The 72,089-nt window shown below is 35.5% G+C and overlaps 1 protein-coding gene and 1 pseudogene across 2 annotated transcripts; one reads left to right on the forward strand and one right to left on the reverse strand.

Moving 5' to 3' along the window:
• Positions 1-13,196: 13,196 nt before the first annotated feature.
• LOC110662356 (phytyl ester synthase 2, chloroplastic) lies at positions 13,197-27,735 on the forward strand. 2 transcript variants are annotated; one of them, XM_058142146.1, is made up of 14 exons: positions 13,197-13,730; positions 16,458-16,509; positions 16,702-16,757; positions 16,864-17,022; positions 17,423-17,527; positions 18,784-18,890; positions 19,226-19,347; positions 19,862-19,970; positions 20,095-20,228; positions 20,843-21,212; positions 26,349-26,462; positions 26,704-26,789; positions 26,896-27,005; positions 27,225-27,735. In XM_058142146.1, the coding sequence occupies exons 1-14, from the start codon at positions 13,313-13,315 to the stop codon at positions 27,410-27,412; spliced, it is 2,130 nt and encodes a 709-aa protein (XP_057998129.1). In that variant the 5' UTR covers positions 13,197-13,312; the 3' UTR covers positions 27,413-27,735. The 2 variants fall into 2 exon arrangements, with proteins under 2 accessions (XP_057998129.1, XP_057998130.1); XM_058142147.1 differs by having other exon boundaries at positions 13,198-13,730; positions 20,098-20,228.
• Positions 27,736-60,229: 32,494 nt separating this feature from the next.
• LOC131177201 (zinc finger protein KNUCKLES-like) lies at positions 60,230-60,782 on the reverse strand (annotated as a pseudogene).
• Positions 60,783-72,089: the final 11,307 nt, after the last annotated feature.

The following is a 72,089-nucleotide window of genomic DNA, read 5'->3' on the forward strand; positions in this document are numbered from 1 at the left end:
CCTTTTGAACTATAAGCTGGACGAAATACTATTTGCTAATGAGTTACAGCGAATGAAATTGTTGCTAATGTGAAAAGTTGAGGATAAAGTTTGGAAAGCTATGGGCAGTATATGTGATTATATTAAGGAGAATGAATACATGAAGTATCTTGTTCAGAATTAAGACATGGCACATATTTCCCACAACCGTGTTAGTTCATATGGAACTTATAATTTATGGGGCTCCTATCCATCCAGGATGAGCAATTTCCTACTCAGGCTGGTAGGGAATGATAATGTTCTGATAGGTAAGTTCGGAAAGGGGATACAAAAAGAATTTTCTATGGTTAATTACGAATGTCACATAAGGTGAAGAATGTGCTAGTAAGAGTAAATTGTAAATTTAGAATTCTCAAAGTAATGGAACTAGTAATCAAGATAAGATTGAGAGATAAAAAGAAAGTTAAAGTTGATGATGTGATGGACATCTTTGAAGGAAAAAGGTGTAAGGGTGAGATAGGACTAACATTAAGGAATAAGTACAGCATGTTGAAAAGATATCAACGATAGCAGAAATAGAAAAAGGAAGTGGATAAGATCCAAAGGACAGGAAGAAAGCTCGATAGAGCTAGTTATAATGATGAGAATAAGAAGGAATAGGTATGTTAGGAACACACTAAGAGATGTTTAAAATAAGTTATTATGAGATGATAGATTAAAGGAGTAGTGGAGCCTCGATCTAAGCGCCAATGTGTCAGAAGTAAGTCACATACTAAGAAGCTTTAGGAAGAAGTCTAGATATTCTCATTCCATAGGAGGAGTAAGAATTGATAAAGTCACATGGACTGGGTAGTCAGGAATATAAACACTTTTGTCATATAAGAGAGGAGACCCAGTTTGCTTTCCAATGTTGACAAATGGTACACTTAGCCCTTGGAGGAAACTCTACCTAACTAGTTACATAAGATGGACAGAGGTTGGTCTAAAGACCTTAGTAATGACACAAAAGAGATTGAAAATTTGAAGTATCATGGGAGTGAGAAGATTTATGGGTATTGACCATTGAGGATATAGGACAAGTAAAGGTTTCGAACAAGATGTATATGATAGGTGCTACAGGAAAGCATTTCATAGGATACTATAGGGTAAGGAACATAAGTCATGTTCTTGGAGAACAGAGATTATTAAAACAAAGGAATGAGGACTGAAGTCACCAAGAGACACGTTAGGGCGTAATAAAAGTGAGGTAAGCACCAAAGTTTATTAAAGTTATCAGATATCAAGTCGAGAGTAGTGGAGTTATAATGAGTAATAAAGATGAAAAAAAAAAAGAGGGTTAAACGAGTAGTCAGATGTGATGGTTTAGACTCAGAAGGAGGATGGTAGCTGGCATACTACGACAGGGGCAGATAGACATAAAAATTTTTAACCATCCATGCAGATCCAAGGTGGAAAGATGTAAAATTTGCAATGGGTGTCCGTATTCTTGAAGGTTTCTCCTATGAAAAGGGTTATGAGATTTGGAAAGAAAAGGCAAATTGACACTCCGTTATATAGGACCTTTTAAGATCATGGATAGAGTGGGAGCAGTTGCCTATTAGTTAGAGTTGCCACCAAAGCTTTCTCATGTCCACCCAGTATTCCATATTTTCATGCTTAGAAAGTATGTTTTCGATCCTTCTCATGTGCTGCGACCAAACACAGTGGAGTTAAATGAGAATTTGATCTTTGAGGAGCAACTAGTAGCTATAGTAGACTATTAGATGAGATAACTTTGGTCAAGGTAAAACCCTATGGTTAGTCCTGTGAAGGAGTTAATTTATGGAGGAATGCACTTGGAAGTTAGAGCGGGATATGCGCAGCAAGTACTCATAAGTTTGATATGCAACTATGTGTCATTGTTCTGCCTTGTGTAAAATTCGAGGACGAATTTTCTATAAGGGGGAAAGAATGTAACATCTCTAATTTTTAAATAATTATTATATATATATATATATATATATATATATATTTTTTTTTTTTTTTTTATTTACAGGTTGGGTGAGTAAAAAACTCCCTGTTGTATGGTCCATTTTATGACCAGACTCTGTCTGGTTGAATTTTTGAAATTGAGCCCAGGTCCTAGTGTCGGTCTGGCTCATAGGTTGGGTCGTGACAGTAAATGCAATATGTAATTATAAAACATCTAAATTTAAGTTTTATACTTTTATATATATAGAGAGAGAGAGAGAGTGACCCACTTGAAACGCAAGTTCAAGCGTTTATGTACGTGTATTTTCTTTTCTTTTCTTTTTTGAAGTTTTATTTAGTTTCTATTTCATTGATTTTATTTCATTTTTTTCATTGGGCATGGGATGTGAATGAGTCAAGGATCAACATAATTTTGTTGACTTGGAAGAAGCTAGTCCATTCTTCTCTAATCTTCATGGCCTTGAGTTCTTTCCTGAACCATGGTCCGCATATTTTTGTGTGATGATCCATCATGGATCACGGCTCAGAAAAGCAATTTTCATGAACTTTAACAAATGTAGTTCTCCCCTTCCCAGGCTCCCCATCTTGAATCTATTTAAAATGGTTTTGTTAAAGCAGATGTAAACTTAGAGCACATATATAATCATATAATCACATCATATTAAAAAAATATATATAAATAACAAAAAACTTATCATTTATGAGCAGGATAAGATATTATGATGATTTTTAAATTTTAATTTCAATATATTTTTTAAATATTTTACAACTCTAATATAAAAGATAAAATATTATAATCACATGCCTCACTTTTTATCTTAATTTGATCATAATGTGAAACTTTTCAATAGATTAAAATCAGAATATATAAGATATATCTAAAATTTAATGTCATATAAAATAATAATTTTAAAATTCAAATTTTACAAAAATATTTTCAATAGATGTGAAAAGTCACATAAAAATAATAATTTTAAAATTCAAATTTTGCAAAAATGTTTTCAATAGATGGTGATGAATTTTATTTGAGCGATATTTAAAATTATTTTTAAATTTGAATTGAAGCTGAAAAACACTTAACACCACATAATAATTAACTAAAGATGATTAAGTGAATCTGACGTTCGAGGTCAGACTGGTGATTTGATACTCCCCACAAATACACATGCAACACGTCTTTTGTATTCCTTTGTAATCGTAATTCCGGTTACAGCACCTTTAACAATGGGCATGCCACGTTGTTTTTCACCGGCCCAACTCTTTATCTGTCCATATTTTTTATTTAACATGTGACATGTATCATATTTTTATTTGTTGGGAACACCAAATCATCTTGATGACAAGGGATGCCGAGTTTACCTAATAAAAGTATGCAAAATCCATTATTTTTCATATCAGTTAACCTTGATCATTTAATTTTTGATAATTTCTTTCACATCATAGAACATACTTCTTCTTGAAATTTTGTAGTTAATAAGTATAAGTTGAATTAAAAATTTTAAATTTATTTAAATAATAAAAATATAATTATTATTATTTTGAAAAATGACTGATATTTTTTGTAAAATCAATGTGGCCCTTTCTCTTTTCACATTTACAAATAGTATAAATTAATTTTATTATATAAATATTTTTTAACAATAAATTTAAATTTTTATTTAAATATTAATATTATTTTCATTTATATAGCTAGTTAGCTTGTAAATTAATATTTTATTACGAAAAATCTACCAACATAAAGATTTAGACTATAATTTTGAATTCATTTCTATTTCTTTTAAATACGAGATTTGATAAATAATAATTTCTTGTATTAATATCTACAACATTCTTAACTATTATTATTATTATTATTATTATTATTATTATTATTATTATTATGCTAAAAATTAATACAATTTCAACGTTATAATCAATATATAAATATTTATAAAAATATATTCTAAAATTTAATAATTTCTAAATTAATAATTTTTTAGTAATAGAATTAGCTAAACAAATATTAAAAATTAGCATTTTAAATTAAATAATTACAATTTGAATAAATACTGTTTAATTTGTAATATATATATATATAAGTTTTATATATTTTAATTAATAAAAATATTATTTTCAATCTAGGCTTATATTATAAAAATTTAAAAATTTAAATTAAAAAAAATTCACACCAAGATTTAAATTTATAGTATAATTAGATTTTATTTATTTTTGTAAAGAAAAATAATAAATTATTTAATGCACGTATAACACACATGTATATTAAACAAAAAAGGGAGAAAAGATAATAACGAACGTGTCTGATTAAATGGTTCTTTCAATTTTGTTCTAATTATTTATTTTTTCCCTTAGAATTAGGGTTGGCTATGATCTAGTTTCGAATTGGAATGGGCTCAGTTAAAATCGAACTAAAATTGGCCAAAACTGGAATCGACTTTGAATTCGATTGAAACTATCCTTCTATGATTTAATTCAGGTTCATATTTTTTATGAACCGTGAATCGACGATTTTGAATCAAATTGAACCGATGGTTTTGAATTGAACCAAATCAGTGATTTAAATACAAAAGAAATTAATAAATACCTAAGCCTACTCCTAATTCATTTATATCAATCACAAATTTTTTACAATTATTCATTTATTAATGCAACCTTTTACTGCTCCTAATAATAGTAAAATGTCTCTTGTACTCCAATTTTTTTTTTTTCCTTTTATGACATATGTTGGTAACTCCGCCTAAATAGTTTGTGCTTAACAGGTCCTAAGCCCGAATAAAGGAGGAGGGTTACGGTAGGTGACAACCAGTGTAAAAATTTTATCATACCTCATGATATAGATTCTTACGATATAAATGTTGAGGCATCATCTACTTATAACGTGCTACATCGGAGCTCGAGTGTAGTGAGAAATATGCAAGGGTGTAGGGTGTTTACCGAAAGCTACGCACCATGCCAGCACCCAGGTGTGGTGTTAAATGAGTAAAGGTTCTCACATCATGAACGAGTGTGGGTAAATAAGTTAGTCCATAGAATAGATAGTAGAACGGATAGTGAAACAGAACACAAGATAGGCATAAAGAACAATAGAAGATATCATAGAAGGAGATCAATTAGAAAGAACAGGATAGGAGGAGAATCAGAGTCAGTACTTGAAATGTTGGATCACTTATAGGAAAATTAATGGAGCTTGTGGATACCTTGGAAAGGAGAATGATGAATATTGCTGGCATTCAGGAGACTAAATGGGTAGGAGAGAAAAACAAAGAAGTGGGTAATTCAGGATACAAACTGTGATTTATTGGAAAGGAGAGAAATAAGAATGGAGTGGGCATAATCATAGACAGGACATTAAAAGATACCGTAATAGCTGTGAAAAGAGTAGGAGATAGAATTATACTAGTAAAGCTAGTACTAGAAGGAGAAACAATAAATGTAGTTAGTGCTTATGCCCTACAAATAGGACTAGATAGTGAGAGTAAACAAAGGTTTTGGGAAGATATGGATGATCTAATTCAAAGCATACTGAATGAAGAGAATGTTCTCATCAGTGGAGATTTGAATGGACATATAGAAAGTGACAGGCAAGATTATGAGAATGTTCATGGAGGGTTTAGTTTTGGTAGCCGAAATAAGGAGTGTAACACTCCGAATTTTTAAATAATTATTTTATGCGTAATATATGAGTTTTGCCCATTTTGGAGGGCCCAAGAGAGGCCATATAATATTGATGAGATATGGGTTGAATTTAGAAGTGTTATTTGAACCATTTTGCCGGTTGGGTAGATCCTAGGTATAAGAGAAACTTTGTCAGATTTTCGGTATGAATTAGGCTGTCTGTTATCTCTTTAGAGTCTTATTTTGAATTATTATTAATAAATTTACAATATAATTATTTACATAATCGAGGTCAACTATTTTCCTCTACCCAGCAGCCACAATAGTCCCCGGTGTACTATGAGTAGATATTGATTTTATTTGTAATTTCATTTTTATTATTTATTCAAGGCATGCTCATTCATCACTTATACATATATGTATGTAGTTAAATATTAGGCACATATTTTATTACATTTGTACTCATTGACATTGCTGTTTTTGTTATTTTATGGCGATCTGGAGCTGTGTGTGTGAGTTGATGTGTATGTGGATATGGGTAGGACGGGTAGACGCGGCTAGAGCTTGACTCACTAGAACCCGATCCTTATTATGGATAAGTTGGGGTAGGCACGGCTTTGAGTTGATCTTGCTGGCCCTCACATTTAGATATTAAGAGAAAGTCTGGCTTTCAATTGATCTTGCTGGCAGAGGTTGGAACTAAGAGAGTTGGGTAGGGGGATCAGCTCCCCATATATGTATGTGTGAGTGCTCCAGATTGCCTTGGGTGTGATTTGATTTGTTTTGCTTGGTTTGCATTAAAATGATGCATCTCATTTCTAAGGACGCATTAGAATTAGATAGTTATAGAAATTATATGTAAAATCAATATCTTAGTCTATGAGTCGAACTCTCACTCTTGTTCACCCTAGTTTTCTAGGCTACAGGATGAGTTCTTTTTCAGAGTAACTCGCTTTCTTCTTCGCAAGTTTAACATTAGTTATTTATTCGTTTTATTATTTTCTAAATTTGAAATCTAGAACTCTGCATGTATTAGCAGTAGCATGGGACTTATTGGAGACTATGTTAATTTAAGTTTTTTACATCAATAAATGAAAATTTTTATGATATTTATATAGTTTATAATTGATTGATTCAGGGTTGAGTTGGCTCCCTGACTTTAGATTTTAATAGTTATCGGGTTGGGTTAACCAAAATAAAAATATAATATAATATTTTATTTTCTTTTATTTACATGATGGACCTCAGTTTTGGGCCTTGATTATGGATTTGGAATTAGTAGGGCTTACTACAGGCCTCGGGGCTTTATGCCGGCTCAGGTCCTGGTGCCGATCTGGCCTGTGAGTTCGGGTCGTGACAATTATGGTATCAGAGCATAGGCTCTAGATTCATGGGAAATAATGTAATTGGGAGTGTAAAAAGGAGTCTTGTTAGGAGGTCACATGCGGAGTATAGGATTCTGTTTCGTCTTCTTTTATAAATCCTTGTTTCTAGATTCTGCGTTATACCTCGGGTAATATAAGAGTTCTTCAATTAGTGTCTTGATTTTCGTGGAATATACAGAGATGTGAAATAGTGTTAGCAAACATGTTGAGGTTTGCCATGGAAAAAAGTATTCTAAAGAAATGTTGTATTTCCATCATAGTGGGGTTAATGGTGTGCCTATCTAGTGCAAGGCGCAAGGACATAAAGGTGATTTATTGACAGTATAGCTGCCCTAAATAGGAGTAAGGATATCATTGCTGGCAGTCATCACTAAATAGCCAGTCAGAGTAAGTTCATGGTATCAGTGGATTTAGGAGAGACAAAAGAGTGAGAAACCTAGTCTGTTGGGATGTACCGTAGTAACTATGTAATGTTTTCGATGTTTGTGCTGTAAGCTGTAGATTACAGTACCGACATAGGATTATTGTGTAGAGCTGCATGCTTCCCTATGGTGCTCTAGGATGGGGTGTTTGCGAATATTCTCTATTTTGGTATAGTTATATCAGACTAGAGTTCTATTTCTACAAAGGAGTTAAGAAAACTCCCAGTTAGGGTTTAAGATGCTTCAGATAGAATATCAAAGGTCACAGTTGGGTGATAACTAGAGTCAATGACTCGGTTATCTTAACTTGAGCGTAGAGTTATAGCATAAGTGGCACGAGACTAGAGGTTTTTAGTATGATTGCAGTGTAGTGATGACACTTACTTAGTGGGATCATTTGGTCTCCAATATGGGGTCTTAGACAGTTTTGGCATTACAAGAGATGTTTTGCCTAAAGATTTGCAAGAATAGTATATCCCTCGTGTGTCAGTAAGATCCCAAGTACAACCTTACTCCCTAGGGAAAACCGGAGGCTAGGAATAAAGTTCATAGCCTGTGAAATGATACTTTAAAGAGTTATGGCATGATAAGAGAGTAAATGATCTGACATGGTTTTGGCAGGATGGTAGATACAGTACCCTTGTTGCAATCAGTTATGATGTAGGGCATAATCTTATGCTTTTAGGAAAGACAGAAGAATGCTACTAGTGATGCTAACCTAAGGAATAGTGTCCCAGATGGGATTGTAGAGTGTGGTAGTGAGTAGTTGGCTTAAGCATTCTAAAAAGGATATAAGTTTCATTGTGAAAACCATAGGTGATTGGATCATGATGGATGAAAAGTTAGTGATTTGAATGACGGGTTATGGTACCCAGTATCATAAGTTTTGACTAATCAAGTGGATATAAGCAAATAGAATCCCTGTAGATTTCTTCCTTTGAGGTATTCGAGGTTTGTTTATAGATACGCATAGGAAAGGACAATGACTGTAAGTCAGTGAAAATAAGTCATAGGATATCAGTAGATAAAAGGAAATATAGGAATGAAAATTTGGCTAGTCAATTTCAGATGTGACAGGAGATAAATTTAAACGACAATGGAAGTGCTAATAAGAGTAGTTGAAGAACCAATTCTGAGTAGTACAAAGGTGAATATGACCTAGCAGAGATACTGAAAAGTACAGTTATCTAGCATAGATGTCAAGTCAAGAAGAAGAAAGAAGCTAGGGAATAAGGTAATTAAGGTTCTATTTTGGGTAAGATGAAAGAGATGAATTAAATGCAAATCGAATAGCCAAGAATAGGACAAGATAAAAAGGATCAAAGTGAGATATAAAGTACACAAAGTGCCATCCTAGGCAAGGTAAATAGGATGAACTTAAAAGCAATATTAGGAAGCCCAGAACAAGATTGCATGAGTGAGAATAATTATCAAGATATGGAATCTTGAAGTGTAAGACTTAGAGTAAGTCATAGTTAGGGCAATGTTAGGAACCAAACTATGGGGTTTAAAGTTGCAAGATATGAATTAAACTCTGTCTATTCCTATTCCCAGAATGGAGTAGGTAGCAATGGGATAAAATCCATTTAAATTTTTAACAGTATGAGGAAAGTTAGTTGAGGAATGCAACCAGAGCAAGCAAAAGTTATAGGATGTACAATGGTGCTTTGAACTATCCTATCAGGCAAATGAGTAAATTAAAAGGATGTAAATAAATAAATAAAAAACCTAATAGTTCAAATAGGCATGATGAGCAAAAGGGACAGTGAAAAATGGCACATAGGCTTGGGTCCTAAGTAGAGATGATGAGATAGCAATTATGGGGTCTGCGATCAAGGGTTAGGTAAACATTTTTAGTATGACCAATAGGGTCATTTCATAAGGAAACGTGAATGAAAATAAGTGACAAAATGACAGTAAGAGATAGAGTGGGAAGAGTATGTATGAGTGATAGTCACAATTCACTGAGAAGCACAAGGATAAGAGTTATGGCAATAAACATGATTGGAATCCATGTTGGAAGAGTCTATTAGTGAGAGGTAGCTTCTTGAATACAGTAAAATATAGGGATGCAAAAGAGTTAAGGTGGGCATAAAAAGGTAGAAATAGAGTACAAGTAGAGATAGAAAGTCTTAAGATGATACGTTAGGCAAATTAGTGGTACAACAGAAGGATTATTGTAATTGATTTCTTATAGAAAGAGATTATGAAATTTTAAGGAGAAGTCCAAGAGATATGAATAGTGTGCTAATGTCAATAGGAGGAGATTTCTCTTTCTCTTCAAGTTTATATCGTACTTTTGGCTCTGAAAGTCTATATAAGCAAGGGAAATAATGTTGAGATGACCTAGTATTTAAGAACTTGATAGTCTATATAAGCAAGGAAAGAAAGATCTACATATGGTTTTAAAGATCTATATATGATTTTTATCGATTTGGAGAAGGCTTATGATAGTATTCCAAGAGATGTCTTATGGAGAGTGTTAGAATAAAAGAGGATACTATTAGGTACATACATGTGTTGAAAGATATGTATGAATGAGCAACTATTATTGTACGCACAGTGGGAGGGGACACAAGAGATTTTTCTATCTCAGTTGGATTACACCAAGGTTCAGCTGTAAGCCCTTACCTTTTTATATTAGTTCTAGATGAATTGATGAAATATATACAAGAGAGTATCTCTTAGTGCATAATGTTTACGGATAATATAATTATGATAGATGAGATGTGAAAAGGAGTTAATAGAAAGCTAGAGCTTTAGAGAAGTACTCTAGAGTCAAAGGGCATTAAGTTAAGTAGAACGAAGATAACATGCATGTATTGCAAGTTCAGTGAAGGCTGAACTAGTGATAGAGAAGGAGTTAGTTTGGATGAAACGGTATTGCCCCAAAGTAATCACTTTAAATATCTTGGCTCAATCCTATAATTAGATGGAGGTTATGAAGAGGATGTTAGTCATAAGATTAAAGCCAGATGGTTAAAGTGGAGACGTGCCACATTAGTTTTATGCGATCACAAGATTCTCAATAAGTTGAAAGGAAAATTTTACCATACAGCCATTCGATTGACCATGTTATATGGTAGTGAATGTTGGGCAATGAAGGAGCTGTATGTGTCTAAGATGAGAGTTGCAGAGATGAGAATGTTAAGGTGGAAGAGTAGCCATACTAGACTAGATAAAGTCCGTAATGAGAGTATTAGAGAAAAGGTAGGAGTAGCATCAATTAACGATAAGTTGAGAGAAAGCAGATTGAAGTGGTTTGGTCATGTAAAGCGTAGACATGCGGAGGCTCCAGTTAGACAAGTAGAGCACATTGTGTTAGAGGATAGAAAGAAAAGAAGAGGTAGACCTAAACTGACTTGGAGGCGAGTAGTACAACATGACCTAGAAACATTACACATTTTCGAAAATTTAACCCAAAATCGTTTAGAGTAGAAAAAGAGAATCCATATAACCGACCCCAATAAATTTTTGTGATAAAAATTGAGTTGAGTTGAGTTATGACATATGTTGATAAAATGAAGAGTATTTGTTTGAGAATTGAGATTGCTACAGTTTTGCACAATTTCAATGTTAGATGGGATATATATATATATATATATATATATATATATATATATATATATATAATTGATAGAAAACAATTTTCAAAGTTTACGAATAAAAAAAAATATTACATAATTGAGATTATATTTCTCGATGCATAAATAAATTTTTTATCATAAATTTTACATTATATATATAAATAGCTTTGTTAATTATTTAATTATTAATAATAAAATAATTTTAAAACAATTTTGTTTATAATAAAGTGTAATTCACAGTTTAATAATAGTGTTATGATATTTTTGTCTGTTGTAATTCTTCATTTTTATTGTCTTATTTTCTAGAAGTTTTTTATTTTATTATTAAAAATAAAAATTATTTTTAATTTTTTGCATGATATATTTTGAAATCTTTTAACATGACATTTTTTTTCTTTTTCAATTGAATTTTTTTTTAAAAAAACAAGAAACGCTTAACCCCTTTTTAATTTTTATTTAAATTTTTTATTTTATTTATTGAATTTTCATATTTCTATTTATATATTTCAATATTTAAATTACTTAAGTGTTTATAAATAAATTGGATTTCTTTTATAATTTTTATTGTTTTGTTATTTTCATTTTAATTTTTTAATTATTTAATTACTAAAATTGCATTTATTATTATTATTTTTTTTATAAATTAATTTTGTAATAATTTTATTTTGTGATAAAATGAATTTTGCTTTATATATCAAATATTAAACTTTCATCTCATTATAAGAAAAATAATAATAACAATATTATTATTATCTAAAAATATTAAAAAATAATATCTAAACTTTATAAACTTTTAGTAATATCTATTCAGTTGATAATATCTATTAAATATATCAATTTAGTTTATAAATAATAAAGAGTTAAATTTAATTTATAATTACACTTAAATTTTGATGTAGTTTATAATACATTTATTTTTAATAATTAAAAAAATATTTTTCTATATGTATATATAATATTTTTATATACTAAACCTATCACCATAAGAACAGTATTAGGCACAATTTATAGGGATATTAAATTATTCTGTGGGTCTTAAAATGCCTCTTTTTCGGCCCAATATGCTAAATACTAATGCTACTGATAGCCCAAGTAAACTTTTGAGCCAATAAAAGGAACTGTTCTTTTAGCAAATAAAATAAATTATAAAAAAAAAAAAAAAAAAAAACAAGATTAAACGTCAAAAATTTTGCAACGATTACAAAACTGAATAAAAATAAAGAAAGATGTTCATTAAATTTCTGATAAAATATAAGACTATCGATGTGAAAACTTTCTTAATTTTAAATTAATAAATATGATTTAAAAAAAAAAACATAGAGGTCAGATAATTTTTGACATATTAATGGCATCAAATTATAGTTATCTAGAAATTAAATGAATAACACAGCCACAATTACTTGCTGTTTGTCAGGGTTAACACATCTACTCAACAATATATTGATGTTATAATAAATATAATTAATTAAATAAAAATTATAGTAAAAAAATACAAATGAATTGATAAAGAGTTTTTAAAAATATTTTACATTTTAAAAATAATAATTAAAATTTTAATGAAATATGTATTTAATAATTTTTTTATGTAAAATATACTTATTCTAAGTATATTGTATCACTAAAAGAATTCATATTTATTATTTTTAATCAATTTTATATTTAATATCATAAAATAAAAGAAGAGATTTTTAAAATAAAATCAAATATTGATTAAATGTTTTCAACGTGATTTGTAAAATGTAATTGATTATAAAATTAATTTTATTTTATTATTTTACGATTTATTTTTTCTATTAATTGAATAAATAATTAAAAAATAACATAATAAGTATAAAAATAGTAATAATCCTAATACAGATTAATATTTTGTTCATTTGAATTTGATTACGTCATAGTTTATTAGAATTAAATTTATTGTTGGATAAATTATATTATTAATTTAATTTCTTTTTTAATTATTATTATTAATTATATATATATAATTGTTGAATTGTTAAATAGATAAACATTAACAAATTTGACAATGTATTAATTATTAAGTAATAATAACAAAATTAATAAAATGTCAAATTTGTTAATGTTTATCTGCTTAACAATTCAAATATTATTCTATATATATATACGTACTACGGTGGAGATACCGCAAAGTTTTATAATAATTAAGAATGGTGTCCCTTCGATTAAAAAAAAAAAAAAAAAAAAAGAATTGGCCATAATGGAAAATTATTTATTACGAAAACTTTTGTCTGTACATGCTAGGGCCAATATCTAAGTCAACAACAGTCCTTAAATCTGTTAAGACCATACGCCCAGCGACAAAGAGACAGCGAGGGGGAGCGTGATTAGTAAACTTGACATGGCGGCGACCGGACCATGCTTCTCCGTTGCCGGATTTTGCCCGGCGTTGGTCCGTTCTTGCTTAACGCCATCGTCATCTTCATCTGGTAAAATGAAATCGAATCCGGTCCCAAATCTGACACGGCGATTTGCAGTTTCGACAGAGCAGGTACAAATAAAAACGGAAGCAACGACGACGAGTTTTCCAGATAACGAAAGGTTGAAGATGGAGCGCTTAGAAAACGAAACACAGGAGAAGAAAATTCCATTGCTTTGGGAATTGGCGGAAGCTGAAAAGAAGCATAGAAAGAGCATGAAGGATTACTTTGAGGAGTCAAAGGATTTGATCAGATCGGACGGTGGTCCACCACGGTGGTTCTCTCCGTTGGAGTGTGGATCTCGCTTGGACAAGTCTCCTCTCCTCCTCTATTTACCTGGTAAGTCGTTTTCCGTTCGTCATCGTCTTCAATTTTTTTGGTCTTTTTAGTTATTATTAATTTTTTTAATTTAGCTGTGAAAGTGGATTCTCTTATCTCTTCTTTTTATTTTCTGATATAAATCATTATCTGATATTATTATATTCAATGCGAATATTGATTGGAATCGGAGAAAAAGTAGGCTATCAGTAACTGGAAAGTCTAATGATGGTTCTTTTCCTTAAGATTTTTTTTTGGTGGATATGCTTTTAGCGTAATGAGCAGTGAGCAACGTACCCAACTGCCTGGCTCCTCTATGACTTCTGCTGTTTTTTTTTTCTACGGAAAATGCCAATTTTACTTTTGTTTTTTTGGCTTCATTTGTTCCCATTTGCTCTTTTCTCTCTATCTTCACTTTTTTATTGTTCTCCTTCGTGTCTATATCAGTATCACTGCTGCTCTCTCTCTACTTTACTTTTTTATTTTTTCTCCTTATGTGTTCTCATTGGATTTAGAAGGAAACTGTTTTTTTAATAAAAATATTATTTTATATGTTAAAAAAATAATTAAAAATAATTATTTTATTATTTTAATATTTTTTTATTAAAATTTATTAAATTTAATTTTAAATTATTTTTTAATATTATCTGATTAATATATTTAAAAAAATTATTTTCTCAATAATTTCACTTGCAATACAAAGCATGCCTATTTCGGTATCGGCGTTACTAATTCGGACTAAATAGACTGCTTGGGTCGGTTAACCAATAAATTGAGCCCCAAATTATCTGAATTTATAATTAATCAAATTGTTAAATCGATAAATTGAAGTCAAGACCTCATAAAGGAATTTTGAAGTTACACTCAATTGAGCTAAATTAATAATTGCATCTTTATCATTCATATATATATATATATATATATATATAATAAATTTTATAAAATAATATATTTTTTAATATATAATTAATATTTTATAAATATTAAAAAGATAATTATGCATTTATAAATTTCTTTTATGTGTTACTCATAAATTTTAGAAATTAATAATAATATCTAAAATTGAATATTTTTATGTAAAATTTAGAACATTAAAATTTATGTATATATAACTTAGTAAATGTTGAAATTTTAATTTTTATTAAAGCTTAGTTAATTAAATTGATTGATTTATTTATTCATATTAATAAGTATTTATTTAATTTTTTTAATTAACTTATACATATTTAATTAATTTTTTAATTAGTTAAATAATTGATTCATTAATCTGGTCTTCCCAAAGAACCCGAATCTAATTCATTTGTCTCGTATATGATCAATTTTTTCTAATCTCGCCCTAATCTTGATATTATGTGATGCGAGAACGAGAAGGTCTTCCTAGTCCACGCTCCAAATCCTCAAAACTTACTCTATTATTATTATTATTATTATTATTATTATTATTATTATTATTATTAATAAAAAAACTAATTTATTTTAATGCATTTAAATATTTAATATTATAATTTTAACAAAAAAATATATTATTAAAATTTTGTGTACAATTCATATTTCAAACTTATAATTTACTTTCTTAATAAATAAATTTATATTGTATAATAATAAATTAAAATAAAAAAGTAAAAATGAAAACTTTTGTGGGGACCTGCTTCGCCTTGCGAAAATCCCTATCGGATGTTGATCTGCTGTGGGGCAGAAACGAGGGGAGTGATTCTCAACCTATTACCATCCCTACTGTTTACTGGATTAACCTCCAAATGATTTACAATATGTTTGGATGAAATTTAGAGAGATTTTCTGAAATAAGCTAAAGTAATTGGTGGGTTGAAAAAGTGAGGCTACCTTCCTTAAAAAAAAAACTTCCTCCCAAATGAAATTATTTTACAGAACAGAACAGAACCATACCTCACCTCCAAAAACCTCATTCAAAACATAGTTTTAATAACACTAACCTATATATCTATCAAGGAAAATACAACAAATTATTAGAGTTAATGTTCAATAAATCAATTTTTTGCTTTGAGAGTGCTTTCCAATTATACCATTTGATATTTGTTTAGTCTCTATAAAAATAATAAGAATTTGTATTTTAAAATATTTTAATAAAGAGGTGTTTTAGCGTATAAAACATCTCATACTTGTGTGATATGGGAACTCGCAGTCTCCAAGTTTCAAGTGGAATAATTTTATTATTACACTAAAGTAAATATCAATTCCTTAATTAATTAAAATATTTATTTATCATTTATAAATTGATATATTAACATATTATTTTTTATATATATATGTTTGTCCTTTTAACATGATATTTTTCTTTTAAGAAAAATAATATCATATTTATTACTATTTATTTAATGCATTTATAGTTATTTTACATATCTAATAATTTTTTTTTTCAAAAATATCATATTCGTCTCACCAAATTGCAACTTCACTCTAATGATAAGAAGTCTTAAATTATATATTTGCTATTAGTTCTAAATTTCTAGTTATCACTAGTTAAAGGTTGGTTAGCCACTTGACAAGCTCTTATATTTCTATTGTCAACATTATATATATATATCTCAAAAGATTTAACATTTTATTTAATAAAAAAAAAAACTATAAAACACCTGTTCGCATATGCTATGAAGCTTACTGTTTTTGGATTTTAATTTGCATCATTGCATGTGATTAGTGTATATTATTTTTCTAATTCTTTATAAATTAGTATGCTGATGTAACTAAAAAAAGATTCTAATGTTGCAGGGATTGATGGTGTTGGACTAGGACTTATTAAGCAACATTATAGTCTTGGAAAGTAAGTATCCCTTATCTGCGTTATATGGTACCCCGATGAGTAATGATAATATTTACCTGATTTAGATGAATCTTATAAACTAATTAATTAAGATATACAATAGTACTGTATTGCTTAGTGCATAATGAAATACACTGTCTAATTTTGATAGTTATGCTGCCTAATATATGATTGTTCCCCCGTTGAAACTAGGATTTTCGACATATGGTGCTTGCATATTCCAGTTAAGGATAGAACATCGTTTACAGGTCCTTTGCAATTTCTCTTTTATTGTCAAAATTCTTGGAGTCTTGCATTTAAGTACGACTTATTTTTTCCTCACCCCCAAACCCAAAATTTCATTTCATGGTTCAGAGTTAGTGAAGCTGGTTGAAAGAACAGTTAGATCAGAGAATTGCCGATCACCTAATAGACTAACATATCTTGTTGGTGAATCTCTGGGAGCATGCCTCGCAATAGCTGTTGCAGCCCGTAACCCGGATATAGATCTTGTACTTATATTGGCTAATCCAGGTGAAAATTTGCAAGCCTCTAAACTATTGATGCGGGTTTATATATTCAGCATTTTCCCTAATATCTATGATGTACGGATATTCTAAGAAATTCAGCAATATATAAGCAAGGCAATATCTAAGCACACCAAGTATTGATCAGTGAAGTGACCAATTGATTTTGTACTGGTTAATTTGACTGTCCAGAGTTTAGGAAGGGATGCGCTAATGCCTTGTAAAAAAGATGAATACAAGAGCCTACCACATATGAACAGTTAATTCTTTGCAAATTACTTGTGTATTGCGAAGGTCTTTTTAAGATAAAGGGAAAATGCATTCGTTCAACATTAGCCATCACTTGACTCTGCTCGTTGGTAATACTTTTTCCATGTAATGTTTATTAATTTATTCTTTATTTTTAGGAACATCATTTAAGAAGTCGCAGCTGGAACCTCTTATGCCTCTACTGGCCCTCTTACCTGACCAGCTCCAGCTTGGCCTTCCTCATATTCTGAGTTTGATGACAGGTTCTACCGGTGCTACGGAATTAGTTCTGTTTACTTTTTTACTGTGATGGTAATTTTAATGTCTTTGTTGAATGTCGCTATTCAATGATCAATAGTAAGCTCTAGCTCCTTGGATGATCCTTGTTCTGTTTAATGACAAAAAAGAAACAAGTTGTTTGGTCCTTTACTGAATTACCAATGATCAGAGAGGGTTAGCTAGAAGGAGGTTAAATAGTTTGATTTCTCCAAAGGAATAGATTTTGTATCTTTAACGTGCCCCCTCATGCAAAAGGTGTTGAGCATCAAAAAGCACAGAGCCACACATACAGGGGGGGAGGGAGGGGGAGGGACTGGGGGGATCCTTGGCCTCCCCAGCCCTTTTAATTTTTCCCTATATATATATATATATATATATATATATATATATAGAGAGAGAGAGAGAGAGAGAGAGAGAGAGAGAGAGAGAGAGAGAGAGAGAGAGAGAGAATTAATTTACTTTAAATAAAATTATTTTATTTTAACTATTAGTCTCTCAAAAAATAATTATATTATTTTATTAAGATATAAGTAATGTAAAGTATTGGAACTATTTATTTTTCATTATATTTTTAAAAATTTTCTAAAGTATAAACACCATTAAAAAAAATTATAGTTTAATTACACTCTATTATGGTATTTTTGAATATACAATATTAATCATTCAAAATATACAGTGAATTAGAAATATATAAAGAATAAATGTAATTAAATAATGTATTGAATTAATAATAATTACCCCTCAACAATAATTTTCTGGCTTCGCCCCTAGCCACAGACTCGTGTAGAAAGGGAAACCTAGGATTCAAATTTTAGATTTTTTTTCACCAAAGTCAAAGAAACTCTCGTACCATTTTGAAAAATTATTTAACCGAAAAGTTTAAACTTGGAAGTGATAATAAGTTTAGTATCTCTAATAAGTAAAAACTTTGAGGTGTTGAGAAGTCAATGAACTTTCTTTCTTTGAAAAGCAAAGCTTGAGTGCTTTTAGGCTTCTAGTCTTGTGGTTGGAAGCAGGAGAATGTGAATTTGGATAAGCATGCTATTGTTATCTTCTGATTGAAAGTGCTACTAGGAACTGGACTGATTCTAGTAAAACTCATCCCTCCTTTTATCCTTATTTTCTAGTTTGTACCTTAATAATGTGGAAATTGTCAACACTAGAAAAATCTTCAATTATGTGTATGAATGTATTTCTTTCTCCCCAATTGATACCTGCAACTGGTGCTGCATGCATTCAGGTGATCCTTTGAAGATGATGATGGATAATGTGACAAAGGGAGTTCCTCTTCAGCTGACAGTTGAAGAATTGTCACAAGATGTGGCTGCAATGTCATCTTACCTTTCTGTAAGATTCCACATTTCCACTTTAGGACATGGTTACAATTATTGAATATGATATGTAGTTTACATGGTAACAATAAGTATTATTTTGCATATGTGAAAATGATAATGAAGTATCTGTGAGACCATAGAAGACAACTTTCAGTTGACATGTCATGAACTCTATTATCAGCATATCTTGTTCTCAGTCTTGTCGTTAAAGACAAGAAGAAAATATCCATTTTAGGATATCTGTTGGCGGTTCAGGTTGAGTATGTGTCTGTATGTATATAGTTTTTTATGCTCACAGATGTCATATGTTGCGGTCTTTTGAATAGAACTTGATGGTTTATGTCCCAGGTTATGGGTGATATCTTGCCTAGAGAAACGCTTCTCTGGAAGCTACATTTGCTTAAATCAGCTTCAGCATTTGCTAATTCACGTCTTCATGCTGTGAAGGCTCAAACACTGATACTTTCCAGGTCTATCACTTTGGCCATTGTCTAGAAACATAAATCTTAAGGGGTGTGTATGTATATATTTATCTATTTATATTGCAAATTTGACTATAGCTTAAGACCGTTATTTTAGTTATATTATTTTAAGAAAAGCACTTTGGTGTAGATCCTTTATATGTAACTTTGTTAAAAAGCTGGTCTAGAAATAATAGCAGTTTCTTGTAGGACCAAATGAAGTTTCAATCCTTGATATCAAGTAGATAGTACCTTTTATGGAGCCTCAAGCATATGGCACAAACAATACATTGTCATTCCCATCTCTGCACTTCTCATATGATTTTAAATTAATGGAAGAATTAAATGCATCTTCTTCTAGGATTATATCTTGAACTTCTCAAACTATTTTCACTCAATTCAATGAGTGCTGACTTGTTACTGGTAGACTAGTACCTTGTGTGATGTATGATAGTAGTTACTTTACTACTTTAAGTCTGCTCTATCCAGAATGATCTGCTGAGTTTATGCTCTTTACTTTCAGCGGAAAGGATCAGTTGCTACCAAGTCAAGAGGAAGGTCAAAGACTCCAACATTTGCTGCCAAACTGTGAGAATCGTTTGTTTTCTGACTGCGGTCATTTTCTTTTATTGGTAGGATAAACTAACTCTCTATTTACTTCCTGCTCCCCTATCATTTATATACATAAAAAAAAATGATTCAATTGTTGTTTATTAAGTATTTATTTTGGTTTATGTAATGGTTATACTCATGAAGCAGGAAGATGAAGTAGATTTGGCGACTATTATCATGGGTACTAATTTCTACCGTAGAGGAGCATACCATGACTATGTTTCAGATTACGTGCCACCATCCCCTTATGAATTCAAAAAAATATATGAATCAGTCAGGTATACCATTGTGCTGTCTTGCAAATACAAATATTTTCTGTGACTGGGACCGGAATGAACTTCTTGTTAACTTGGCTACTCTAGCAGCAGCATGATACGGGTGGGTATAGGACATAATATGCTTATTTCAATTTCCTCTCAAGATTTATGTGGAAGATGAACTTTTTACTATAATCTCTAGCAAAAACTTAGCATGCAAAATGATGACGGCCATCCTCAGACTAACTTTAGCCATCATATTAGATGAGTTCCTTTTTATCTTGAAACTGTTCAGCCTATTATAGGAGTTGTTGTTATCATGAAACCACACAACCTTAATGTTCTAGCTTGAGAACCTAATAACATGTTTTAATATCTCTTCACATGAAACTTGTTGACCTTATGAACAAGCTTAAGTGTGCTTTACCTTTGATGAAATTTAATTAGTAAGAGGAATTGAATTCTAAATGTTTTATTTAACGAGTTAGAGAGACTTTGATACCATAGTGTGAAATCATTTTACCTAAAGCGCAAGCTTAGAAGCGAGGATCCAAGAATAGGTATTAAATTTCTTACATTTAAGATTAATTAAGTTAATATTTTGAATAGTTTTTTTTTTTTTTCCCCCATTTTAGGTTGATAAGGCTTGCTACAAGCCCTGTGATGCTCTCAACTTTTGAAGATGGGAAGATAGTTAGGGGTCTTGCTGGAGTTCCTTCTGAAGGACCAGTCTTGTATGTTGGCTATCACATGTTACTGGGTTTTGAATTGGCTCCAATGGTGTCCCAATTTTTTTTTGAAAGAAATATTCTTCTGAGGGGGATAGCACATCCTTCCATGTTTAGGAGATTGAAAGAAGGGAGGTTACCTCCAATGTCACAATATGACATATTCAGGATAATGGGTGCAGTGCCTGTTTCAGGAACCCTTTTCTACAAACTTCTGTCTTCCAAGGCTCATGTGCTGTTGTATCCAGGAGGCGTGCGTGAGGCCTGTCATCGGAAGGTAATGTCTTTTGTGCTTGCTTGTTATTCTAAAAAGCAATTATTTCATATTAGAAGTGCAGTATTCATTTTATAAATTTGAATTATGATTTTACCAATTGCAAGTCTTTATACTAGATTGAGATATCACTTTCCCGGTTTTCTTCTTGCTTTGTAGAGGAAATTGCTCGAGTATGTGGTGATAGAGTATATCCACACACAATTCTAGTCCCACTTGTATTCTATATCCACTTGTATTCTATATCTCCTGTATGATAGTTAGCTTAGAAAACCCAATCCATATCAAGCTACAATTGTATATGCTGTATAAATATTCTCTAATAGTTTAATGAAATTCAATTGATTGCCGAGAGTTCACATGGTATCAGAGTGCATCAACATCGCTTAATAGCATTATGTTAAATGCCATGGTGCTTGTATCTGATCAAATCTCTCATCTCTATTTGCTGAATCCATCACAATTTCTACCCATTAAACTTACATCTTCCAATTTTCCTTATGGCATGTCCAAGTCATGCCTTTCTTTCACAATCATAATTTGGCCGAACATATATCCTCTACCACAAATCCACCAGCTCAAACACTTGATGATGGTACTGCTAATCCACAATACAGTGTTTGGTTCTATAAGGATCAACTTGACCTAAGTTGGTTTTTTTGTTCAATTTTTGAAAACCTCTTACCGGAGATTATTGGAGTACAAATAGCCAAAGAAGCGTGAAATAAATTAGCCACAATTTTTTCTTCCTGTTCTCGTACTCAAATTCAACAATTGCGAAAGTAACTAAAACACTTATGGAAAGGGTCAGATTCTATTGATGTTTATATGAAGAAGGCTAAATCAATCTATGATCAACTTGTTGCTCTTCAATCTCCAATTTCTGAAGATGTGTTGATCGCAGATATCATTGAAGGACTTGGTTTAGTTTATCGCCCTTTCACTAGTGCATTGGAAGCTCACAATGCTCCTATCTCTTTTGATGACTTGTATGCTCTACTTTTGAGCGAATAGACACAGTTAACAATGGAAAGTCTCAATATGGAGACCATTGTTTCACTAATTGCCCAGGTTGCTACGAGAGGGCGTGGTTGTCATTCAAATCGAGGGAGCCATGGGAGAGGTCACTCTCAATGGTTTTACACCCAATTAGCTCCTACTTCTTCTACTATGATATGTTATAATTGTAATGGCATTGGACATATTGCTCGTCAATGTCCTTATCCAAAAAAAGACTCCATACCACAACTCACCTATTTTCCACCTCTTGTCACCAACTATACCGTCTACACCAATAGGTCCATGCGATGATGGACATTGGACTCTGGAGCAAACTATCATGTCATTGTAGACCGTGGTAATATCAATAATCCTGCTCGTATCTTGAACCGATGAGGTTGTTTTTGGTAATGGTATGTCTCTCCTATCACTCATAAAGATTCATCTTTTGTGTCCTCTAACAATTTTCAATTTGTTCCCGCTAATGTTCTTTGTTCTCCTTCAATTCAAGGCAATCTTTTATCATTAATGCTTTCACCATCGCTAACAATGTTTTTGTTGAATTTTTCCCTGATATGTTTTTTGTTAAGGATATACCTACGAAGTGGATTCTTCATCAAGGCCAGAGTAAAGATGAATTGCATATCATGCCTCTTCATTTGTCCAATAATTTTAGTCCTATATTTAGGGCATGTCAATACTCGTCTAGTTCGTCATGTTATTACTCACAATAAGTTACCTTTCAATAAAGATAATTTATCTTCTATTCCTTGCAATGCATGTCATGTTAGCAAATCACATAAAGTTCCATTCATTGACCCTGATTCCTCTGTTTGTCAACCTTTACAATTAATTTGTTTTGATGTATGGGGTTCAGCTCCTGTCCCTTACATTGATGGATTTCGTTATTATGTTATCTACTATGATCACTATAGCAAGTATATTTGGATTTATTTTCTAAAATAAAAATTTGAAGTCCTTAGCACTTTTATTAAATTCTATAGCAAGTATGTTTGGATTTATTTTCTGAAACAAAAATCTAAAGCCTTAGCACTTTCATTAAATTCAAAAATATTTTTGAAAAATATTTTGATCTAGTTATAAAATGTTTCCAAGCAGATTAGGGAAGTGAGCTTCAAGCGTTATTTAATTTCTTAAGTGACAATGGTATAACCCAAGTGTCCTGTCCTCATACTCTAGAACAAAATGGGTGTGTAGAATGAAAACATCGCCATATTGTCAAAACTAGAAAAGCACTTCTTCATCATGCTTCTGTTCTCTTTCAATATTGGAACTATGCATTTGACACTGTTGTCTAAACTATCAATTGATTGCCACTTAAACACATCATTCCTCCAACACCTTTTGCTAAATTATTCAATTCATCACCTAAATATGTTGATTTACGAGTGTTGGGTTGTCTTTGCTATCCTGAGCTAAAACCATATGCTGCACACAAACTCGCACCTAGATCATCTCTTTAGGTGTTCTTGGGTTATAGTAAAATGCATAAAGGTTACATTTGCTTGGATCATTCTATTGGCAAGATCTATATCTCACATCATGTCTTTTTTGAACAAGTATTTTCATTTTCTGCATAGCATAATACTCGACCCAGTTTAGTCTAAGAGAGCATCGGTCTTATTTCTTTACCTCTCTCTTCTATGCCACTTATGCCCAACCCTCTACCAAACCCGTCGCCTAGCATTCTTGGTCCTCCACCCTCTCTAACATCCATCACTCCACGATCTAACCAACCCGTTCATCATCCAAATTTTATCGCAATAAACACCATCTAATCCTACACCAATACAACAACGACCCAATCCTCCTTTTTCTCCACCACGTCCTTTGCTCCAACTCCCATCAACTCAAACTGTTACCCCAACTCGTATACTAACGTATAGCCCCTTGCCGTCTAAACTTCCACTGCTCTTCCTCTTGTCATGGATCTAAGTTCACAACCACCGGACGTCCCTTCACCTCCTCCACCATCTGCAAAAACTTACCCCATGATTACATGGTCTCAAACTGGATCTCTAAAACCAAAGCTCTTTGCCATTAGAAAAGAGTTACCCTAAGTATCCACTTGCTACACTAAGGCACAATATGACCCTCAACGGTTTAAGGCCATGAATGAAGAAATATCTGCCCTTTTAAACATTGGTACATGGGAACTAGTGCCCCACACTCATGCTCAGAACATCATAGGATGTGAGTGGGTTTATAAAATTAAACAAAAAGTTGAAGGTATCATTGATAGCTACAAGGCTCGTTTAGTTGCTAAGGGCTTCCATCAATGACCAGGTATTGATTTTGTTGAAACTTTTTCTCTAATCATCAAGCCTGCCGCTATTCGAGTTGTTTTATCCTTGGTAGTAACTAGCAATTGGTTAGTTCAACAACTTGATATATCAAATGCCTTTTTACATGGTGATCTAGATGATGATATTTTTATGTCTCAGCCTCCTGGCTTTGTTGATCTAGACAAGCCCCATCATATCTGTAAATTTAAAAGGTCTCTATATGTTTGCATCAAGCTTCGAGGCAATGGTACAACAAATCAAAATTTGCCTTGGAACAGCTCCATTTTGTCAAGTCAAATGCCGATACTTCTCTCTTTATCTACAAAAAAGGTGACATGTAAGCTTATTGTCTTGTATATGTGGATGGCATTCTAATTACTGTCAATAGTTCATTCTTCTTGAATCATGTCATCGGCAATTTAAAGACCTCCTTTATGGTCAAAGAACTTGATTCCTTAGAATATTTCCTTGGAATTGAAGCTACCTCCACACCAACTAGACTTATGCTTACACGGTAGAAATACATTAGTGACCTTTTATCTAAAGCACAAATGGACAATTGTAATTCCATTTCAACTCCAGGTTGTCCTAACACCAAACTCGGTGCATATTAGGGTGATCCATTTGCTTAACCATAACTTTATCGAAGCATAGTCAGCATCTCGCATTCATCCGTCCAGACATTGCCTTTGCTGTGCAAAATGTCTTTCAATTTTTACAAGACCCTCGTGAGCCTAATTGGACTGCCATTAAACGCATCATGCATTATTTAAAGGGTACGCAAATATTTAGGCTTCATTTTACTAAATGTTCCTCTCATACTATAAATGCATGCTTGGACGCTGGTTGGGCTAGCAATATTGACAATCGAAAGTCAATCATTGGATATACTATTTTTATGGGGAAAAATCTGGTATCTTGGAGCACCAAACGCCAAGCAACAGTGGCCAAATCATCCACTAAAGCCGAGTATCAGGCAATAGGCGCTGCCATTTCAGAGGTTATATGGTTAAAATATCTTCTTCATGAGATCTGCCACCCTGCATCCACTCCACCAACTTTATGGTGTGATAATATGGGAGCAACCTATTTAACTACAAATCCTAGTTTCCATGCTCGTACCAAGCGTATAGGGGTAGATTTCCATTTTGTTTGGGACAAAGTATTGAAGAAGGAGTTGCAAGTTCGTTTCATTTCCTCAAAAGACGAACTCATTGATTTGTTAACTAAAGCAATTTCCAGGTAGCGTCATCTTCACTTGCGTCATCAATTGGCAATTTGACCTGTACCTGTTTCAAATTGAGGGGGTATAATAGAGTTTATCCACACACAAATCTAGTCCCACTTGTATTCTATATCCCCTGTATTATAGTCAGCTTAGGAAACTCAGTCCATATCAAACTATAATTGTATATGCTGTATAAATATTCTCTAATAATTTAATGAAATTCAATTAATTGCCAAGAGTTCACATGTGGATTTCAAATGATGTAATATTTGAATTTGGTCTTATGTTAAAATTTTATGATTTTTTTTTTTCTTGAAACACTAATCTAAAATTGCATTAATTTTAAATGCACACCTATCCTAATGGATTCTAAAGGAATAATGAAGTAGTGAAATGACATGCTGTCTATTTTCTTATCCCACATTTGATGGGAAAAATCTTGGGTGAGTAAAGATTGGAGTAACCCATTTTCTTATGGTGATTCCTTTTATTGAAGGTGTTATGATTTTTATTTTTTTTCCCCTCTTCTTTTGTTCTGATGTTTTCTAGGAAATTTACTTTCTATGATGCAAGGCTTCTGATCAAATGACTTTTCATACTTTTCAGGGTGAAGCATACAAGTTATTCTGGCCAGAACATTCTGAGTTTGTTAGGATGGCAGCTAGGTTTGGAGCCAAAATTGTGCCATTTGGTGTTGTTGGAGAAGATGACTTTTTTGAAGTAAGTTCATAAGATTTCCTATATATGTGTGTATATGTATATAGTGTTGTGGACAAACCGATTCTTGATCTTTATTTTGGCATATTATGCTTTTATTTTTTCTTCATTCGGTTTCAACTGGAACTTGAACTTAAAATCTTATAGCCCGACAACTCTTAGTATTTACATTCTCTATCACTTGTTTTGGAGTTAGAGTCTCAACTCTCAAAGAATAATTGATTATATATACGCACTATCTCAGGTATTTTTTGACTATGATGACCAAATGAAGGTTCCTTTCCTTAGGGATTACATAATAGACATAGCGAAGGAGTCCAAGAGTGTGAGGTAGGATTACTTTATTGTCTGTTGGTTTCCACTAAATGTTCAAAGTTTTATTTATCCTTCTTTCCAATTGTTTTCTTTTGTTTACCTGTTCTCTTTGTGATAATAGGACTGAAGAAAATGGTGAAGTGGGAAACCAAGATATGCACCTTCCAGGAGTCCTACCAAAATTTCCTGGCAGATTCTATTATTATTTTGGGAAACCAATTGAAACACAAGGTATGATGAGAATATAGCATATAACAAATACAACTTGGTGCTAACGCAAGTAAAAAATCATCTATTGGGCCAAAACCAAAGCATCACAGTGTGTCAAAGCAAACATTGTAATAATAAATGGGCTAAATCCCCTAAAAGTTTCAAAATTTCAGTGTCCAGTCACAATACAACAAAATTCTCCCAATTTTTTTTGTAATTTTTTTTTATTATGCTGTGAAGGGAGGAAGGAATTAAAAGACAGAGAGAAAGCTCATGAATTATACTTAGAGGTGAAGTCAGAAGTAGAGAAATGCCTTTCTTTTTTAAAGGAGAAAAGAGAAAGTGATCCTTACAGGTATCTATTGAGTCGTCTAAGTTACCAGGCTATGCATGGCATTACTTCTGAAGTTCCTACATTTGAACTTTGATTGTTCTGCACATTTGAAGATTGATTATTTTCAGCATCAGCGATAGAAACAGAATAAGGATGCTTATTCTTGATAGGATGATTATTTGATCACAGAATCTATATGTGCAGACCAACCGCAAAGAAGGTTGGTGGGTAGGAATGTACCATGTGTAATGTATGTAACAATTATCTAAAATTATGTATAAATTATATATTTGGCTGGATTATTGTGATGTTGGCATCCATTCCACTGCTGGATTCATTTGATTACTTGATGAGTAATTGTATCACAGTAATCAAACAGAATGTTAATTCCATTAAATGTAGGCAATCTTTGAGATCTCCAGGGACTTTTCTTAAGCCTGCCTTACATTCAATTTTCACAAAATAAATTCATGTTGCTGTAAATTTTTGTAATTTTTTCGGTTAACTTTTGTGATTTATCATAAATTTAGAGCTAGAGGCCCAACAAGCACAAATGGATATTAACTTTTATATTTTTGAAGTTACATGAGTTAAATTAGATTAATATAAATAAAAAAAATAAAATTGTATTTTAACAAAACCATATGCCTAACCAATTCACCCAATCTCACCTATCATTGGTCATGTATCTTCTCGTCTCAATTCTGCATCTTCGCCAGCCTGGAATCTTCGCCCGGTTGATTTTGATTACTGCATCTTCTCAGTCCTCGAGTCGTTCGCATGTGCCTCACCTTAAACTTGTCGCTCACCCTTCCTCCCTCAATCGTCAATCTCAACATTAAACTGCCTGCACTTCCGGTTCTTGATATGAAATTTCTGTTGCTCTTCCAATTTTGTTTCCTTGAGAGGTAAAAGAAATTATGTTGTGTGATGCTGTTGTTGTATTTTTCCTACGGACATAGACTTGGAAGACGAGAGAAAACACTGATTGGGTTGGCTTGTAAAACTCTTAATAGTTAGAACTGAGTAGAATATAAAATTGACAGGGTATTTGACTGTAGAGGTTTAAGCTTATAAGAGTGGGATTTAGAATCTTAATAACGTGAGATATTTATCATTAATAAATAATGTTTTATTTTGGATTAGAATTATATTCATTTGGATATTTTGGGTGGTACCACCTTGAGAGGTAGCTGCTCCAGTCCTTGAGTTATTATTTAAATTTATTATTATTTTTGTATTATGTGAAATTTGTGTTAAATTCCGAATTGTATTAATTTGTGCTAGAAATTGCAGCAAATTAGGAATTAGGATGTTTGAATTTTGAGGATGTTTAGTTCTTAGTATTCTGAAGAATGAGATCTGACAATTTTTTATTTTAGGGAACAGAACAGAACAATGTAGCCTGTATGAGTGTTTTTATTTTAACTATAATCTTTATTTAATATAATAATTTAAGAAATTTAGTGCTCGTGTTTCTTTAAAAATAAAAGAATATAGATTTTCTATTTGTTTTTTAAGACCACAATAATTTATTAGATTAATAAACTAAAAGAAAAAAATTTAAAAATAATTTTCTAATTAAAAGAAAATACACCTTTATATATTATAATTAATTAAAATAAATAAAATGCGAATAAAGAAAATAAATTAATTAGATATATGTAATAGTGTGTAAATAATTATGAACCCAAGTAGGGATAGCAACGGATCGGGTTTTTGCAAGTATCCGATCCGACTGAACTCTAATAGGAAGAGTTTGGGTAGTATATAATCGAATTTGAAATGGGCTCGGGTTTGAAATTTAATACTTGTGATGAGTTCAGGCTGGGTTCGGGTTTTATATGTTGGGTATCAGTTACCCGAACCCGTTTATATAAATATTTAATTAAATATAAAATATATATATATTTTAATAATATTTATAAATTTTTATATATTTTATTTTATATAAAATAAAATTAAAATATTTTATGAAATTATTAAATTTTTAAAATATAAATTATTAATAAAAATAATTTTTTATATAAATTATTAATTAAATATATAAAATTAAACGGGTTCAGATATTTTTCAGGTAATAACAATCTGATTTGAGACAGGTTTGGGTAGTTGAAAATAAATTTTAATGAGGTTTGAGACGGGTTCGGGTTCAGGTAGGGTGATTTTCACGGGTACCCTATCTGTTGCCATTTCAAAACCCAAGGATACTGATAAGAGTCAATGTCCTTTAAAAATTTAATTTTAATTTAAAATAATTTAAATACGAACATATATTTAATATATTCTCATGCTTAATCGTTAAAAGTTTTTAATAAAAGTGTAAAAAGTTTAACTTTTTTATTAGTATGATAAAATAAAAACTTAATTAAGCAATATTTTAATAATTTAAAAGATTATTTTTTATTAAGCTAATTAAATTAAAAATTTAGTGACCGTTGTATACTCATTTTATAAGCCAACAGAGATTAGATTATTTGCAGATAATTTTAATTTTTTTTTTAAATAATGAAAAAAGAATTTTAAAATACACAGGAGATATATTGTATTGTCCATCGTAAGACTTGAAGTTGAAAGGGGTTATTGCCTCTCAAAATTTTTTTTGATTTAGAGTTGTTTAAATGGATATGTTCTTATTGAATTCTCACATTTAATTTTAAAAATATTTTAATAAAAATTTTAAAAAGTTATTTTTTATTGACTGATTAAAAAAAATTAATGAATTCATATTTTAATTTAAATTTTTTTTTATTAATCTAATTATATTGAAAAATTAGCGATTTATATTTTTTAAATTTTCTTTTAATTAATAAAAATAAATAAAATTAATCAATTATGAGTGAGATATAAAAGAAACCTAAATTTAAATGTTATATCCATCCTAGGCCCTTAATGCTATATCCATCGTTGATTGATATTTTTAATTGGATTAATTAAATAAAAAAATTTAATAAATTGATATTCTAATAATATAAAAGATTATTTTTTTATTGATCTAATTAAATTAAAAAATTAATTATTTATATTTTTTTATTTTATTTAAATAATAAAAAAATTCAAAAAAGTCACTAAATTACACAACACATTTAAGTTTAAATATTGCATACATCCACTCTTAAGTACAAATGTTGTTTATATCACTATATATAAAGGATATAAAGATTTATAATAAAGTTTTATTTTTGAATTTAAAAAATAAATTATTATTATTATTATTATTATTATTATTATTATTATTATTATTATTATTATTATTATTATTATTATTATTATAACCAACTAACTAATAAAATCTCATTCACATTCTTCTATTAAATAACTAAATTAGAGAATTTCAAAAAATTGTAATGGCTATTTTTTCTTCTTGAATTTTTCTATCGTATTCTATCAGATGGGACCTTCGACATGGTACGCATGCCTCACTATTGCTATTATTTGATCTTCAAGATGCCGAAACCCTTGGATGGAATCAAGAGTAACTTTTTCTCTCACAGTTTTTCACAACATAGTCATTTATCATTATGTAAATTTGTATATCTTTTAACTACATTTTTCAAAATCAAAGTTTCAAAATGATACTACAGCAACTAAAGTGGTACTTGTGAGGAATACTAAATAATTGAGTAACGGATAATAATGCCTAGTTCCCAGTAATTTGGATAGAGATATTTGCCATATCTTTGGTTACTCGGATCACCTACTGGTAATTGACTTCTAAGCAATGTAGACTCTAAATCACTATCGATACAACTCTCTGATCCTAATAAGAATTTACACCAAAATCCATATAAAGGCCACCAAAATCCATACATAAATCTCTCAATCACTTCCGTCCATATATAATCTAATCTCAATGCTAGTAGTTAACTAACCCCTCGCTATTGTTACTTTGCATGTCCAAGACTCATTATTTATACACGTAAAAGAGAAGAACAGTATAAAAAAAATGTTTAAGATATTTAAAGGTGACAGGTTTGGAATTTCCAGTCATGAAGACCCACGTGTGAGGTCCCAGTTGGTAGAATACCAGAAGGCGGCGGAATATTGCTCCTTATGAGAAAGTACAAACTTCAATGGATTTTGTGGTCTTCCTGGTCACCCATGCTGTAGTAACCCTTGAGTAGATACATTTGATGCTTAATAGCCATACATAAACTGATGATGCGAAGACGGAGGATAGCTTCATATGATAGAATGAGACTAACATAACTGATATTTCTTGCACATATTTTTTTCACAACATGTAGCTCATGCAATTTTATATATCTTTCAATTAGGAATAACATTGGGATGGGTAGGGGTGGGGATCGCTCTCTTCATTCTCGCCCTCCAGGAGTTTAGAGACGGGATGAGATTTCCTCGTGGTGGATTTTCTTGGGGGAACTTTTTTTTTTTAATTTTTAATTTATTATTATATAATATAAATTTATTTATTAAAAATAAAATATAAGTAAAAATATAAATTTTAAACATAATTGTAATAATATATTTATTTTTTTCTAAATTGTAATATTTAAATATATTATAAATACATTGAAATAAATTAATTTTTAATAATAAATAATAATATATTATTATGTGGGGTGGGTTATGGGGGATTTGGGGCACAATATCAAGATCAGGGCACAAGGAGCAAGATTGAGAAAAATTAATCGAATTCAAAGCAAGTCAGATCGGGTTCGAGAACTTTTGTCACCCCTACTTTCAAACTACAGTCATTCAAAATTAAAGTTTCAAAAGTAATGTTTGAGATATGCAAATATATATTTGAAATTTTCAGTCTTGCCATGGCAATTTAGGAATTTTTATTGTTCATTTTTTTTTTAATTACTAGACTAAGGTTAAGGGTACAATTCAAATTGGGATGTTATGCCCAGCCCCAAATAATTGACATTATGGTATTGGTAAAAAAAATGGTATTGCATAATTGTACTGCTACTGGAGGTGAGAAAACTGTTTTTGTGGTTGTGCACTGCATTTGTGGAGCTGAAGTTATTTTATTTGCCCTGCTATTTATATTGCTATTGAATGCTGATCTTTAATGACTTCAAGGGTAGAATTTTAGTTGCCCTGCTATTAATATTGCTACTGAATACTGATCTTTAATGACTTCAAGAGAGTAGAATTTTAGTTGCCCTGCTCTATTTATTGTTGCTGAATACTGATCTTAGTAGTCTTTAAGAGTAATTGCCCTGCTATGTGTAGTGATACTGAATACTAATCTTCAAGAGTAGAATTCATAACTTATTCAGAAGTGGCATGTTCTGCCCCAAACAATTGAGATTATAGTATTGCTAAAAAATGGTATTGCATAATTCTACTGCTACTAGGGGCTACTAATGGAGGTCAGGAAACTGTCTTTGGAGTGTGGATTGTCTTTGTGGAGCTGAAGTTATTTTAGTTGCTCTGCTATGTATATTGCTACTTAATACTGATCTTAGTAGTTTTCAGGAGTAGAATTCACAACTTATTAGAAGTGCCAAAGCTAGTAGATGATATAATTCATTGAGAAATTAATTTTTAAAATCTTTTCCTATGTATTTTTAAATTAATTTTTTAATGATTATTTTTCTAGAAGTAAACGTTAAACTTCAATTAAAAAAGTTATAGAATTAAATAAATAAAAATTTTATTAAATGATGTAATGCTTATATTCCTATAAAAATTGGACTCAATATACATTGACGTTGACGTTGTGTAGCAATTTTGTCATTAAGTGCTATTCTTAAGCCCTTATTAATAAAAAGAATCCAACATAACGTACTAAAATGTACTTTTCCATTATATAATCAGGACTAGGAGAGACATGGTCGGAGAAAAGAGAGCAGGTTACATATTGATGGACGAGATCCCACATGCTCATATAAATCTATCACAGGGAATTGCTATCACGCTTGAGTTCATTATAAACGGAGTGGTTTATCCAAGAATTTGAATCCAAAAGCCACCATTAACAAAATAAAAATGCTATGTAACATGTAAGACATTCTTATTTAAAGAGAGGACAATATATTTATAGAGATAGAGACGTTGCATTACAACAAAAGCATTCCTACAATTAGGGGTGTGCAAACGGTCGGTTCGGTTCCGAACCGAACCGAACCGAAAAAACCGAAAACCGAAAATCGAAAATTTTAAAAACCGAACCGAACCGATTGATAAGAGAAAATCGAATCGAATCGAACCGATAAATTTCGGTTCGGTTCGGTTTTAAACCGATCAAACCGAAATTTATAAAATTTCATATTTTTAACATTAAATCTAAATAATAAAAACATAAAAACAAAAAAAATTGGAAATCAAAACTCAAAAATCTTTAGATTCGGTTCGGTTTTCTTTGATTTGATTGATTCGATTCGATTTTTTTGATTTCCTATATATTAATAATTTCGGTTCGGTTGGTTTTGATTTTTATGAAAATAACCGAACCGAACCGATTAAACCGAAATTATCAAAATTATAAACCGAATCGAACCGATTAAATTTTAAAAGAACCGATTGAACCGAATTAATCGGTTCGGTTGATTTCAGTTAACCAAATCGCACACCTACCTACAATTACATAAACAAAGCCAATGAACTAGTAATTGATTTTGTATGTAACAGATGAATACCAACAGAAGGATGAGAAAACTTTGTGAAACTTTGGAGCCATAAATCAAATATGACTATCTCTAATTGCAGGTATGGGAGTTGGCCACCATGGAAGGGTAAGCGTGAATGCATCATCTGACTGATAGGAGTACACAGTATATAAAAACTTGCCGAGCGATTTAAACCTCTTATTTCTAAAGTTGCAGGAAATCACCCTGTTATAACAAGTACGTAAATCTAAAACATATACACAAATTACACAATCACACAATATAAAAAAGAGAAGAAGAATAACACAGGATTAAGAGTGGTTCAACCATAGGGTCTACGTCCACAAGTAAGACAAGAGAAAAAGTTTCATTATGATGAAAAGAGCAAGATACAATCACTCAGAACTCTCAAGAACTCTCAAACCCTAACCTTAGTGTGTTTCTTTAATATTTCACAGCTCTACCGCAAAGGGTAGAATATTACAATATGGGCCCGTACCCTTCGCTACCACTACAGATCTCACTTTTTATCTCAATCGAGTCGCCGCGCGAAACTTTTGGGTCGGGTCACAAATTCGGGTCCATGAAAAACATATCCAAATTTTAAGTCACAAAAAATAACAATTCTTCCCCCGAGCTTGAATTTCCTCAATCATCAACAAATTAACCACAAACACTCTGTCTTGCCATATGCCCTCGTAAGGGCATTACTGAGCACTACAAACACCAACCAAGTCTAGGCAATGCCTAAACTTGCTGACTATGACTCCCTTTGTTATCATATCTGCTGGATTATCACATGTAGAGACTTTTTGCATAACTATAGTCCCATGAGATACAATGACCCGAATGAAGTGATATCTGATAACAATATGCTTGTAACCATAAAGCTTCCTTTACTATCTCTACTATGGCTATATATTCAGCCTCTGTGGTAGACAAAGCAACTGTAACTTGCAATGTTGCCTTACAACTGATAACACTTCCAGAAAGAGTAAACAAATAACCTGTCAAAGATCTCCTCTTGTCTAAGTCCCCTACAAAATCTAAATCCATATAGCCAACAATTGAATCACTCATCTTGAACCTGTCAAATATCATGCTAACATCTGTAGTACCCTTCAAATACCTTAAAATCCATTTCACTACTTGCCAATGCTTTTTCCCATGACACGCCATATATCTACTCACAACACTAACTGTATATGAAATATCAGGTCGGGTGCATACCATAGCATACATGATGCTATCAAGAGCACTCAAATAGGAAACACTAGACATGTGCTCCATCTCCTCATCTATTTTTGGTAACATGCCTGCAGATAACTTGAAATGGACAGCAAATGAAACAGTCACAGACTTAGCATTATTCATGTTGAAATGCTTAAGCACTTTCTCAACATAGGCCTATTGAGACAAGAAAAGCTTCCCAACAATTCTATCACTAGTAATTTCCATTCCCAATATCTTCTTTGCAGCACCCAAATCCTTCATCTCAAACTCATCACTCAATAGCTTTTTCAGAATGTTAATTTGTGACATGCTTTTAGCAGTAATAAGCATGTCATCTACATACAACTGCAAATAAAAAAAGAAATCATCTAAAAGCTTCTTATGATACACACAACTGTCATATGAACTACGATCAAAACCATTATGAACCATGAATGTATCAAATCTTTTGTACAATTGCCTAGGAGACTGTTTCAGACCATATAAAGATTTTTTAGGCGAGCAAACATGGTTTTCCATACCTGGAATGATAAATCTCTTAGGCCGACTCATATAAATTTGCTCATCCAACTCACCATGCAAAAATATTGTCTTTACACCTAATTGCTCAAGCTCTAGATCATGAAGAGCAACCATAGCAAGTAAGACTCTAATAGAACTATGCTTCACAACTGGAGAAATTAAAATCAATCCCCTCCCTCTGAGTAAAGCCTTTTGCTACTAACCATGTCTTATATAGAGGTGCTTCAACCCCTGGAGTGCCTTCCTTTTTCCTGAACACCCATTTGCAACCTACCACTTTTTGTCCCTTAGGTAATGTTACAAGCTTTCAAGTCTAATTCTTGTGAAGAGATTCAATTTCTTTACTCATAGTACCAACCCACTGATCTACATCTGAATAAGAAATAGCTTCTCTATAGTTGTTGGGTTCATGCACATCAACTGACTCAGTAACAAACAAGGCAAATGCAATTAGATCTGCATATGCATATCTCTGTGTTGGTCTAATCTGTCTTCTCTCTCTACCAGTTGCAATGCTATATGGTTCATGTTGTTGTTGCTCAGGTGCATCCTCTTGTTGATTAGGAACTTGCACCTCATACTCTGAATCACTTGACTGAACTGATAAAGTATCAATATCAAGCTCTACCTGTTCTTTGACACTGTGATCTCATTCTGCTATTGACTTCTCTCTCTAACTCTCCAATGAAGCAGACTCATTAAATGTCACATCCCTGTTGATAATTAATCTTGGAGACTTTGGATCATTGCACCATAACCTGTAGCCTTTCACTCCAGATGCATACCCTAGAAATATGCATTTTGTTGCTCTCGGCTCAAGCTTACCATCTCTTACATAAGCATAAGCAAGGCAACCAAACACTCTCAGCTGAGAGTAATTAGTAGGTGAACCGGACCAGATCTCAAAAGGAGTTTTGCACTCAATAGCTGTAGATGGAGATCTATTGACCAAGAAACAGGTTGTATTAATTGCTTCAGCCCAGAAATCATTTCTCAATCCTAAATGTGAGAGCATGCTTTGTGCTTTGTCACAAAGCATTCTGTTCATGCGTTCTACAATTTTTTGAATGTGTTCTTCCCCTACTCACCAAACCTTCCCCCTCAAATCCTTCTCTATTATCTGGAAATTTCTTTTTCAACTCCTTTGATTTTAGAGAATTACTAACATCGACTAGTGCAATACTATCTTTTTCATACAACAGAGTATCAATAAAAGTTTCATAGGAGGGTGGCAAAGAACATAACACAATAAGGGTCTGATCCTTACTATCAACTCAATATCAATATTCTTCAGGTCCATAATGATTGAATTGAATTCACCCAAATGTTCTTTAATGGGCGTACATTCACTCATTCTCATATTGTAAAAGCCTTTTCTTCAAATACAGGTGGTTGGCCAGAGATTTGGTAGAGTGCAACTCCTTTAATTTCTTCCATGCCGCAGACGCTGAGCTTTCACCAGCAATCTCACGTAGGACATTATCAGTTACGCTTATGAAAATCACACTTAAGGCTCTCTCCTTTAGATTAGCCTTCTCCGCCTCTTTCATACCTTCTGGAAAGTTATCCTTGATTGCCTGCCATAGACCTTGTAGGATCAAGGAAGATTTAATTTTAATCTTTCACAGATTTAAACTCGATCCACCATCAAACTTCTTTATCTCATACTTCATTGAAGACGATAACATCTGTAAACCCTAAGTTTTATGCACAAAGCTTTGATACCAGATTGTTATAATAAGTACACAAATCTAAGGCACACACACAAATTGCACAATCACAAAGTATAGAAAAGAAAAGAAGAATAATACCGAATTTAATGTGATTCAACCGCAAGGTCAGCGTCCATGGGCAAGACAAGAGAAAAAGTTCAACTATGATGAAAAGAGTAAGATACAATCACTCAGAACTCTCAAACCCTAACTCTAGTGTGTTTCTCGAATATCTCACAACTCTATCGCAAAGAGTAGAATATTACAATATTTATACTAGTCCACAACTGATCTCACTTTTTATCCTAATCAGGTAGCAGCATGAAACTTTCAGGTCCATGAAAAATATATCTAAAATTCAAGCCACAAAAAATAACACACCCTTTCTGCCAAACCAAAATACAAAATCTTGGGATCATTGGGATGAATGGCAAGCACTTTTGCTCACCTCCAGGATCACTTTAGCTAACAACGACCATAGCAACCCCTCTCTCGCAGGCTGAGATTAATCTTATGCTTCTCTCTCTACTTCACTTGTTGGTTGCAATACTCGAGTTTCCAGGTGATCAAACTCTTCCAATATAGCACAGAAATATGCAATGAGCCATAACACAGCCCAAGGCAATGCTGTCACACCTTACCCCTCTGTAAAGCATAACATGATCCCGTAGAATACCTAATGAATTACCGAACTTCACCTACCGATAACTCATTAAGTACCCTACCAAGGATTTTAAATCAATTTTCTTACTTTTGTTAAGTGGTGAGCATTGTCTAATAGGCATTTAAAACATTTAGTTAAAATTAAAACTAGTTAATATATATTTGGTCCATTTTAGTTTTATAAATTCTATAAAAATTTTGTGAGTTTCCTCTGTATTTTGAGAAAACCGTTCTTCAAATACTGTAAAAAGCACTTCTAAAATTTTTTCTCAACCACTACTTCGGTTTCACAATCAAACTCAATCAATTTCACAATCATTTCAATAAATTTCTCAAGTCAAAATTCAATAGTCCTCAATGTATAGTCAATCAATTTTATACATTCATCATACAAAAATTTACATTAAGAAAATCCAAACTAAAATTTATTACAAATTTTACATAGATTTTGTACAAGCTGCTCAAAACCCATCTTCACATGTCCATACATTTAAGTGCAGTATATACATCAAAGGAATATTTACAGTTAGGGTATAAATTATACCCGAAGACTTCAAGCCGATGGTTCCTCACACCTCAGCAGCTCAGTCTGCTGCTCCTCTATGCTCTGTATCTGCGACAGCAATAGAAGCTATCGCTGAGTACTAGGACTCAGTGGTACACAACATACTGAAATAATCTTTATGCAAAACTTAAATCACATTTATTCAAAATTTTGGCTAAACATGCGTATTAAACACAAAACATAAATCATGAGATTTCAATACGAACCAAGTTCATTTCAAAGTATCAAAACACATTGCATAAAACCCACAGTTAGATCATGCCATTCGAAACAAATAGAATCTCAATAGCCAGAGGCTAAAGAGAAATCACATGAATCTCGATAGCCAAAGGCTAAAGAGAAATCACATCACAAGGCTAGCTAGCTCAAATATATGGATATCCATTCACATCCTCTTCTACTGGCACACCTCAACACTTCTCCAGAGAAGGAATCAAAATTCGAAACTAATTACCCCCCCTAGTCGTGCTAGTGAGGTGTTCAAATATATGGTCATGACACTGTGGTTTCAAAACTTATCTTAACAATTTGCTAAACATTGTCATTTCAAATATACACAATAACTTCCAACAATTTAAGTCAAAACATCATAACTATTGTCACAAATAAATTCTCAATAATTCAAAGCAAATATAAAATACATATTTCATTCACTTTATCAACACATTTTAAAGCATAGTGATGTTGTGCACAAACCTCAAACGAGTCGTCCCTTAGCCTCGACTCGGTTCCTCGGGTACCTTCCCGATATTCTTTTCAACTGAAACACACAATTTTATAATGTTTCAGTACTATAACTTAACATAGATCCAAAATAAATTTAGCTTCACAATTACCTAGCTCTAACGTGCTAAATTCGACGTTCTTTAAATTTTATGTTTCGGGTTACTATTCACTGCACTATTCAAGTCAAATAGTTGACTTTCTAAGACTTAATAGGTATGGGAACTCCAAATTCACCTACATACCACATTTTGGTCATTAAACTTGTTGGTTTTGGTCATTTTCTCAAAGCTTAGGTCATTTTGGCAAAATTGCTAATTTTCGGTTTTGGTGCTCCGAAGTTGCACTGTTTCATTGGTCAGTCTACTGTTAGAATTTGACAAAACTTCCTTCATAGAAAATGTTCCTTATTGTCTTAAGTGTATTCTCATTTTTGGATCACCTCAATCGGAGTTTTGTAGCTCAAGTTATGGCCAAAATAAGTTTCTTGTTTCGTGTCTTTGTTCATCTTGGTATTTTGGGTTCTGGCAGATTTTGATCCAATTTTGGTCAGTAATTTGATTAAGTTAAGTTAATAATTTGGTCTAACTTTCTTCATATGAAATGTTCTACTATGTCTTAAGTTTCCATCGGTTCAAGAATCGCCTAAATCCGAGTTTCCTAGAGAGAGTTATAGCCATCCAAACATTACTGCTCAATTGAAAATCTGCAGAGTTGCAGGTTTGCTAACTTAACTTTGCTCAATAATTTGAATGGGTTAATGGCATAATTTGGGGTGGTGTTCTTCATGAAAGTTTTAGATCTATGTCTCATCTAATTTCTGGTAAAATTTCAGGTCAATTTGACCTGTCTAGTTCGAATTATGACTAAATGAACAGTTACTATTTATTTGGTCAGTTTTAGTGCAGGGCAGCCTGCTCTCATTTCACTTTGGTCAATTGTTTCATCAAGTTTTGGTCAGTTTCTTGCCATGGTTCCTTAATGAAAATTGTGCTCTTTTATGTCTATTTTCATCTCCAATTGGTGGCATATCAATTGGACTTGTAAAATTTGAGTTTTGGTCCTTCAAAGTGGGTTTGGTCATGCTGCCAGCAGCATGACCATTGACCTACGAATTTGGTTTAATTTCCTACCATTCCCACACAACTTATTTGGTCATAATTGACCATTATTTCATGTCACAATAGGTTAAACATGCCATTTATGCATTTCTCCAAATTTTGGTTCATAAACCCTAGCATTGGAACCCTAATCTCACTAACTCTTGCATTTAACTACTTCTAATGATTTTAATGTTAATCATTTAACTAAGTAAAGTTTCTAAACTCACTCAATTGCATCATATTCATGCAAACCACACTCCTCCCAACCAGGCCAAATTTCAGCAATGGTCATTCTTACATGTTTGTTTCATTTAATCAAGTTCTAAGCTCACTTTCAACCATCACATATGCATTTAAATGGATAAATAAAGAGTTTAGCATACTAACCTTTGTGTAGCAATTTTCTTCCTCCTTTCCTTCAAATTTTCCTTCTTTCTTTCTTGCTCAATCCTCTTCTCAAGTTGCCTAGATAAGCTTTAACTATGGTGGCTAATTTTTCTATGGTGAAATCTTATGATTTTCAAGCTCAAAATTGAGCTTTAATGGAGTTTGTGGAGAGGGAGAGGGTGAGGGAGAGAGAGTGACGTTTTGGAAGAAGAAGATTTGTGTTTTAATTTTTTTTTCTTTTCTTTTCTTTAATCTTATCCCCTTTTTGAAGACCAAAAATCCCCAAATTAATAAAATAAATCAATTAAGCCTTTATGACATCATACATGATGTCATCACTTTGACTTTTCCATCTTCTTTCTTTTTTTCTATTTTTTTTTCTATTAGTTCTTTAATTTAATTCTCGATTCTAAAATTTTCTTTTCTCCAATTTTATTTGACAGTTAGGTCAGGAGTCAGCTCTCGGGGTCAATTGACCAAATCGCCCCTCGCCGGTTCATCCCGGTTTGCAAATAATCCAATATTTCTTCCGGCTCCCTGACCTAATTATTTGACTGGCTTAACAGTTCTTTTTCGTGATTTTCTCTTTTCCACTGTGTTCATAAGGGTCCTAAGGACCGTAGCGTCACTTTTTACGGTTCGAAATTTGAGTTTAAAACGACTTCATAGTCGTTCCCGAGGAGGTCACTCATCGCTGTGACTCTCGGCTCGTTTAACTTCTTATGTTCTGTTTTTCTTATTTATAGTCAACTAATTAAACATTACTAATTATTTGTGTTTATGGCTTCTTAAGTTGTCTTAAGTGTGGTCCTAATCCCCTTAATTGTCCGGACCGACACCAGGTCACGAACGATGAAATCTACCGGGCTATGCAAAGGTGTTACAATTCTCCCCCTTAAATAAATTTCGTCTCGAAATTTTACCAGTGTCAATCTCTGAACAGCTGTGGGTGTTGTCTCCTCATGTCCTCCTCTCGTTCCCAAGTAGCTTCTTGGCCCGAATGATGGTTCCACAACACTTTTACCAATGGTATCTGCTTGTTCCGTAGCTGCTTCACCTCATAAGCCAGAATCTCTATGGGTTCTTCTTCATATGTGAGGTCTGAATTTACTTCAATTTCCTCTACTGGTAGTACATAAGATGGGTTTGATCGATACCTCCTCAACATAGACACATGGAAGACATTATGAATCTTCTTTAACTCTGTAGGTAGTGACAACCGATAAGACAAAGGACCCACTCTTTCCAGACACTCATATGGCAGATAAAGCGAGGACTTAGTTTCCACTTCTGCGAATCTCATAATCCCCTTCCAAGGAGAAACTTTGAGGAAAACTCTGTCACCCACTGCATACTGAACATCTCTTCTCTTCAGATCAATGTAGGACTTCTGACGGTCTGATGCAGTCTTAAGTCGACCTCTGATCACCCTGATCTTCTCCTCAGTCTGCTGAACAATTTCGGGTCCAATCATCTTTCTTTCACCCACGTCATCCCAACACAACGGGGTTCTACATTTTCTGCCATACAAAGCTTCATATGGAGGCATCCCAATGCTTGATTGGTAGCTGTTGTTGTAAGCAAACTCAATCAAAGGCAAGTGTGTATCCCAACTGCCCTCAAACTCAATCACACAAGCCCGTAGCATGTCCTCCAAGAACTGAATTACCCTCTCGGGTGGCCATGCATGCGTGGGTGGAATCATCTTGAAGTTCAATCTAGTTCCTAGGGCTCTCTGAAGACTACCCCAGAATCTAGAAGTGAACCTAGGATCTCTGTCTGACACGATGGATACTGGCACTCCATGCAGTCTCACAATCTCATCGATGTATAACTTGGCCAATCTTTCCAAACTATAATCCATCCGGACTGGCAGAAAATGAGCAGACTTAGTCAGTCTGTCAACAATGACCCAAACTGCATCATGACTCTTCTGTGTCCTCGGAAGTCCCATCACAAAATCCATTGTTATTCTTTCCCATTTCCATTCTGGTACTGGTAGTGGATGTAACAACCCAGTTGGTACTTGATGCTCTGCCTTTACTTGTTGACAAGTTAGGCATTTGGATACAAACTCTGCCACATCTCTTTTCATACCCATCCACCAGTAATGCTCCTTTAGCCCCCTATACATTTTTATGCCACCAGGGTGCATGGCAAAAGGAGACTCATGTGCTTCCTTCAAAATGATTTGCCTCAAATCCACATCATTAAGAACACATATTCTACCTTGGTGTAGCAGTAGACCATCATCTCTGATTGAGAATTCTGGTTTCTTGCCCTGTCGGACTTCTTCCATCAGCTTCTGATACTTCTGATCATTCTGAGCAGCCATTCTAATCTGATCAATCAACACTGGCTGTACATGCCATGCAACTGCTGTCTGCCCATCATTATTAATATCTAAGCTGGCATGCAATGATCTTAACTCATGTACCAAAGACAAAGGAGTAACTCGTAGACTTGCCATAGTCTTGCGACTTAAGGCGTCAGCCACAACATTAGCTTTCCCTGGCTGATAGTCTATCAGACAATCATAGTCTTTTATCAACTCTAACCATCTCCTCTGTCTCAAATTCAGCTCTTTCTGGGTGCCCAAATACTTTAAACTCTTATGATATGTGTAGATGTAACACTTTTCCCCGTACAAATAATGTCTCCAAATCTTAAGAGCAAACACAATGGCTGCAAGCTCCAAATCATGTGTCGGATAATTCCTCTCATGCGGTTTTAGCTGGCGTGATGCATAGGCAATGACATTTTGATCTTGCATCAACACACAACCTAACCCGTTGTGAGAAGCATCGGCAGAATCAGTATATTCTTTACCCGTGTGGGTAAAGTCGGACTGAGCCTCGATCAAACATCTTTTCAATTCATCAAAACTCTGTTGGCATTTGTCCGCCCACCTTTGAAATTTCACATCCTTTCTAAGCGGCTTGGTCAATGGAGATGCCAACATGGAGAACCCTTTCACAAATGAGCGGTAGTATCCAGCTAACCCCAGAAAACTCCGAATCTCTGTGACATTTCTGGGTGGCTTCCAATTAAGGACAGCTTCAATCTTACTTGGATCTACCTTAATACCCTCTTCTGATACTATATGCCCCAAGAAAGATATTTCTTTCAGCCAAAATTCACACTTCGACAATTTGGCATATAGTTGTTTCTCCCTCAAAGTCTGCAGTACAATCCGCAGATGTCTATCATGCTCTTCTGCATTCCTCGAATAGACCAATATATCATCTATGAATACCACAACAAACTGGTCGAGGTATGGCCTGAAGATAGTGTTCATCAGATCCATAAAAGCAGCCGAAGCATTAGTTAACTCGAATGGCATGACTAGGAATTCATAATGGCCATAGCGGGTTCTGAAGGCAGTTTTGGCAATACTCTGCTCTTGTACTTTCAACTGATAATAACCTGATCTCAAGTTAATTTTGGAGAACACGGCTGCACCCCTCAACTGATCAAACAAGTCATCAATGCGGGGCAATGGATATCTATTCTTTATTGTTACCTTATTCAATCGCTAGATAATCAATACACAAACGGAGAGTGCCATCCTTCTTCTTTACAAACAATACTGGCGCTCCCCAAGGTGACACACTAGGGCGAATAAAGCCCTTGTCAAGCAACTCTTGTAATTGTATTTTCAACTCTTTCAATTCTGCAGGTGCCATTCTATATGGCGTTATGGAAATTGGGTCCACACCGAGCATAACATCAATCTCAAACTGCACCTCTCTTTTTGGAGGTAATCACAGTAATTCATCGAAACACATCCAGGAAAATCACATCTGATAGGGATGTCCCTTAGTCTGGACTCCCACTTGGGTGTCTATAACATGTGCTAAGTATGCTTCACACCCTTTACGATCATTCTTAGCTAGTGCGGCGAAATGATGTTTGATGGCGATAAATGCCTCTCCCGTGTATTACCACATCACCGTACAAAGGAGACCAAAAGTGACTATCTTGATCTCTGATCAATCATGGCATGATGCACAGCTAACCAATCCATGCCCAAGATGATATCATACTCTCGAAGGGCATTTCAATCAAGTCCGACGGAAAACATGTCCTTGGATCACCAAAGGATAGTCTCTATAAATTCATTGACCGGACCTCTTGTCCTAACGGACTAGTTACTAGCACTTCAAAACCCATTTGCACACATGGAGCACAAGTGAACTAACTATGCTAGCACTAACATATGAATGGGTTGAACCGGATCAAACAATACAAATACTTCTTGATCGGAGATAGAGAATGTACCAGCTACCACATCGAAGTCTCGGCCTCTTCATTTGTCTCATAGTATAGATTCTGGTGAAGCACTTCCTTGTCTGGATCGACCAATCGTGCCTTGGCGCTGAGCGGTGCTTCTACCTCTGCCTCTTCCTCTGCCATGGCCCAGTGTGAACCTCGAGAGCGAGGACTGCGAATAGATCCCTCGCGTAGTAGGAGCTGGACTATATCTTGGAGCACTAGTACGATCTTTAGCTATATGGCCCTTGCCTCTGATTCGCGAGGCTCGGTGGCCCAATAATACTCCCCATGAATCTTGCCACAAGTCTCATAGGCGGGCGAGAATGTGAACCCTCAGCTGACGGACGGACCTAGGGGTCTCTGTCGAGAATCGGCCCCTACAAAATCTTCCACCACGACCACTGCTGGGTCCACTAAACTTCTTTCTCTTTCAGGTAGCACCGAACTTTGTTCAACCGATTTTTCCCCCTTGTCTTTTTTCGATTTCTCACTTTTCTCGATTTTTCTTTCCTTGGGGTTGCTTCTGATTCAATTCTCTCTAGTTCAAGTGCTTGAGACATAAGCTTTAAGAAGTTGCTGTGTCAGAATCCCACAACTTGCATCCTTATGCTGGGCTTCAAACCCGTCTCAAATCTCTTGCACCTTGCCTTACTGGTAGTAAGGAGACTCCCCGCATAGTGACTCAAAGTGAGAACTCCCTCTCATACTCTGCCACGATCGGTTCCCTTGTTTCAAACTCAAAAATTCTTGCGATTCTTATCAACATATGCATCTGGGATGTATTTCTGTCTGAACTCTCTGATGAAGTCATCCCAGGTCAACACTGGTGGTTCAGCCAAGCTGTGGGGGATGGTCTTCCACCAATCATATGCATCCCCTTGCAGTAGCGACACAGAATACTCAAACTTCAACTCATCTTGGCAGTGCAGCTTCTTAAATACTCTGTCCATTCTTTCAAGCCATTGCTCTGCCTCTAAAGGGTCCACTGTACCCTTGAATTCTGCAGCCCCATACTTTAATAACTTGTCATCTTTATGCAGTTGGAGGCAATGGTTGTGCCACAGGTGGTTGTGGTGGAGTTTGAACAGGCATACCCCCAGCCATTTGTTGAAACATTGCCGCCATCTGCTGTGCAAACTGTGTAGGGAACTGCGGCATTTTGTGGGGCTGATGCTGCTGACCCACTAACATTCGGTAAAGCTGGGGCTTGCCCTTGTGCCTCAACTTCAACAGACTGCTCAACTGAGCGATCCCCTTCTTCCATTTCAGGCTGAAGTTAGGGTATCTCCTGAACAAATAACACAAGGAGATTTCCCTCCGTTAGTTCATATTCATGATGTAATGCACTGTATGTAACAATTATGGACATTGAGCAGTTGTACTTAACAAGAAAGACACAAATTTATATGTTAAAACATACTTCAAAAATTTGCTCTGATACCACTAAAACATGTCGCACCTTACCCCTCTGTAAGGCATAACATGATCCCGTAGAATACCTAATGAATTACCGAACTTCACCTACCGATAACTCATTAAGTACCCTACAAAGGATTTTAAATCAATTTTCTTACTTTTGTTAAGTGGTGAGCATTGTCTAATAGGCATTTAAAACATTTAGTTAAAATTAAAACTAGTTAATATATATTTGGTCCATTTTAGTTTTCCGCAAATTCTATAAAAATTTTGTGAGTTTCCTCTGTATTTTGAGAAAACCGTTCTTCAAATACTGTAAAAGCACTTCTAAAAGTTTTTCTCAACCACTACTTCGGTTTCACAATCAAACTCAATCAATTTCACAATCATTTTAATAAATTTCTCAAGTCAAATTCAATAGTCCTCAATGTATAGTCAATCAATTTTATACATTCATCATACAAAAATTTACATTAAGAAAATCCAAACTAAAATTTATTACAAAATTTATATAGATTTTGTACAAGCTGCTCAAAACCCATCTTCACATGTCCATACATTTAAGTGCGTATATACATCAAAGGAATATTTACGATTAGGGTATAAATTATACCCAAGACTTCTGCCGATGGTTCCTCACACCTCGAGCTCGATCTGCTGCTCCTCTATGCTCTCTGTATCTGCGGCAATAGAGTTATCACTGAGTACTAGGACTCAGTGGTACACAACATACTGAAATAATCTTTATGCAAAACTTAAATCACATTTATTCAAAATTTTGGCTAAACATGCGCATTAAACACAAAACATAAATTATGAGATTTCAATACGAACCAAGTTCATTTCAAAGTATCAAAACACATTTCATAAAACCAACAGTTAGATCATGCCATTCGAAACAAATAGAATCTCAATAGCCAGAGGCTAAAGAGAAATCACATGAATCTCGATAGCCAAAGGCTAAAGAGAAATCACATCACAAGGCTAGCTAGGTCAAATATATGGATATCCATTCACATCCTCTTCTACTGGCACACCTCAACACTTCTTCAGAGAAGGAATCAAAATTCGAAACTAATTACCCCCACTAGTCGTGCTAGTGAGGTGTTCAAATATATGGTCATGACACTGTGGTTTCAAAACTTATCTTAACAATTTGCTAAACATTGTCATTTCAAATATACACAATAACTTCCAACAATTTAAGTCAAAACATCATAACTATTGTCACTGTCGCAAGGTGTTTTGCGGTCGCCTGAACGAACTCTCACCGAAGTGGGAAAGAGTGAGGAGTCGCCACTTTAATTTTGAGGGAAATTAAAGAAAACCGTTTATGGAGATAAATTGAGATGAAACCACTTCTTGGCAGAGATTCTAGGTTCAGGATCCGTAAACGGGTGGGGAAGGTGTTAGGCACCCCACCTCGTCCCTTAATAAGGGTAAGTAGATTTAATTTTGCATTAGTTATGAGGGCTTGAATGGACATGTTAATCCTTTTGACTAAAGGAACATTTGATTTTTCACTAAATTTGGATCACCTAGATACATAAGTAAATGAGACAACCTTAGTGAGTTACTGTTGTATGTTAATTTTATTTGAAAGGAATATTTTATTAAAATTTAATTTAAGAATCGGATAAGAACTCTTCTCCGAACTCTTTAATATTTATTAAAATTCTGAGTTGAGACCGGATAAGAACTCTCCTCCGATCTCTATTTAATATTTATTAAAATTTTGAGTTGAGACCGGATAAGAACTCTCCTCCGATCTCTATTCAATATTTATTATTAAAATTTTGAGTTGAGACCGGATAAGAACTCTCCTCCGATCTCTATTTAATATTTATTAAAATTTTGAGTTGAGACCGGATAAGAACTCTCCTCCGATCTCTATTTAATATTTATTAAAATTTTGAGTTGAGACCGGATAAGAACTCTCCTCCGATCTCTATTAAGTATTTATTTTAAAATTTAGATTGAGAACCGGATAAGAACTCTCCTCTGATCTCTTTTAAATTATTTGTTAAAAATTTTGTTTGAGGAACGGATAAAGACTCTCTTCCGACCTCTTCGAAATTTGGACACAGCCATATATCATAGGAGTCTAAGTTTAAGAGTTCTAGTATTTAAAGGTGCCAAAGGTCGGAATAAGACTTCTTTTAACTCGTTGGTACTTTGAGACTAAATAAGGGACGCCGAACTGAATTTTGCTGACCTCCCCTAAGGTCACTTTACCAGTATCCTATCTGTACCCTTTTACTTATCTGAGTTTTGATTTTTTATTCCGCCTTATGGCATTATGCCGGATCGCCTTCCATGTCAGCCTAGTGATTCAATTTTGCTATTTCCCTGACGTGTTATTTAGACCCTCTTTTTTTTAAAAGAGACACTTTAAACACAGTTACCTACATTTTGCCTAGCTACTTCTACGTAACTCGGGACTAGATGACTTGCGTTCAGAAATAATAAAGATTAACAAAAGTGTGGGTTAGCCAGCACGGGAGTAAACTAGAGCATATCTTTCCTTTGTATTTTTTTAGCGTGACATGAACTTAAAGAAAACAACAGGCATAAGAAAAAGAATGAAGGAAATACGTGAAATGAGAACTAGACTTAATAAAATGGCGATATTAACACTGACCTGTAGGAAGTCGAGTCTATTGAACTAACTACAGAATCGCAAAAGTAGCAAGATTGCAGGTTGGCAGCCGGAGGACTATGGTTCGCCTCGAAATGAAGTATTCTTTGTTAAAATGTAAACGAGTCAAAATAACCAAGCTTGAGTGGAGTTGAGCTTAGACAATATGAATGGAAATAGAAGATAACAAAGACAGAAAGTGAGAGTGCCACAGGATAATGAACGAACTGAAAATGAAAAATTTCAGTATTCAAGAATCCCTTTTGCAAGAAAACACTTCAGAAAACTAGTTTCAAAAGTTTTTTCCTATGAAAACTCCAAAAAATAGCAGAGTAACAAACTGAATTAAGTTTCAGAGTTATTCCACTATAGTTACTGCCTCTTGTCTATATATTTTTTCCGTCCCTTTGAACAGTTTTCAGGCAGGTATTTATAGGAATCGGGTGCTCCCCATGAAGGGTCAGGATTTATTTTGAGGGAGATGGAGGGTCTGGATTTTGAAGGACATGATCGGATGCTTGAGAATTAAAGAGAACCAAAATGAACGGCTGAGATTATTCTTCAGAATATTCGTCCTTTTCTTCTTTCAATCTGACGGTCTCAAATCCTCTTGTCCGGAGCGATCTGAGGGCTAAGAGCGAAAGACGCTGGTCTTGTCGTCTTCTCTCTTGATCCAAGGGTTCCGGGTTTGTCCTTACAAGTGAGATCAACGGTGGAGATTGGGATGTACAGGACTGTCATGACATACCACCTGCACTGCGTGCGAGCGATTCTTAGGCGTGCGGTGGAGATCTCGTGCACGCTTTAACTACCTCGGCTCTGATTCTGACGACGGTTATTTGGGATTTGTCTTATTCTTTTTGCCTTCCGATCCCTCCCACGCTCCTATTCCGATCTCTCATGCTGATCTCCCATCTTCCGATCTCTATTATTTCGATCCCTAGAGATCGCCCAAATGATGTAATCCGATCTTTTGGAAATAAAAGTCAATTATCATCTTATTATTATTGCACTGATTATTTTCCGATCTCTGATGTGTTTATCCGATCTGGTTCCTAACTGAACAACCCTTAACTGATCCGCAATTCGAAACATTTATCTTAATATGCCTATCTCTAATTAGCCGTTCTCTTTATGGAATTTGGAGTGTTCGAGAGACGTGTTAGAACAGCTGGCGAATCCCGTTAACCGATGCATTGCCTGGGACATCGTGAGCATTAAATGCTCGGACGAGTATAAATAGGGGTAAAGGGTTAGCCATTTGCTCCTGTATGTCATTTTCAGTCTCTTGCTCACAACTTCAAAGTTCTCTCGTTTTCTCAAGTTCTTCCGACGCCGATCAGACTCCTGTAAGGGCTTTGATCTTCTTTTTAGTTTAAATTCTTTATTTCCTTTGAAAATGAGCAGCGCCGAAGGTCAAAGAGCGACAAGCCCTCCTTCCATTCAGTTCTCGTGGTCGTCTGATGAAGAAGAGGTGGTCGGGCCGAGCGCACAACCAGAACCTCCTAGGGTCTCCGTTCCAGCTCGGGGGCGGATCGCACCATCAAGGCATGCACCTTCTTCGGGGAGGGAGAATCTTCCTATGGACGAGTTGCCATCGATCTTGCAAGAATCCGATCTGCAATCGTTCAGCCAAGAGTACAATATTCGTCCTGATTCGTACGAACTTATCCGGTGTCACGGCGATCATCGAGCCGATCACTTCTTTGAAGAGAATGACATGGTTATGGTATACGAGGAACAGTTAAAGGCCGGTCTTCGGTTCCCTCTGGACGACTTCTTCAAGGAGGTCCTAAAATATCACCGAGTGTGCATTGCCCAAGTTCACCCTAACTCGTGGAGGATCTTAGTAGCCTTCCGAGGCCTGTGCCGAGCTAAGGGAATCAGTCCTACGGCTAAGGTGTTCGCCGAACTGCACAGGCTAACTCACCGAAAGGACGATGAGCACTGGTTTTTTTAGGCGAAGCCTCATTGTGGGCTCTTTACCGATCTGCCCTCCTCCCTTAAGAATTGGAAGAACCGCTTCTTCATTCTGAGGAGCAAAAATCCGACCTGCTTTGAGGACTTCCCCCGTAGCTGGTGGCACCAGGGGCCCTTGATTCCGAAGCGTATTACCCTGAACAAGGAGGAAAGCCTAATAGTGATGGAACTGAAGAATCAGGCGACCACTCAGAAGTTCTCCTGTTTAGATGCGGTGACTGCCGAGCTGCACCATTGGACCATACAGCTGATCACCGGCCAAGATCGTGAACTTCCGCTCTCTGACCTCGGCATTGGTATTTTCTACATCTCAGATCTCAGGACCTTAGCGATCTCACTGACCTCTTCTTTGTGCAGGTATGGCGGGTGGTGAGGGTTCCAGGAAGCGGAAGAAAGAAAGAGAGATTTCCCAGAAGGTGAAAGAGATGAAGCGTTCGGCACTGCTTCAAACACTTGGTCATGAACCTGGGGAGACGCAAGGAGGCCAGCCCCGACCTTCAGGACCGTCGATCGCAGAAGCTGTCCGATCTCCTCCTCAACGAGAAGAGCCGCCTCCACCTCCTCCAGTTGTTCCAAGCACAGAAGGGGGTCGTTCTCGACCTCCTGCGAGGCCCCCTTCTCGTGGCGCTCAAGTCGATTGCTTCCACGAGAACAACCGGACTGTTCGAGAACCCGATTTTGCCAAAGTCTTGGGGTCTTCCATCCGCCTTCGGAGGATCGGGACGGTGTCTCGGATAATCTTGGCGACATCTGACCCGATCCATGAGTTTGAATGTAGAGTGCTGGTGAACCGGACGTGGTCAGAAAAGGCTCACCGCCTGGGTAAGGAGCTCGAGAAGAAGAGTCAGAAGTGGCATCCTCCGATCCCAACTCTCATCCGCTCAGATTACATATCTCAAATTGAGGGGCGCATGAAGTACTATGAGGATAAGCTGGCCGAACAAACTCATGTTCTGGCTGAAAGGGATCATGCTCTTAGAGAAGTCCAGGCACTCCGGGCCAACGAAACTGCTCAGGTCGCTCACTTTACTGAGGAGCTTAAGGCAAAAGATGAAGAGATGGTGACAGGAATAGCCGGTGCTTATGTGAACGCTCACAAGGATCTCTTGGCCGAGCTCGAGCGTTACCCAGAGGAGGACTTCTCTTGGATGGCCGACCTGGCTCCCGGAGGCGAGGAGGAAAGCGAAGAGGAGGCCGAGGATGAGAGAGAAAATGAGCAAAATGTAGATCAGGCTGGGGGTGATCCCCCAGCCGAATGACTTGTACAAATTTTTGAAATGAAATGAAGTGGAATGCCCTTTTTTGTTCGATGAATGGTTATGATCGGAAAATTTCTAAATTATTAAACACTTGATTGTCTGAGTATGTTGAAATAACTGAAAATGATTATTAACCTAAGTGTGAGAGATCGGAAAACACAATGAGCATGAGATCGGTAAACGGGGCTTGGTCAAAATCGGCTTAAACACTTAGGATCGGGGTCATCATTAAACCGGTATGGAACCTTAGCTCTTAAACTTTTGAAAGGGAGATCGGCAATAAAACTGGTAAGAAGAGATCTATTGTCAGTTTATTTCGTTTGCCAACAGAGATCAGGAATATACTTGACTGGTCCGGAGATTCGACAATGGGTTTGAGAGATCGGTGAGCGATCAATAGGATGTAAGGCTTTGGTGATGTGATGACTTAGCATTGATTCAATTCTTTGTGAGGAGAGATCGGAAATGTGACTGTCTATCAAAGAGGGATCGGAAATGTGATTAGCTGTCACAAGGAGACTTAGTACTGGGGGTTGGTTTCAAAGTTTTATTGATTTTGGGGATCGGCCAAAATATGGTGTCAACAGCCACAAATAAATTCTCAATAATTCAAAGCAAATGTAAAATACATATTTCATTCACTTTATCAACACATTTTAAAGCATAGTGATGTTGTGCACAAACCTCAAACGAGTCGTCCCTTAGCCTCGAATCGATTTCTCAGTTCCTTCCGATATTCTTTTCAATGAAACACACAATTTTACATTGTTTCAGTACTAGAACTTAACACAGATCCAAAATAAATTTAGCTTCACAATTACCTAGCTCTAACGTGCTAAATTCGACGTTCTTTAAATTTTGTGTTTCGGGTTACTATTCACTGCACTATTCAAGTCAAATAGTTGACTTTCTAAGACTTAATAGGTATGGGAACTCCAACTTCACCCACATACCACATTTTGGTCATTAAACTTGTTGGTTTTGGTCATTTTCTCAAAGCTTAGGTCATTTTGGCAAAATTGGTAATTTTGGGTTTTGGTGCTCCGAAGTTGCACTATTTCATTGGTCGGTCTACTGTTGGAATTTGACAAAACTTCCTTCATAGAAAATGTTCCTTATTGTCTTAAGTATATTCTCATTTTTGGATCACCTCAATCGGAGTTTTGTAGCTCAAGTTATGGCCAAAATAAGTTTACTGTTCATGTGTACTGTTCATACTGGTATTTTGGGTTCTGGCAGATTTTGATCCAACTTTGGTCAGTAATTTGATTAAGTTAAGTTCATAATTTGATCTAACTTTCTTCATATGAAATGTTCTACTATGTCTTAGGTTTCCATCGGTTCAAGAATCGCCTAAATCCGAGTTTCCTAGAGAGGGTTATAGCCATCCAAACATTACTGCTCAATTGAAAATCTGCAGAGTTGCAGGTTTGCTAACTTAAATTTGCTCAATAATTTGAATGGGTTAATGGCATAATTTGGGGTGGTGTTCTTCATGAAAGTTTTAAATCTATGTCTCACCTAATTTCTGGTAAAATGTCAGGTCAATTTGACTTGTCTAGCTCGAATTATGACTAAATGAACAGTTACTATTCATTTGGTCAGTTTTGGTGCAGGGCAGCCTGCTCTCATTTCACTTTGGTCAATTGTTTCACCAAGTTTTGGTCAGTTTTTTGCCATGGTTCCTTAATGAAAATTGTGCTCTTTTATGTCTATTTTCATCTCCAATTGGTGGCATATCAATTGGACTTATAAAATTTGAGTTTTGGTCCTTCAAAGTGGGTTTGGTCATGCTGCCAGCAGCATGACCATTGACCTACGAATTTGGTTTAATTTCCTACCATTCCCACACAACTTATTTGGTCATAATTGACCATTATTTCATGTCACAATAGGTTAAACATGCCATTTATGCATTTCTCCAAATTTTGGTTCATAAACCCTAGCATTGGAACCCTAATCTCACTAACTCTTGCATTTAACTACTTCTAATGATTTTAATGTTAATCATTTAACTAAGTAAAGTTTCTAAACTCACTCAATTGCATCATATTCATGCAAACCACACTCCTCCCAACCAGGCCAAATTTCAGCAATGGTCATTCTTACATGTTTGTTTCATTTAATCAAGTTCTAAGCTCACTTTCAACCATCACATATGCATTTAAATGGATAAATAAAGAGTTTAGCATACTAACCTTTGTGTAGCAATTTTCTTCCTCCTTTCCTTCAAATTTTCCTTCTTTCTTTCTTGCTCAATCCTCTTCTCAAGTTGCCTAGATAAGCTTTAACTATGGTGGCTAATTTTTCTATGGTGAAATCTTATGATTTTCAAGCTCAAAATTGAGCTTTAATGGAGTTTGTGGAGAGGAGAGGGTGAGGAGAGAGAGTGACGTTTTGGAAGAAGAAGATTTGTGTTTTAATTTTTTTCTTTTCTTTTCTTTAATCTTATCCCCTTTTGAAGACCAAAATCCCCAAATTAATAAAATAAATCAATTAAGCCTTTATGACATCATACATGATGTCATCACTTTGACTTTTCCATCTTCTTTCTTTTTTCTATTTTTTCTATTAGTTCTTTAATTTAATTCTAGTCTAAAATTTTCTTATCTCAATTTTATTTGTGATTAGGTCGAGTCAGCTCTGGTCAATTGACCAAATCGCCTCATAGGTTCATCGGTTTGCAAATAATCAATATTTCTTCCGGCTCGACCTAATTATTTGGTAGCTTATGATTCTTTTTCGTGATTTCTCTTTTCCATGTGTTCATAAGGGTCCTAAGGACCGCAGCGTCACTTTACGGTTCGAAATTTGAGTTTAAAGCGACTTGTGATCGTTTAGGAGGTCACTCATCATTTGTGACTCTCGGCTCGTTTAACTTCTTATGTTATGTTTTTCTTATTTATAGTCAACTAATTAAACATTACTAATTATTTGTGTTTATGGCTTCTTAAGTTGTCTTAAGTGTGGTCCTAATCCCCTTAATTGTCCGGACCGACACCGGTCACCGAAACAGTGAAATCTACCAGGCTATGCAACCGGGGGTGTTACAAATGCAATCATAAAAATGGGTGGCTAATCTGTAAGGAAAAGAACTATGTTACTACTATTAAGGAAAGATGACAGCTATGATTTTCTATTTTAAATTAGTTAATTCTAATCCCATTTGTTACGGGATTTCTATTATATCAATTCCTCTTATGCAGGGATTTAGTTTCATTGTATATCTGCTAAAGATACTCATTGTACTCATACATATGGAACAATAGAAATAAAAAAAGTGTGCAGAAAAAATCAACTAGTTTCTGATTTGTTTTATGGTATCAGAGCCCATCTAGGTTTAAACACCATTTTTTTTTATCTGCCATGGGCACCCAACTGTCTGCCTCTTCCTCACTTTTGCCTCTCACTCCACCTTCTATTCATCATCAAATCACCATTAAACTCACTTCCTCTAATTATCTTCTCTGGAAAACCCAAATTATTCCTCTTCTTTCTGTACATCAATTAATTCATCATATTGATGGATCCAAACCACCTCCTCCCAAGGAACTCAATAATGCTCCAAATCCTGAATATACTGACTAGTATATCAAGGACCAGATTGTGTTGGGTTGGCTTCTTAGCTCTCTGTTAGAATCTGTTCTTTCTCAGGTTGTTGGTGCCACTAGTGCACATTCTGCATGGACTCGCTTACAGACCACTTATGCTTCTAGTTCTAGAACATAGATTCGCACACTGAAAAATGCTCTTCATTCCTTGACTCGTGACAATGATTCCATTACAACGTACATGGATCGTGCCTAGTGGTTGTTTGATCAACTGATTGCCCTTGATGCTCCCATATTTGAAGATGATCTTGTGGATCATATTTTGCGTGGTCTTGGTCCAGAGTATAGACCTTTTACATGCAATATTGAAGCTAAATTATCTCCCACTTCCTTTGATGATCTATTTGGTTTACTTCTCTCTGGAGAACTATAACTCAAGAGTTCCACTGACACTCTTAATCCTCCTACTGTTGCTCATTATACATCTCGTCAAAATAACACTGGTGGAACATGAGGTAGAGGATGTGGAAACTGACGCGGTGGCTACAATTCCTCTTCTGGCCATGGTCAATCTGCTCCAGTCCATAATGATCCTTCTTCCCTTATTTATTACAATTGTCATGGTCAAGGTCACACCTCCAGACAATGTCCTAGCCCCAAATTGACAATAACTCCAAACCAGTGGCTAATTACACCTCATCCCCCACTGCACCTCCAAAACCGTGGGTCATGGACACTGGAACAACTCATGACTTGACCTCTGAACTGGAGAACCTGGGCATTCACTCTGAATATTCAGGCACTGATGAAGTCACTATCACAAATGGTAAAAGCCTACCTATCACTCACATTGGTTCTAAAGCTATTTCTCTCAATTCTCATACTTTTTCATTAGATAATATTCTTCATGTTCCTCAATCTAATTCCAATTTATTATCTGTTCTACAATTCACTAACTCTAATGATGCTTCCATTGAATTTTTTCCCACTTATTTTGTGATTAAGGATCTCCACACTAAGTAAGAACTTCATAAGGGACACATTAAAGATGGCCTCTATCAATTAGCTTCTACTCAAATTTCTCCAGTTTGTAATTCTGTCTCTTTGTCAACATGGCATGCTAGATTAGGCCATGCTTCTTTTCAAACAATTAATGAAGTATTATCCTTGAATAATTTGTCTACAACTGCTAAGACTACTAATTCCTTATGTGAGACGTATTGTGTTAGCAAATCTTATAAGTTGCCTTTTTCTAATTCTAGTTTTTCTGCAAAAGAACCATTAGAATTGATCTGTTCCGATTTATGGGGTCGAACACCCATTGCCTCCACTGATGGTTCTTTATACTATGTTATTTTTTTTTATCATTTTACCAAATGCACATGGATCTATTTCCTTTGCAACAAATCTGATGTCTTCAATACTTTTGTTAAATTCCAGGCTATTGTTGAAAATTTTTTTGGTAAATCCATTAAGCAATTTCAAAGTGACTGGGGAGGTGAATATCAAGCTTTAAAACAATATTTAGGTCAAAATGCCATTATCCAACGCAGCTCTTGCCCTCACACACCTGAACAGAATGGGTGTGCTAAACGCAAACATTGTCACATCACCGAAACAGGTTGAGCATATCTATATCATTCCTCCGTACCACCATGATACTGGGATCATGCTTTTGCCACAGCCATTTACACCATTAATCAATTACCCACTCCCAAATTGAACAACAAATCGCCTTACCAAATGATTTTTCAACGTAACTCGGAATATGAGTTCTTACGTGTTTTTGGATGTTGTTGCTATCCTTGGCTCCGTCCTTATACTAAGAATAAACTTGAACCTCACTCTACTAAATGTGTTTTCCTTGGTTATAGTCTTCTTCACAAAGGATACAAATGCTTGTCTTTATCCACTAACAAGATTTTTTACTCACGCCATGTTTTATTTGATGAACAGGTGTTCTCGTTCAAAGAGAGTGATGGGCAATCTTCTATTCTCGGTCCACCACGATCCCCTTTCTTTACACTTGGACAGCCCTTCACAAAAATAACTTCACCAGTTGTGGAACCTCAACCAGTTATACCACCTACACCACCACCAACGGTCATTACCTAGGATATTCTTCATCTCGCATTACCTCCACCTCCACCAAACCCGCCAATTCCCTCCAATCCACCTCTTTCTCTTACTCAAAATCAGCACCCCATGGTCACTCAGTCTAAAACTGGCAGCCTTAAACCCAAAGCTAATCTCACTACTTCTGCCACTTTTATAGCTCCATCCACATGCACCGAAGCAGGCAAGCATCAAGTTTGGCGACAAGCCATGTCGGAGGAAATTGAAGCGCTAATGTCCAATAGCACTTGGGATTTGGTACCGCGAACACAAGCCTCTAATGTGATTGGTTGCAAGTGGATTTATCGAATTAAGATGATGCCGGATGGTTGTATTGACCACTATAAGGCTAGACTTATGGCCAAAGGATTTCATCAATGGCCCGGCGTGGATTATGTTGAAACATTCAGTCCTATTATAAAACCAGCAACCGTTCATCCCATGCAAGTCAACTAGTTTCTGATTTGTTTTAACTATGAATATCATAAACAAGAATCTCATTTTATGCAATCACCAAATGCAGCCATCCGTTGTAGACAATAGCAATTATGGGTGGTGTGCGCCAATAAAAGGGTTTCGGAGATGATGCTACAGGTTTGCGCATTGTCCTATGTGATGAAAATATCTCCCCCTCAAACTCAGACTTTTCGGAACTGTAGTAAGGAATACGTACCTCCTTGACCTTGAGATTGGAATCAGTGGTGACACGTCCTTTATCTATTTGGTAGTAGGGATCGCAGACAAAGCCAATGTGTATCCATTCTTGGTAGCGAGAGGGTGGAGGTAGTGCAGGCCATTGCTTGGCTATAGGATTGCAGATGTAACACATGATATGATCAAAGGTGCACAAGAGTAAGTCATTGCAATAACCCACAACCATGCGATCTTTGGGCTTACAAGGGAGGAAACTGAGAGTGAATTGAAAACCATTGCTACTGCTATTGGAGGTGATGAAATTTTCTTCGTGGAGCTGAAGTTATTTTAGTTGACTTGCTATGTATATTGCTACTGAATAATGATCTTTCATATTCCATAATTATTATAATTATTTTATATTCAATAATTATTAATATACCTTCCCCTGTTTATAATTGAATGTGTGACCATAAAAATGGATAAATTCCAATAACTATCTTTAAACTTTAGGGGTATAATAGAGCTATTTTTAAACTTAAAAATATAATATAAAATTTCTTAAACTTTGAAATTTTGCACAATAAAATCATTTTAACTCTCAATAGCTGAATTATTATATAATCTGTAATGACAATAACATAAATAATTCTCTATTCGCTATATGATAATGGTAAAACCGATTATGATTTTCTTCACAAATTAACCATGAAAGAGCCTCAGCTATATCAGAATATTGAAATGTTATATCAGCTGATAAGAGGGATTTTACCTTCAGAAAACAACAACTTTCTGCTATTGCTATTTTGAATTGTTCACATCAGCATGTTAATTGTTTATAAACCGAGAGTTAAAAAGATTTTATTGTGTAAAATTTTAAAATTTTATATTATATTTTTAAATTGATAAAACTCCTAAAATTCTGTAATTACTCTTGAAATTTATCGGCATATGAATTCAAATATAACTAATAACAAAATGAAAAAATAATAAAAAAAAGCAGGCATTTTGTCATGTACCAAAAAGTGATAGGATTTGCAATAATCATTGTTTTTAGCTGAGAATTATAAATTTAAAGCGTACCATATTCACTATATATAAAAGTTGAACTTGATTCTTCCGGCATGCAAACACCATAAAATGAAGAACATATATTTTTGATTCCAGCTAGCAGGTGGAGAAAGAAAATCTGCCAACAGAAACCGAAATGCTATATTGTGAGTAGCACACACACACCAATGGCTTCTCCCTGTTCCAGTACTCATAACCAGTCCCACCATAAATAATAATTCTAGACCGGTGACCAGAAGAACCACAAGGGCATTTTGGCATGGAATTAAAAAAAAAAAAATATATATATATATATATATATATTGATGAGTTGATATTGATTTGTGGTATATATATATTACTACGTACAAAAAACTTAGGATAAGAGAAAGAAAGAAAGAGAGGATCTGCCACAAATCAATATCAACTCATCAATCATATATTAAAACCGGACAACCCAGAAACTTTCATTTTCAAATTCTAGTTAACAGTCAGAAACAAATTATAAACGCAGAATAAGATCAAGGTTTACTGGGCCATTGTTAAGATCAGCTACTGGGGAGAGAGAATCATTGTCGGAAGGATTGGTGGAACAGCCATAAAACTCATCCTGAGGAAGGGGAACAGGCTGAGCAGGAGGTGCAAACTGTTGAGTCTGGATGGATTCTAGCCAGTACTGGTCAAGAAATGGTGCACCAGAGTCCACGTATGGCTCTGTTGGAAAGTGATGACCCATGGGTTCCACAGATATGTTACCATGAGCAGCAGCTAGCTCGCGCTTGTGGGCATTCTGGTGGCCGCCGAGAGCTTGAGATGTGTAGAACTTGAAGGGACAATAAAGGCACTAGACGAGGCGAGAAGAGGAAGATGGTGTTGGGTTTGTGTTCCTTCTTGGCAATGGTCGTTGCTGGTCCAGAAAGTTGTATATAGATGGGTCTGCCATTTCTGTGCCTCAATTTGCAGAGAGGAAGAGGAAGAGTAAGAAATAAAAGCAGATGGCATTATAGTAACGATACAAAATTTATTCCTTTTGTTGCGAACAATTGGATAATTATAGTACTGCTTTATTCTTACATGACAAAACTTCAATTTAATTATATCCCAAAATTTAAAATATTAGGAGTAAATTTTTATATATTATATTAAATTTAGTTTTTTTTATTTAATTTGTGATTTATTTTTATATATTATATTAAAACATTAATTATTCTCTCAATTTAATTAATGATATATAATTCATGTCAAATTTAAAGTATTTATAAAAAAAGAAAATTTTATTGTTAACCCTATATTATGATCTTAAAAAGAAATCTAATTAAAACATGAACTAATCCTCACATATTAATAATAAAGATATATTAACGTAGATTTCACATTTTGTATAATAAATCTCATTATACATATGCATTTTTTTTATTATTATTGTGAATTCCATTGTGAATTCCACAATCAACATAGTCTAGATGAAAATTTTTCATATATATAAAAGAAAATTTAATCAAGTAGGTCAAAGTTAAGGAGTGGAGTAGCAGCTACTATAGGTACTTAAATAAAACTAGTTGCCTTGTTGATCAGAGCTGAAGGTATGGCTATGGCTTCCAGTGAGCTCACTCCAAGGAACATGATTTAACTAACATGTGTACGTCCTCTCTCTCTCCCCCCCTCTCTCTCTATATATGTATTCACATAGGAAATGCCTCCTTGTACAATTCATCTCTGCAACACAACTAACTAGTCAAGAAAGAGGACTTTCACCTTGCCATGGCAGAACCATTAAAGAAATGAAGGTTGGTTGGGTCTATACTAATACTAAGTCTATGGGCATTGATTGAACCTTAAATCATTCTCTGGGAAAAATATTTTTCTTTTTTTTTTGTAGATGATATTAAAAAAAATAATTTGAAATTGTTGCAGCAATGATCTCATGATAATTGTTCCTTTAATTTATTATTTCTTTTTTAAAAAAGAATAAATTGTAAAATGATAATTTTATTCATTGTAACAATTATATTTTATGAGTATTTTGAGAAAATAAAAACAAATAAAATTACTAAGTAAAATTAGTTGTATTGTGAGAATTATTTTTTATTTTATTTTAATAATATATTTTAAAATTTATATTTTATATTTTTAAAATTATATTAAAATTTTGTTAATATTAAAATTTTTAATTAATTATGTTAAATACAAATTAAATTTTGTTAAAATTTTAAAGGCACGATGAATGGGCATTCCCTAATTGAAAACTTTTATTATCTTATTTTTTTTGGTAAATGTGTTTTTTTTTTAATCTAATATTAATAATTACTAAAATAAAATTATTAAAGGAAGATAAGAAATTAATTAAAATGAAAATTTAAATATTTATATTATTTAAATTTTAAATATTTTATATTTTTAAATAAAATCAATTGAAATAAGTTTTTTTTTTTTTTCTTAGTGACATATATGTCAGCAGATAATGTTAATGACAACTAAAAAAAAAATTAAAAAAATTTACTCATTATTTACTCTTACTCTCTAAAAACCTCAATTATTTATTTTTTCAACCAATTATTTCATTTAATTTTCAATTTCCCACAAATCAATTTCCTTACATTCCTTTATATTTTTTTCCCCACAAATAAAAACAATAATAACAAGCGAAGGTTTTTCAAGCTAGGCATCCAAGAAGCGAAAGAGCAAGAGAAAACTTAGAGAAACTCAATTTTCCTTTGATTATAATTTCAACCAATAGAAATTAATTAAAATGAATATTCTTTCTTAAATATCTACCTTCTTTTGATTTTGATGGTAGCCTCTATTCAATTTTTTCAATATTTTAATAGTGAAAAAAAATATATGAATCTCATTTTCTAATTTTATACAAAATTTTTAAGAAAAAAAAAAGCTTATGACACTGATTTTGATAGTTGCAGTTGAATAAAAATTTAGTATAATTAGAAAAAAAAATATTAACTCACTACGAGAAATTTAGAAATTAGAGATAAAATAATTTGTTACATGTAAAAAATACAACTCTAAATATTATTTTTAGAGACAAAATAATACAATTGAGAGTATTCACAAGTAAATTGTAACACCCCAAAATTTTAAATTTTATGAGCATTTTTGGTATTTTAATTTTATTTAAATTTTAGGAATTTTTTTGAGATTTTTCGGATTTTAAAAATCGGGTTCGATTTTCCGAAAATATAAACTTTGATGAATTTTAAAAATTTATTTAAAGACCACGTGGCAAAACTAAAAAAATATTTGGAGTCTATGTATTTTTCTGAGTTTTCTGAAATTTTTTCGGAATTTTTGGACCTCGTTTTCGGTCCCGGGCGAGTAAAATTCAAAATTTTGTATTCAATCGAACGGCCGAATCGAATCGGACCGGATCGGACCGTCGAACCGACCGGCCTTTTCCTTCTTCCCTTTTTCTTCCCGCTGTCGTCCTCTCTCTCTTTTCTCTCCTTCCTCCCCGCCGGCCACGCCTCCCTGCGTCCCCACCTGCCGCACCGCCTCCCAGTGTCGGATCGCCGCCGCTTAGAACGGAAACGCGCGATTTCCCTCCCTCGCGCGTGCGGCGTTTCGGCTTCCCCGGCCAAATCCGGCCGATCCGGCCACCAATTGGACCGGGACTTGTGTTTAAAATCATCTACTCGGCGAGAGCTTTCCATAGACATCAAGAACGCCGAAATCCATCGAGCGGTTTGTCCAATTTTTGCTCGGGAAGTTTTTAGCCCATTTCGACTTTTGGGCTAGATTTCTCGAAAACCGTGAATCCCACGAGAAAACCGAGGCTACCAGCACGCTCCACTCGTCGAGAACTTCGCAACTACATAAATTTCGAATTTTTCCAACACCGTTTTTCGGTGAGTCCTAAGGAACTTCGCAGTGTTTTTTCGAGCATTAAATGAGCTTAGAAAATTCTGAAAAATTTATGTACTAACCCCCGTGTTATGGGCTTCGTGTAGGTATCCTCGATTCGCGGAAATTCGACAGTTGACCGGGTCTGCGAAATTCGCCGCATGCACCGTTCACGGAAAAGTCTCTGAATTGGACCGAGGTTTTGGCTAGCCCCCCATTGTCAGACGTCCCGAGCGCGTTCCCGAAGTCGGAATCAGCAAAGGTAAACCCGAACCTTGTTTTTACGTAATTTTCTAGTGCTTAAATAGGATTAAAAATCCGTAAAATATTCGTGGTAGCTTAGAAAATTATGATTCTTTTTGCAATAGCTTAGTAATATTGCTAAGGACAACGTGGCAAAGTTTTAGAATTTTAGAGTGATTTGGGCGTTTTGCAAAAATGGTCAATTATAGGGACTAAATTGAAATTTTACATATTGTGATGGATGATTGATTTGATGGGCCCAGGAGGGGCTGTGTGATGTGATTGAGTTGTGGATATATGGATTGTGAGTATAGAAGTGTATTTTGAGCCCTTTTGCAGGTTGGGTAGGTCCTAGGTATAGGGGAGACTCTGCCGGATTTTCGGCATGACTTAGGACGTATTGGTCTTTTTCTTTGTTTGTATTGAGTCAAATTTATTAAATGATTGTAATAAAAATTGTCAGGTGAGCCGAGACAGCCTTCTTCCTCCGCCCAGCCGCCACAGTGATTGTCATCAAGTCTGTGAGTAGAATATTAATTTTAATTGTAATTTCGATATTATTATATGTTCAAGCATGCCCATGCATCACTTATATGCATATATTTATGTAGTTAAACTCTAGACACGATTTATGATGCATTGATAACTGTTAAAGTGCCATGATGTTGTTGTGGTAATTTGGAGCAGTGTGCGTGCGTTGGCATGCGTGTGATGGGGTGTGGACTATGGATAGGACGGGTAGTCACGACTTGAGTTCTTCGCTGGGACCCGATCCTTCGAGGGGTAGTCACGGCTTGAGTTCTTCGCTGGGACCCTCGATTTGGTTTATTAAGCGAAAGTCCGGCTTGAGTTCTTCGCTGGCACCATGTTGGATTTAACAGAGCTGTATAGGGGATCAGCTCCCATATGTTATGATTGATGCTACAGGGTGCGTGAGTGCTCCAAATTACCTTTTTGATGTTATGATGTGAAAATGATGTTGATGTTGCATTTCACTCTACATTAGTTTTAGATAGTTATAGAGATTATGGTTAAAATTGATATTTTACTCTCTGAGTCGAACGCTCACTCCTGTTCAAAAAATTTTCCAGGCCACAGGAGGATATTTTTGAGGTTAATCTGCTTTCTCCCTCGCAGGTCGATTACTAATATTTGTATAAACTTGTTAAATCTTAGAATTTCCGCATGTGTTAGAAATGTTTATTTGATTTGGGCCTGTAAACTAAATTATTATTTTGGACCTGTAAACTTAATATTCTATGCATGTTTGATGGATTGGATGAGGGAGCTGAGCTCCCATTTATTTTTATGCTGATGAGTATGTGGAGGGTGAGCTGAGCTCCCCAATTGAGTATTTATTGTGTTTACAGGTCGGGTGAGTCGAAAACTCATCGTTGGAAAGTCCATTTATGGCGGACTCTGTCCGCTTAGTTTCTTGAAATTGGGCCCAAATGGGCCTTAGAATTGGGTAAATGAGCAGTTAGGCTTACTACGGGCCTCGGGGCTTTAGGGTGGCCTGTGTCCTAGTCTTGCCTCGCCCATAGGTTGGGTCGTGACAAATGTGGTATCAGAGCTTAGGCTCCAGATTCTTAGGGAATGTTGTCTAAAGTGTTGGGAAGAGTCTACTAGGAGTCACATGCGGAAATATAGGGTCCACATTCGTCTTGCATTGTCATCTTTGCTTCTAGTTTCTGCTCCATATGTTATGTATAAATATGAGTCTATAGAGTCGTAATGAGCGATTTTGAATTTTTGTGGGCTAATCTTTGCTGAATTTGGAAAATGCGTAGAAGGTGAGAGCCGCCATCGCACGAGAACCGGATGTGCCCGACGAGGTGTCGACAGATGAGGCGCCTTTGCCAGGAGGCGGGGTAGGAGGCCTAGAGTCGCTCAAGTAGAGGAGCAACACCCCGATCTGAGATCGATCCTTTATGGCACAGGGTCCCATGGACCCCATGGCAGCTACTCTAGCTGGGTTGCAGAGGACCATTGATATGATGGCGCAGTATATGGTCCACCCTCCACAGCAGCAGCAGTCCACCGCACCAAGAGAGGAATCTTACAAACAGATCATAAATTTCAAGAAGTTGGTGCCTGGTACTTATGATGTGTCAAATGCATATCGGTTTTTGGATTCCTGCAGACAGGCAGGAACAGAATTACAGTTGACTGATAGAAGACTGATAGAGTGTATGCAGCATGTCATGGGGCCTATGCCTAGACAATGGATGAATGACTACGTGTTACCCCGGATGGAGGGTTTGACATGGGCTCAGTTTGTGGAACTTTTTATCAATCGGTTTGTGCCAGAAAGCTTCAGAGATCAGAAGCAGTGGGCCTTTGAGGCCTTAAGACAGAATGGCGTGTGCAGAGCGAATATGCTCTGCATTTCTGGAATTGAGCAGATATGCCCCTGCAGCAGTAGCTACAGAAACTATGAAGGTGAAGAGATTCCTAAAGGGGCTTGACAGGAGGTATGCGAACCTAGCCATGATGTCTGATCAGTCTTTTGACGTGGTAGTTGATCGAGCCAGACAGATAGAGATTAGCTATGCTGCGGATGACAGCGGGAGAGCCAAGAAAAACAGAGCAGAGGGTTCCTCAGGTGTCCCTTCCATGGGTACTCCAGACAGTGGTGGCCAGAGTAATTACAGAGGAAGAAGTAGGAACAAGAAGAGTGGTTTTAGACACAGACCACGAGGATTGCACTGTGCGGATCCCAGCTGGTCACGCTGGGTACAGCAGCCTGGTCAGTTCAGGATCCTCTTTGGCACCGTGTGCACAGTGTGGAAGAGGACATTCAGGACCTTGTTTGATGGGATCAGGAGTATGCTTCAGGTGTGGCCAACCAGGTCACTTTGCTAGAGAATGCCCCGTTTTCAGTGAGCCACAGATGGGGTCACAGGGTTCTGTTGCAAATGTTCCTCGCCAGTTGTATCCGGGTACTTCCAACATGGCAGGCAGTCAGTTCAGTGGCCAACAGGGCCGAGGACAAGGGGGACGTGGATTTGGAGGCAGATCAGGAGGTAGAAGTCAGTATCAAGGTTCTGCCACTCAGGGTAGGGGTCAAGCTCGGGTTTTCACCCTGACCCACCAGGATGCTCAGGCTTCCAATGCAGTTGTGGCAGGTATTCTTCTGGTCTGTTCTTATGAGGCTCGTGTTTTGATAGATCCGGGTGCTACGCACTCATTTGTCTCCCCTGTGTTTGCCATGAGGTTGGGTAGAAACCCTACAACTTTAGAGTGCCCTTTGTCAGTAGCTACCCCACTTAGCGACAACATAGATGTAGATATGATTTTTCCGGGTAGCCCAGTAGTAGTGGATGGAAAGATCCTCCCAGCAGACTTGGTTCCTTTACCAGTAATGGATTTTGATGTAATCCTGGGGATGGATTGGTTGTCAACTCACTATGCCACTTTAGACTGCAGGAACAAAAAGGTGTATTTCCACATACCTGGTGTGGAAGAGTTTAGCTTTGATGGTGACAGGAGCGTGGCTCCATATAATTTGGTGTCAGCAATTAGTGCTAGAAAAATGTTGAGGCGTGGATGCCAAGGGTATTTGGCATTGGTGAGAGATACATCTGTAGAAGGTGTCAGCATGGAAAATGTTCCTGTTGTCAGAGAATTTATGGATGTCTTCCCAGAGGAGCTTCCAGGGTTGCCACCAGGAAGGGAAATAGAGTTTTGCATTGATGTTGTGCCGGGTACAAACCCCATATCGATGCCACCTTACAGGATGGCACCAGCAGAATTGAAAGAGCTGAATGAGCAACTACAGGAGCTTTTGGACAAGGGTTTTATACGTCCGAGCACTTCACCTTGGGGCGCTCCTGTTCTATTTGTGAGAAAGAAGGATGGGTCATTGAGGTTGTGTATCGACTACAGACAGCTGAACAAGGTGACTGTGAAGAACAAGTATCCACTTCCTCGGATCGATGATTTGTTTGATCAGCTCCAAGGAGCTAGATTCTTTTCCAAGATAGACCTGCGATCAGGCTACCATCAGTTGAGAATCAGGAATGAGGACGTGTCCAAAACGGCTTTCAGGACAAGATATGGTCATTATGAGTTCTTGGTGATGTCTTTTGGACTCACTAATGCACCAGCAGCCTTCATGGACTTGATGAACAGGGTGTTCAAGCCATTTTTGGACCGTTTTGTCATCGTATTCATAGATGACATTCTGGTATACTCTCGGACCGAGGAAGAACACGTGTGGCACTTGAGGATGGTGTTGCAGACGTTGAGGGAGCACCAGCTATATGCCAAATTTTCAAAATGTGAATTTTGGCTAGAAAGCATCTCATTCTTGGGACACGTGGTTTCTAGTGACGGCATTCAAGTGGATCCCAAGAAAATTGAAGGCAGAATCGATTGGCTTAGGCCTACAACCACCGAGGTGCGAAGTTTTCGGTTTAGGGCTACTATAGGCGTTTTGTACAAGATTTCTCCAGATAGCGGCTCCCTAACTAAGTTGACCAGGAAGAATGTTCCATTCATTTGGACAGATGACTGTGAGGTGAGTTTCCAGAAGCTTAAGGAGTGTCTAACCACTGCCCCTGTGTTGACACTACCTGTGAGTGGTGAAGGATACACCGTGTATTGTGATGCCTCCAGAGTTGGCCTAGGGTGTGTTTTGATGCAATGGAAAGGTAGTGGCTTATGCTTCAAGGCGGTGAAGAGGCATGAGCGTAACTACCCCACCCATGATTTGGAAATGGCGGCTGTAATCTTTGCACTAAAGATCCGAGACACTATCTCAGTATGGTGAAGTGTGCGAGATATACACCGACCACAAGAGCTTGAAGTACATCTTCCAACAGAGGGATTTAAACTTGAGACAGAGGAGATGGATGGAGCTTACGAAGACTATGATTGCACCATCCAACCACCACAGGAAGGCCAATGTTGTAGCAGATGCCTTGAGCAGAAAATCTTACAGCGATTTGGCACACATTTCAGAGAGAAGAGACCATTGATTCGGGAGGTACATGAGTTGATGGATCAAGGTTTAATCCTAGATCTTTCGGATGAGGGGTATTGTTGGCTCACTTTTCGGTGAGGCCGGACTTGAGGGACAGAGTTAGAGTTTCCCGGCCAGAGACCAACAAGCGATGAAGATCATAGAAAGAGTACAACAAGGTTAAGGTGGTGAGTTTGGATTTGCCAATGATGGCGCCTAGTACAAGGTTCTAGGATATGTGTGCCCGATGTAGACAACCTCGGGAATGAAATCATGCGAGAGGCACACTACACCTGCATCTGATGTCACCCGTGTTCCACCAAGATGTACCATGACGTGAAAGATAGCTACGGTGGAATGGCATGAAGAGAGACATAGCGGACTTTGTGTCCAAGTGCTTGACTTGTCGGAAGGTGAAGTTTGAACACGAGACCGTCGTGAAGCTGCAAGAGCTCCCTATCCCGAGAATGGAAGTGGGAAATGATCACTATGGATTTTGTGATGGGTTGCCTCGTACCACGCGAGGATATGATCCGATATGGGTAATTGTAGACCGTCTAACCAAATCGGCTCACTTCTTGCCTGTGAAGACTACATATTCGTGGCACAAGTATGCGGCTCTACATTCGAGAAATAGTCGATTGCATGGAGTTCCGCCCATAATATCGAGAGGGCCCCGATTCACTTCTCGATTTTGGAGAAAGTTGCGGGAGGCACTTGGCACACAATTGAACTACGATGCGGCTTTCCACCTCGCAGACGGGCGGTCGAAAGGAAAATCCAAACATGGAAGACATGCTTCGCATGAGTGTCTTGGATTTTGGAGGTCAATAGGATGAGCGGCTAGCTTTGGTGGAGTTTGCCTACAATACGATTATCACTCCAAAGATAGGGATGGCACCCTATGAGGCATTATATGGGAGAAAGTGTAGGTCTCCTCCGTGTTGGACAGAAATGGGGAAGCGAAGGTGCATGATGTAGACCTAGTGCAAGACACTTGAGGTAGTTCCTTTAATCGAGGAACGACAAATTTTCGATGGCGGAAGAGTTATGCACCCAGACGGAGGATGTGGAGTTTGCGATGGCGACTATGTATTCCTGAAGGTTTCTCCAATGAAGGGAGTCATGAGATTTGGAAAGAAGGGCAAGTTGGCACCTCGGTATATTGGACCTTTTGAGGTTACTGATAGAGTTGGAGCAGTTGCCTACCGGTTGGAGCTACCACCCAACCTTTCTCACGTTCATCCCGTGTTTCACATCTCCATGCTCAGGAAATACATTCCCGATCCTTCTCATGTACTACAGCCGGATGTGATAGAGCTAAAAGAGAACTTGACATTTGAGGAGCAGCCTGTAGCCATAGTAGACTACCAAGTGAGGCAGCTGAGATCCAAACAGATCCCTATGGTTAAGGTTTTGTGGAGGAGTCAGTCAGTGGAAGAGTGCACCTGGGAGTCAGAACGGGACATGCGTAGCAAGTACCCTTATTTGTTCAATGTATAATCATGTGTTTTATTCTGCCTTGTGTAAAATTCGAGGATGAATTTTCTGTAAGGGGGGAAGAATGTAACACCCCAAAATTTTAAATTTTATGAGCATTTTTGGTATTTTAATTTTATTTAAATTTTAGGAATTTTTTTGAGATTTTTCGGATTTTAAAAATCGGGTTCGATTTTCTGAAAATATAAACTTTGATGAATTTTAAAAATTTATTTAAAGACCACGTGGCAAAACTAAAAATATATTTGGAGTCTATGCATTTTTCTGAGTTTTCTGGAATTTTTTCGAAATTTTTGGACCTCGTTTTCGATCCCGAGGCAGAGTAAAAATTCAAAATTTTGTATTCTGAATCGAACCGACCGAATCGAACCAGACCGGATCTGACCGGTCGAATCGGACCGGCCTTTTCCTTCTTCCCTTTTTCTTCCCCGCGCGCGTTGTTCCCTCTCCCTTTTCTCTCTCTTTTCTCTCTCCTCCCCTCCCTGCGGCCACCGCCTCCCTGCGTCCCCACTCGCGCGCCTCCACCGTCCCATCACCGCCACGCCCAAAATGGCCGGAAAATGCTCGCGATCTCCCTCCCTCGCGCGCGCGGCGTTTCGGCTTCCCCGGCCAAATCCGGCCGATCCGACCACCAATTGGACCGGGTCTTGTGTTTAAAATCATCTACTCGGCGAGAGCTTTCCATAGACACCAAGAACGCCGAAATCCATAGAGCGGTTTGTCCAATTTTTGCTCGGGAAGTTTTTAGCCCATTTCGACTTTTGGGCTAGATTTCTCGAAAACTGTGAATCCCACGAGAAAACCGAGGCTACCAGCACGCTCCACTCGTCGAGAGCTTCGCAACGACATAAATTTCGAATTTTTCCGACACCATTTTTCGGTGGGACCCACGGAACTTCGCAGTGTTTTTCCGAGCATTAAATGAGCTTAGAAAATTCTGAAAAATTTATGTACTAACCCCCGTGTTATGGGCTTCGTGTAGGTATCCTCGATTCGCGGAAATTCGACAGTTGAGCGGGTCTGCGAAATTCGCCGACATGCACTGCACGAAAAGTCTCGAATTGGACCGAGGTTTTGGCTAGCCCCATTGTCGACGCCCCGAGCGCTGCTTCGAAGTCGGAATCGGCAAAGGTAAACCCGAACCTTGTTTTTACGTAATTTTTTAGTGCTTAAATAGGATTAAAAATCCGTAAAATATTCGTGATAGCTTAGAAAATTATGATTCTTTTTGCAATAGCTTAGTAATATTGCTAAGGACCGCGGGGCAAAGTTTTAGAATTTTTAGAGCTGATTTGGGCCGTTTTTGCAAAAATGGTCAATTATATGGACTAAATTGAAATTTTACATATTGTGATGGATGATTGATTTGATGGGCCCAGGAGGGGCTGTGTGATGTGATTGAGTTGTGGATATATGGATTGTGAGTATAGAAGTGTATTTTGAGCCCTTTTGCAGGTTGGGTAGGTCCTAGGTATAGGGGAGACTCTGCCGGATTTTTGACACGACTTAGAACGTATTGGTCTTTTTCTTTGTTTGTATTGAGTCAAATTTATTAAATGATTGTAATAAAAATTGTCAGGTGAGCCGGGACATCCTTCTTCCTCCGCCCAGCCGCCACAGTGATTGTCGTCAAGTCTGTGAGTAGAATATTAATTTTAATTGTAATTTCGATATTATTATATGTTCAAGCATGCCCATGCATCACTTATATGCATATATTTATGTAGTTAAACTCTAGGCACGATTTATGATGCATTGATAACTGTTAAAGTGCCATGATGTTGTTGTGGTAATTTGG

The sequence above is a fragment of the Hevea brasiliensis genome, unplaced genomic scaffold (genome assembly GCF_030052815.1).
Source record: "Hevea brasiliensis isolate MT/VB/25A 57/8 unplaced genomic scaffold, ASM3005281v1 Scaf351, whole genome shotgun sequence".
NCBI classification, from domain to species: domain Eukaryota; kingdom Viridiplantae; phylum Streptophyta; class Magnoliopsida; order Malpighiales; family Euphorbiaceae; genus Hevea; species Hevea brasiliensis.

Coding starts and splice junctions, on each gene's coding strand:
- LOC110662356 (XM_058142146.1), top strand. CDS start 13,313: ATGGCGGCGACCGGACCATGCTTCTCCGTTGCCGGATTTTGCCCGGCG. Junction 17,528..18,783: donor TATTCTGAGTTTGATGACAG/GTTCTACCGGTG, acceptor GCATGCATTCAG/GTGATCCTTTGAAGATGATG. Junction 20,229..20,842: donor AAAATATATGAATCAGTCAG/GTATACCATTGT, acceptor CCCCCATTTTAG/GTTGATAAGGCTTGCTACAA.